Source organism: Giraffa tippelskirchi, chromosome 4 (assembly GCF_054371585.1).
Source record: "Giraffa tippelskirchi isolate mGirTip1 chromosome 4, T2T-mGirTip1v1.2.pri, whole genome shotgun sequence".
Lineage (NCBI taxonomy): Eukaryota > Metazoa > Chordata > Mammalia > Artiodactyla > Giraffidae > Giraffa > Giraffa tippelskirchi.
Window position 1 is genome coordinate 157193991 of NC_137278.1, and position 72089 is coordinate 157266079.

General features: G+C 36.2%; 7 protein-coding genes and 2 pseudogenes across 7 annotated transcripts; 2 read left to right on the forward strand and 7 right to left on the reverse strand.

Moving 5' to 3' along the window:
- Positions 1-906: 906 nt before the first annotated feature.
- Positions 907-1851, reverse strand: LOC145545160 (olfactory receptor 6C3-like). The gene has a single exon (XM_081588953.1). The coding sequence runs from the start codon at positions 1849-1851 to the stop codon at positions 907-909; it is 945 nt and encodes a 314-aa protein (XP_081445079.1).
- A 10221-nt stretch (positions 1852-12072) lies between these two features.
- On the reverse strand, positions 12073-13011 carry LOC145545114 (olfactory receptor 6C1-like). Its single transcript, XM_081588835.1, has one exon. It carries the CDS (start codon positions 13009-13011, stop codon positions 12073-12075), a length of 939 nt encoding a protein of 312 aa, XP_081444961.1.
- Positions 13012-25296: 12285 nt separating this feature from the next.
- On the forward strand, positions 25297-26241 carry LOC145544616 (olfactory receptor 6C3-like). Its single transcript, XM_081587485.1, has one exon. It carries the CDS (start codon positions 25297-25299, stop codon positions 26239-26241), a length of 945 nt encoding a protein of 314 aa, XP_081443611.1.
- Positions 26242-26282: 41 nt separating this feature from the next.
- On the reverse strand, positions 26283-36591 carry LOC145545685 (olfactory receptor 6C1-like; annotated as a pseudogene).
- Positions 36592-42907: 6316 nt separating this feature from the next.
- LOC145545159 (olfactory receptor 6C3-like) lies at positions 42908-43858 on the forward strand. The gene has a single exon (XM_081588952.1). The coding sequence runs from the start codon at positions 42908-42910 to the stop codon at positions 43856-43858; it is 951 nt and encodes a 316-aa protein (XP_081445078.1).
- Positions 43859-50175: 6317 nt separating this feature from the next.
- Positions 50176-51114, reverse strand: LOC145545113 (olfactory receptor 6C1-like). The gene has a single exon (XM_081588834.1). It carries the CDS (start codon positions 51112-51114, stop codon positions 50176-50178), a length of 939 nt encoding a protein of 312 aa, XP_081444960.1.
- A 5653-nt stretch (positions 51115-56767) lies between these two features.
- On the reverse strand, positions 56768-56879 carry LOC145504146 (U2 spliceosomal RNA; annotated as a pseudogene).
- A 4489-nt stretch (positions 56880-61368) lies between these two features.
- LOC145545115 (olfactory receptor 6C3) lies at positions 61369-62304 on the reverse strand. The gene has a single exon (XM_081588836.1). It carries the CDS (start codon positions 62302-62304, stop codon positions 61369-61371), a length of 936 nt encoding a protein of 311 aa, XP_081444962.1.
- Positions 62305-69434: 7130 nt separating this feature from the next.
- On the reverse strand, positions 69435-70373 carry LOC145546930 (olfactory receptor 6C1-like). Its single transcript, XM_081595279.1, has one exon. The coding sequence runs from the start codon at positions 70371-70373 to the stop codon at positions 69435-69437; it is 939 nt and encodes a 312-aa protein (XP_081451405.1).
- Positions 70374-72089: the final 1716 nt, after the last annotated feature.

Sequence of the window (72089 nt, forward strand, 5' to 3'; positions counted from 1 at the left end):
TACAGGAAATCAGCATTCATTGGAAGGACTGATGCTGAGGTTGAAGCTCCAAAATTTTGGCCACTTGATGCAGAGAGCCAACTCACTGGAAAAGACCATCATGCTGGGAAAAATTGAGGGCAGGAGGATAAGAGAGCAACAGAGGATGAGATGGTTGGACGGCATCACCAGATCACGGACATGAGTTTGAGCAAACTCAGGAAGACAGTGAAGGACAGGGAAGCCTGGTGTGCTACAGTCCATGGGAACACAGAGTCAGACATGAATGAGTGACTGAACAATGACATGAAGCTGTTGGAAAATTTCAACGAGCCAATATAAAGAGAACAATTAGAATAGGTCTGGAATATATTAATTGCTGACAAAAATTAATCTCAACCCTCCTCTTTCTTCTCTTTCTCCTCATTATTATAAAAGTATTATTAATAGTAAAAAGAGTTCAATATACTTGAATTTCTAATCTTTTAAAAATATTTGAATAGATATTTATATTGTATTTCCAACACTTTAGTGATTGTCATTGTTTGATTTCATGAAAATTACAAATAGAATAAAATTTCCTAATAATGTCATTTCTATTACCTGGTAAAATGAAAATTTCAGAAATACACATCAACCCTCACGCTGTTTTCATCAAATGGCCTGTGCATCTTCAAAAATAAAGTTTCTACTCAAAATTGTAACATTTACCTGAGTATTTTGCTTTATTCAAGTATATTTGAATAAAAAAATTACAGAAAATTCTGAAACAATATTCAGCTTTAACCAGTTTATTGACATGAGTGTGGAAAAAATTTGAATAGGGAAATAAATGAAAAAAGAATCATACATTGTACTGAAAGAGTTTTTGACAGATTATGAGTAATACAAAGTATTAACAAGAACTTTATTCTTCTAATGATACAATCACTTGCATTTACTGGAGAAAAAGATAACCTTTTGGATGGTCTCCAGGAAGGCTTGCTTCACTTGCTGGTTCCTCAGTGAATATATAAACAGATTCATCATAGGAGGAACAGAAGTATTCATAATAGCAACTCCTTTGTTCAAGGATGCCTTTTCTTTTGCTGAAGGGTTGGCATACATGAATATACAGCTTCCATAAGAGATGGAAATGACAATCATGTGAGAGGAGCATGTAGAAAATGCCTTTTTTCTCTGACTGGCAGAAGGCAGTCTCAGAATTGTCTTGATGATGAACATGTAGGATAGAATTATTAATGCCAAAGTGAAAAGCAGAATCACTATTGCAGAGTAAAAACCAATCACTTCAAGGAGCCATGTGTCTGAGCAGGATAGTTGCAAGAGGGGGAAATAGTCACAAGCAAAGTGATCAATGATATTGGAACCACAGTAATCTAACTGGAGAAAAAGAATAACAGGTGGGAAGATGTTTAAGAAACCTGCCAGCCAAGCACAAAAGACAAGCAATACACAGACTCTGTTGTTCATGATGGTTGTGTAATGCAGGGGTTTGCAGATAGCTACATAGCGATCATAGGACATGGCAGTTAGAAGATAAAATTCAGTGATACCCAAGAAGATGAAGAAGAACAACTGAGCTGTACAATTGTTGTATGAAATTGCTTTGTCCCTGGTGATAATTGTGCCCAGAAATCTAGGAATACAGACAGTTGTAAAGGAAATTTCTAATATAGAGAAGTTCCTGAGGAAAAAATACATAGGTGTCTGTAGATGGGAGTCCACCAAGGTGAGAATAATGATGGTCAAATTTCCAGTGACACTTAATATATATGTGATGATTAAAAAGAGAAAAATCACCACCTGAAGCTCTGGGTCATCTGATAGCCCCAGAAGAATGAATTCTGTGGGTCTTGTGTGATTTTTCATTGCTGATCCTTTCCCCCATTCATACAGAAAATGGATGTATTTCCTACAAGAAATAAAAAGTTAAAATACATTTGAGGATAGAATACGAAGTTCTTAAAGTATCCTTCAAGATGATAATGAATGAAGTTTAAAAACATGTTCACCTACAGAACTCTCTCCAATTTCCATTCAGCTTTTCATTCTAGTAAGAAATATTATTATCTGAAGTTCAATAATATTTTTTCTTCAAAATACATTATCATAGACTATGGATAAAATAAAACTCATATGATAACACTTACATAAGGCTTTTTTCTCTAATAATTTTTAGTTGTTTCAAGTTATTCTTTAAAATATTTAGCTTCCTTTGTAAAAAGTGCAGAAATATTTTAATTGGTTCTCTTCCTTTCCTCAGTATTATAAAAACCAGTATAGTTTGCATTTTAATCTAAATAGAGAGTTTGAAAGCACACAGAGTTTATGTATGCCTACATAATAAAGATTGCTGGGAGAAATATCAATTGCCTCAGATATGCAGATAATACCACATTAATGGCAGAAAGTGAAGAGGAATAAATAGTCTCTTGATGAAGGTGAAAGAGGGCAGTGAAAAAGCTGGCTTAAAACTCAACATTCAAAAAACTAAGATCATGGCATCTAGTCCCATCACTTAATGGCAAGTAGAAGGGGAAAAAATGGAAACAGTGGCAGATTTTCTTTTCTTGGGTTCTAAAATCACTGCAGATGGTAACTGCAGCCATGAGATTAAAAGGTGCTTGCTCCTTGGAAGAAAAGCTATTATGAACCTAGACAGCATATTAAAAAGCAGAAACATCACTTTGCTGGCAAAGGTGCAAGCAGTCAAAGCTGTGGTTTTCCAGTAGTCATGTACAGATGTGAGAGTTGGACCATAAAGAAGGCTTAGGAGCCAAAGAATCGATGTCTTTGAACTGTGGTGTTAGAGAAGACTCTTGAGTCCCTTGGATAGCAAGGAGATGAAACCAGTCAATCCTAAAGGAAATCAACCCTGAATATTCCCTGGACAGACTGATGCTGAAACTGAAGCTCCAATAATTTGGCCTGATGGGAAGAGCTGACTCACTTTAAAAGACCTTGATGCAGGAAAAGATTGAGGGCTGAGGAGAAGGCGAAAACAGAAGATGAGATACCTTCATGGCATCATCAACTCAGTGGACATGAGTTTGAGCAAACTCCGGGAGACAGTGGACAGGGAACACTGGCATGCTGCAGTTCATGGGTCACAAAGAGTCAGACACGACTAACCACCTGAGCAACAACCACACAACATAGTAATATCTCACTTTAGAATATGGGTGTTTACCCATGGGAGTATTTTGTGGGCACTCTCTTCCAAATTACCTTTTTAAGGCTTTGGTTGATGCAATCCCTTCTTCCTTTCCTTATCAAAGACCAAAAGCACAAGAAAGGGTAACTTCTGCTACTAAAAGAAATAATTGCCTAGACACAGTTTAGTTCATACAATACACACCTGTTTTCTTTTGTTTTACAATTTTACTTTAGCAAATGAATGAGTAGATGGTCAAAACCTTTACTGGGAAGCAGCTATTTCTTTAAATAGGGAATGCCAATTTTATTGTTTTATTCCTATAAGAGAAAACCATTCAACTTAGGAAAAATCAATGAACAACTCAAGACTTATTGCTATGCTGCTTCTTTAGGACTCCATGAATAGTTTTCTTGTTAGTAAACCACCATTTACTCTTTAATAAGAAAAATTTCCTAAATTCACAAACCCATATGCAAATAATACTTAAAAACACATCATTGAGATATAATAATATGCATTAATAACATATAATAACAAATAATAACAAATTTTACTTACTTCCTGGTTTTTCTTGATGATTTAGTCTAAAATTTTATGGTCTGATCACTTCAATGATTATATAATTTCAGAGTTGATGAAGTGAGTTAGCAATTTATTTGGTTTCTATAATACTCTGAAAACAAATATGGTGACTTAACTCTGCAATTGCTCTCAAGGATTATATTCTTACTGTGGTTCAACTGGTAATATTTGACCACAACATCCTTCATTCCTGATACTGCAAAATTTGGGGCACGTGTCACTATACCGCAACTCATAATTGCTATTTGTCTCTTATACAAGCTCTGTGTAAAAACTCAGTTGCACTGGGTGAGTTAGTAAAACACTTCTTATATTTGCCCCTTTTCATATAATTAAAACACTACTTATTAAAATATTTCTTTGTATTAATGCACAGATTTTAAATGATTATTTTCCAATTCTGTGATTATATATCCATGCAATTTGAGTAATATTTTTCTTAGGCTTCAGAGACTATTATATTTTCCTACAAATGCTGCTTTGAGAAAAAGAGATTTAGAAATTTCTTCTCCATGTAAGTCATACACACGGAATTAGATTTATCTTTCCTGTTTTCTCAGGGGAATGTGTTAAGTAAACAGAGGGCTGATGAGGCATTATTAAAAGACACAGGTGAATCGGTTTTATAAGTATGAATAAGAAAACGTTTGGGCTTCCCTGGTGGTTCAGTGGTAAAGAATCCACTTGCCAATGCTGGAGACACGGGTTTGATCCCTGATGTGGGAGGGTCCCACATGCCATGGAGCCTTAACTAAGACAGTGTGCCACAAATATTGAGCCTGTGCTCTAGAGCCCGGAAACCACAATTACTGAGTACATAGCTGCAACTACTGACACCACTGCCACCTACAGCCCATGCTCCACATGAAGAGAAGCCACAGCAATGAGAATCTCACACACCATAAGTAGAGAGTAGCCCCCACCTGTCTCAACTAGAGAAAGCCAGTGCAGCCAAAAATAAATAAATAAGTAAAATTATTTTAAAAAAGAAAGTGTCAAAAAGAAAAATTAGCTAAATGAGGTAACTTCATAAACAACATGTCATATTGAGTGTGCAAAAATTTGATTTAGATTTGACTCTTGTATTATTGTTTTCGAGTCCACACTTTACTCCCAGAAATTCTGGCCTTTTCCTCAGGACAGTTACTGTGATTATTTCCCTTGAATTTTGACTTTGCATCATAGAAATTGACAAACGACAAATCAGCCCCTCAACTTCACCCCTGAGAGGCAGTTGTTAAACATTTACTATTCTCTCACTTAGAACATCTGTCAGTCATGTGGTGGATACTCAATAAATATTTCTGAATGAATAAATATGTTGAAATAATTTTGGTGTATAATCAATCTCCAGTACTCAATAAAATCTTAAAAACTGATTGTTAGAGAATTTTAGAAACAAAATATGAAAAGAATCACTACTTGGATACAAAAAAGTTAGTTGCTCAGTTGTGTCCGACTCTTTGAGACCCCACAGACTGTAGCCCACCAGGCTCCTCTGTCCATGGAATTCTCCAGGCAAGAATCCTGGAGTGGGTTGCCATTCACTTCAAATATAAAGGCAAATCTCTCACTGTGGCAGATTTCAAGCTACCAGTGAACAGCTGGGTCCTGTGATGTCCGGACAGGCTCCAGCACACCACTGCTGGGAGTGAACCAGTTCATCTACAAAGTGGACAAAGATCCCTGCTTTAATGGGGTGAGGGATGTGAGAGAATGTAGACAGTAAGCATGAATGTAATTAACTAGTAAACTATATAGTATTTCATATGCTAATAATTATTTTGAAAAAGAAGAAAAAACTGAACTGCCTTGGAAGTTGGGAGCTAGTATAATTTTAAATAGTGTCAATAGGGTAGCTTTTATTGAGGTGATATTTGGACAGAGATCTGAAGGAGGGATGGGTGCTAACCATGCGATTATCTGGGAGAGGAGACTTTCCAGTTTAAGAAGCATTTAGTGTAAATACAGTAAGGTCCTAGAAGGAAAATCACGTTACTTGAAAAGAATGATTTTGGTTGTTTATTTTGTTTTCTCATTTCTGATATTTTTCAATTCTTGTTGAACTAGTTCCCTGGATAGAATATACAGCAGAGTATTGAATAAAAACAGTTATAGTGTCCTTCACGTCTTATAACTGATTTTACCAAGACTATACCTACTATTTAAAACATTAAAAATGATGTTTACTGTAAACTTTAAATTTTGAATATTTTCAAGTATACAATAGGATAGAGAACTAGAGAAATAGTTTCAAGTACAGATCAAGCAGATTCAATAGATATGAAGGCTATTTTATATTGCTTTACCTGTTTTTTGAAAAATTTTTAAATATTTTGTTGTATTTTAAACCAGAACTTATACAGCAAACTTTTTCTTACCCATATATTTTCAATATGAATTTCTAAAATACATATTTTGTTTTGCTTAACTCTGATGCAATTTCCAAGCTAGTTAAATTAGCAAAATGTCTTTGGTATCATTTATCACCTTGCACACACTTGTGCATGTTTATGCTCACTTGTTCAGTTGTGTTCGACTCTTAGACCCCATGGACTCTAGCCCACCAGGCTCCTCTGTTTATGGGATTTCCCAGGCAAGAACAGTGGAGGAGGTTGCTGTTTTCCTCTTCGAGGGGATCTTCCTAACCCAGAGACTGAACCCATGTCTCCTGAGTCTTCTGCATTGGCAGGAGGAATCTTTACCACTGAGCCACTGGGAACGTACTCCTAGATACCCAGTTGTCTCAAAACATCATTTTTTGTTGACTTGTTCAAATTGGAGCCAGACAAGGAGCATGCAGCATATCTGGTTGTGATGATCTAGTCAGGTTACTTATGCTACTGAAATAATGTTCTATTCTATTTTACTAAGAGACTTTAAAAAATCGTAAAGGGACATTGAATTTTATCAGAGTATATGTGATTTTCTTTTTCAATTTTTGTTTTCATTTTTAGGCTTTTCATGAGGTAAATTTCACAAATAAATTTTCTAAAGATAAATTTTCTTTGAGATAAGGCCACATGTAACATGTAATACTAATTTGATAATTTATTTTAGTGCATTATCTCCTTATTTATGAGTCAAATTGCTGGTGATTTTATTTCTCACTTAATCTTTTGATATCATGAACATTATAAATGCCCAAAAATGAATTTGAAAGATTGCCTCATTTCTTTTTCTGAAAATATTTTATAAGATTGTGCTCATTCACCTTCTTAACAATAAATAAAAAATAAATAATTCTGCTGTTAAATTTAAACTACTTATATCTTTATTGAATTTTCAAATTTTAGTCAAATTACCTTATATTAAATAAGAAATAATATACTAGCCAATGTTTATGGAAAAGTCTAAAACAAGGTGTGAAAACTGTGGTCCACGAGCAACAGTTGGTCCACCCCCTCTTTGTGTTAAAAGTTTAATTGGACACAACTGAGCCCTTTTATTCACACATTGTTTATAGCTTCACTTGTATTACAGAGGGGGAAGAGTTGAGTAATTTCATCAGGGACGCTATGGTCTGCAAATTCCAAATTATTAATATAGTGCCCTTTAGACATAAATTGTGTTGACTTCTGATATTGATAATTAAAATGTTTATACTGATTGAAATCTTTATAATAACCACTAAATAGTTTGTGTAGAATTATATAAAGAGTCACATTACCTGATATCAGCATAAACTCTCTCATATCTTTTGTAATAATTTTACAGTTCTTTTAATTCCTGGAAATACAACTAGCTAATTTATGGTATACTTTTATTCAGGTATCAAGAACCCACATCATCAATCAATTCTAAGCTTCAGTATTTTCAAATGTTTCCAATTAACTGTAGAAATTATTGTTTCAACAAGAAGGTAGGAAATAGTAGCTCCATGACTCTTTCCAAACTGGAAAACTCTTTAGTATTGCTTAAAGTTGTTTTCTTTGTTTTTCAGCAAAGTATGGCTCTAAATCTCTCAACTGAGTTCAGTATATGCATATCAGGAAGAATTTGGCTCAATGAATTACAATTACAGTCTTTCTAGAAAAATGGTTAGAAAATGCAAGATGAGTTTGTGTAACATTCAGTATTATTTGAAATTTTGGCTTTATGGAAAATCAAAAAAAAAAAAATTACTTTAGTACCAGAGAGCAAGATCTTAGATAATCATCTTCTAAATTCTAATCAATACATTTTCAAATGCAATGCTACATTATAATGCTTAAAACAGAGTAAACATACAAATTTTTAATAAAAGAAAAGCTAAAATTTATATACAGTAAAATCCTGCCTATGTTAGCATCTTTATCCCTATTAATTGTTTGTCATTTAGTTAAGTAATTGAATGAATTATATGTGTACACTATTAACTCAAAATAACCATTAATATGAGAAAGCTGTAAAAACTGTGAGCTATTGATTATTAAAAAAACCTGCTTGACATCAAGCATTAATTTAAATATACACCTGACTATAGCAAATGTAGTCATATATAGTTTTCAATAGTATCTAATTCTTCAGGGTTTTATTAGAAATTGTTATGTTATGTGTGCTAATTAAAGAGTTCCCAAAAAGAGGGACAATTTCACAGTTTTCTTGAAAGTATATATTCATAAATGTTCTCAGATTGATAAATTATATAGCAGAGAACATTTTAAGATGGGTTATGAGAAAATTTTTTTAATTTCTCAAGAAACGAGAATTCCATTACTTTTTTAGTTGTGCTGCTTTTTATGCAATTACTAAGTAGGCCATAGTATGGGGAGAATAATATATGTAATACTCTAATAGGATGGTCAGATTATGCTCATGGTCTTGTATAGTAAATTAAAAATAGTGTTTAGCATGGTTTGTTATTTCCTGAATTTCTAGAAAGAAAGAAGTCATAAAACACAGGTCTCTCTCGCACATTCTTGCTCTGCCTCTTTCTGTCTGAATTTAATTTCCCAAGAAATATTGTGGAAGAAATGGGATTTTAAAAATTTTAAAGAAGGAAATGGCAGTTTCATAGTTACAGAGTGGAACACACATGTGCAGCTGCACAATCATGCCCAGTCTTTGCGACAGCATGGTCTGTAGCCCATCAGGATCCTCTGTTCATAGAATTTTCCAGCCAAGAATACTGGAGTGTGCTGCCATTTCCTACTCCAGAGGATCTTACGCACCCAAGAATCAAACCTGTGTCTCTCATGTCTCCTGCATTGGCAGGTGGATTCTTTACCCCTGGTGCCAACTGGGAAGCACAGAATGAAAAGCTGAGCCCAAAAGTAGGAAAGTGCATGAGAGAAGGATGGGAGTATGAATAGAAAAAAAATGTATACAGTATGCTTGTGAAGCTGCTGTCAATGAAAGTATGAGTAATGAAAAATAACTCTATGGAGACAATATGAATATTAATAGATTTTGAAAAGTTCTGAGTTTTATTTAATTGCATTTCATTATGCCTCTAATTTATGTCTCTAATAAATTGGACTTTTATTTTTTCATTCCTTGAGAAAAGTACATTCTTCCTTGCCATATCCATGAAGGCTTGCTTGACTTGTTAATTCTTTAAGATATACATAAATGGGTTTAGCATGGGGGCCACAGAGGTATTTAGCACAGCTACTCCCTTGCTCAAAAACACCCTGTCCTTTGCTGATGGATTCATGTACATGAAAATGCAGCTGCCATAAGAGATGGAGATGGCAATCATGTGGGAAGAACATGTGGAAAAGGCCTTTGTCCTCTGAGTGGTAGAAGGGATCCTCAAAATTGTTCTGATGATATATGAATAGGACAGAATTATTAATGCCAAAGTGAACATTAGGGTAAACACAGCAGTGGAAAGCCCATCATCCATAGCAATTTGGTGTCTGAACAAGAAATGTGTGAAAGGGGAAATCAGTTCAGTTCATAACAAACCAAGCATTCATAAAAAGTAACAAGTTTCAGTCAGTTGTTGTGAGGTGGATGAATCTAGAGTCTATAATACAGAGTGAAGTAAGTCAGAAAGAGAAAACCAAATATCCTATATTAATGCATGCATATGGAATCTAGAAAAATAGTACTGATTAATCTATTTACAGAGAAGAAATGGAGATGAAGACATAGAGAATGGAACTGTGGACACATCAAGGGAAGTAGAGGCTAGGAGAAATTGAGAAAGTAGCATTTATATACATATATATATATATATATATAATCATATATTCCAGTGCTGTGGCCACTGCTGAGTTTTCCACACTCAGCACTGCTGAGTGCTTTCACAGTATCATCTTTTAGGATTTGAAATAGCTCAACTGGAATTCCATCACCTCCACTAGCTTTGTTTATAGTGATGCTTCCTAAGGCCCACTTGACTTCACATTCCAGGATGTCTGGCTCTAGGTGAGTGATCACACCATCGTGATTATCTGGGTCATGAAGATCTTTTTTGTATAGTTCTTCTGTGTGTTCTTGCCACCTCTTCTTAATATCTTCTGCTTCTGTTAGGTCTATACCATGTCTGTCCTTTATTGAGCCCATCTTTGCAAGAAATGTTCCCTTGGCATCTCTAATTTTCTTGAAGAGATCTCTCGTCTTTCCCTTTCTATTGTTTTCCTCTACTTCTTTGCTTTGGTCACTGAGGGAGCCTTTCTTTTCGCTCTTTACTATTCTTTGGAACTCTGCATTCAAATGGGTATATCTTTCCTTTTTACTTTGTTTTTTGCTTCTCTACTTTTCTCAGCTATTTGTATGCCTCCTCAGACAACCATTTTGCCTTTTTGCATTTCTTTTTCTTAGAGATGGTCTTGATCACTGCCTCCTGTAGAATGTCATGAACCTCCGCCCATAGTTCTTCAGGCACTCTGTTTATCAGATCTAATTCCTTGAATCTGTTTGTCACTTCCACTGTATAATTGCAAGGGATTTGATTTAGATCATACCTGAATGCTTTAGTGATTATCCCTACTTTCTTCAATTTAAGTCTGAGTTTGGCAATAAGGAGTTCATGACCTGAGCCACAGTCAGCTCCTGGTCTTGTTTTTGCTGACTGTATAGAGCTTCTCCATTTTTGGCTGCATAGAATATAATCAATCTGATTTCAGTATTAACCATCTGTTTATGTCTATGTGTAGAGTCTTCTCTTGTTTTGTTGGACTACAGTGTTTGCTATGACCAGTGTGTTCTCTCGGCAAAACTCTATTAGCCTTTGCCCTGCATCATTTTGTACTCTAAGGCCAAATTTGCCTATTACTCCAGGTATTTCTTGACTTCCTACTTTTCCATTCAAGTCTCCTACGATGAAAAGGACATCTTTCTTGGATGTTAGTTCTAGAAGTTATAGAACTGTTCAACCTCAGCTTTTCAGCATTACTGGTCGGGGCATAGACTTGAATTACTCTGATATTGAATGGCTTGCCTTGGAAACAAACAGAGATCATTCTGTCATTTTTGAGATTGCATCCAAGTACTGCATTTCAGACTCTTTTGTTGACTATGAGGGCTACTTCATTTCCTTTAAAGGATTCTTGTCCACAGTAGTAGATATAATGGTCATCTGAGTTAAATTCACCCATTCTTGTCCATTTTAATTTGCTGATTGCTAAAATGTCAATGTTCAATATGGAATCTAGAAAAATGGTACTGATGAACTTATTTCCAGGGCAGCAATAGAGACACAGACATAGAGAACAGACTTATGAGCATAGTGGCAGTGGGGGTTGGGAGAAGGTGAGATGAATTGAGAGAATAGCATTGAAACTTATACATTACATACGTAAAATAGGTAGCCAATGAGAGGATGCTGTATAACACAGGGAACTTAACCCAGGAGAGAGGTGGGCTGAGGTAGGAGGTGGGAGTGAAGTTCAAGAAGGAGGAGACATATGGATACTTATGACTGATTCATGTTAATGTATGGCAGAAACCAAGAAAACATTGTTAAACAATTATCCTCCAATTAAAAAAAAATGAAAAAATAGTGCTTAAAATGATTTAATATTTCATAAATTTCTAGAAAGAATGTTTCCTGGTGAAATTAAAACACAGGTCTCTCTCAGGTGCTGCTACTCCGCCTATTTCTGTCTGCCCTTAATTTTCTAAGAAATATTGTGAAAACATGGAATTAAAAAACATTTCAGAAAGGGAAATTAAGTCAGTCCAAGGTTACAGAGTGGAGTGATGAGCCCAAAGGAAGGGAAATACATGAGAGAATGATGGGAATTAGAATGGGAATAACGTAAACACTATCTTTGGTAAGATGCTAGCAATAAAAGTATGAGCAATGAAAAACACTTCTAGGGAAATTATGTGAAAATTAATAGATTTTGAAAAGCCCTGATTTTTATTTGATTGCTCTTTGTTGCACCTCTAATTTATACAGCAGGACTTTTATTTTTTCATTTCCTTGAGAAAAGTAGAGTCTTCCTGGCCATGTCCATGAAGGCTCGCTTGACTTGCTGATTCCTTAGAGTATAAATAAAGGGGTTCAGCATGGGGGCTACTGAGGTGTTTAAAACAGCCACTCCCTTGCTTAAAGACACCCTGTCCTTTGCTGATGGATTCATATACATGAAAATGCAGCTGCCATAAGAGATGGAGATGACAATCATGTGGGAGGAACACGTGGAAAAGGCCTTTGTCCTCTGAGTGGTAGAAGGGATCCTCAAAATTGTTCTGATGATATATGTATAAGACAGAATTATTAATGTCAAAGTAAACATTAGAGTAAACACAGCAGAGGAAAAGCCCATCATCTCTAGTAATTTGGTGTTTGAGCATGAAAGGTGTAATAAGGGGAAATAATCACAAGTAAAATGATCGATAGCATTGGACTTACAGTAATCAAGCTGTATGAACAGCATGAGTGATGGGAATATAATTAAGAATGAAGCCAGCCAAGAAGCCAAGACAAGCAGTGTGCAGACTCTATGATTCATGATGGTCATGTAATGCAGGGGTTTGCAGATGGCAATGTAGCGGTCATAGGACATGGCAGCCAGAAGATAAAACTCAGTGACTCCCAAGAAAATGAAAAAAAATAACTGAGCCATACAATCAGTAAAAGAGATGGTTTTATCTCCTGTAATAATGGTGGCCAGGAACTTCGGTATAGTGACAGTTGTGAATGACACCTCTAATATAGAGAAACTCCTGAGGAAGAAATACATGGGGGTCTGGAGGTGGACATCCAGCAGGGTCAGGGTGATAATGGTCAGGTTCCCAGTGACGCTGAGCATGTAGGTGATGAGCAGAAAGACAAAGGTCACAACCTGAAGTTGTGGATCATCTGACAGTCCCAGGAGGATAAACTCTCTTATTTCTGTGTAGTTTCTCATTTTCTTCTTCTTTTCAATAACCTTCAGAGTAAAACACAAAGAAGCTTAAAGAAAAGGGAAGTATCCATGGATAGAACTGGAATTTATTTCTGGAAGGGCTATGCCATATTAATTTAACTTGGGAGAACATATCTTTAAGATTTTTTTTTTTTACCATATGCTAGTGTCTGTGTTTATCATAGAATATTTCTTTTGAAATCCCTATTTTTTGTCTACGGCCATACCACCCTGAACGCGCCCGATCTCGTCTGAAATCCCTATTTTATTGATTGGTATGAGGTTAAAAATATATATTTTTAATTTTATCCAAATCACATACTCTAAATAAGAAGAGTTGGAATTCTAACTTTGGCTTTTCTAAGTGTTTGAAATACTGGAATAGAAATGCTACTTGTTGACTCTATTAAATCCTTCCCTAAATGACTTCTTTCCTGTTGGGAAGCTCCTCGTCTTTTCTTCAAACTCAGTAAAATTGTGTTATTTTCTAATCTTTTACCTGATTTCTTGTATTTGTATTTGCTAGTTAATACAGAAAATCCAAAAATGTCAGGAAAAAGATCGCTCGAATGGGACTTTCTCCCAAATGAACATCACTGGAGTTAAATCTTCAACAATATGAAAGACTTCTAAGTTCTCACTCTGATTCACATTCACCTTCCTAACTTCCAACTCCTTATCTGAATCACTCTAATGGACTCATTGTTGTGACCTTCTCAAGTATTGGAGCAGGGGTTTCTGAATTCTGCAATCTAATGCCTGATGATCTGATATGACAAGGATGCAATAATAATAGAAATAAAGTGCAAAATACACATAATGAGCTTGAGCCATCCTGTAACTACCCCCCACCCAGGTCCATGGAAAAATTGTCTTCTACTAAATTGATCCTTGGTCACAAAAAGTTAGGGAACTTCTGTAGAGTCTAGAGTACAGAGGAGGCAGAGTGGATTTTTCATAGACTGGATCTGTGTCATGGGCTTAGGAGACCAAATTGTATGAATATCTAATACCAAACATAAAGCAATATCTTTCAGAGAACATTTTTTTTCAAAATTTCTCCTATCTAAATGTTATTATTATTCTCTATATGTGTGTGTATTCTGCTTTCTATTCTATGTTGTATTTTTATATTTTCCTTTTTCATACATTCATGTTCCTTAGCTAAAGCTCTATTCTGTCAGTATATTGGTATAATTCATTAAATAGCAATGAAAGCCTTTTATTTTGTCTTCCTGTTTAGCAGTAATAATAATAACAATCCATTTACTTAAAAAAAAAACAAACAGCTAAGGACTCCCTCAATAAATTGATCCAGTTCTTTTCAATAACACTCATGCTGTAAATTCAAATGGAATAGTAAAGTTTACATTCCAGCATCAGGAGAAATCTTTCTGCAATAGAATATTTAATTTCAAGATATAGGTTTATTGATTTGTTGTATGTGCATGCTTAGTCACTCAGATGTGTCCAGCTCTTTGCAAACCTATGGACTATATCCCATAGGTCAGGCTCTTATATTCATAGGATTCTCCAGGCAAGAATACTGGAGTGGGTTGCCGTTCCCTTCTCCAGGGGATTTTCCTGACTAAGGAATCGAACTAGGGTCTCCTGCATTGCTGGCAGATTCTTTACCGTTTGAGCCACCAGGGAAGACTTTTTTAGTATGTATGGCATCATTAGTCAGTTTCGTCTCTCAGTCTTGTCCGACTCTTTGTGACCCCATGGGCTGCAGCACGCCAGGTTTTCCTGTCCATCACCAACTCCCGGAGCTTACTCAAACTCATGTCCGTCAAGTCAGTGATGCCATCCAACCATGTCATCCTTTGTTGTCCCTTTCTCCTCCTGCCTTCAATCTTTCCCAGCATCAGGGTCTTTTCCAACTTGCCAGTTCTTTGCATCAGGTGTCCAAAGTATTGGAGCTTCAGTTTCAGCATCAGTCTTTCCAATGAATATTCAGGACTGATTTCCTTTGCAATTGATTGGTTTGATCTCCTTGCAGTCCAAGGGATTCTCGAGAGTCTTTTCCACCACCACAGTTCAAAAGCATTAATTCTTCAGTGCTCAGCTTTCTTTATGGCCCAACTCTTATATCCACACATGACTACTGGAAAGACCATAACTTTGACTAGATTGACCTTTGTCGGCTAAGCAATGTCTCTGTTTTTTTAATACACTGTCTAGGTTGCATCACGATATTGTGAAAATTCTCAGTGTTTATCTCTCTTATAAGTTTGAGCCCTCTTTTCATTCACTTTATTGTATAGGAAAAATATAGCTACTGTTAATTCAGGGAAAATTCCAACTGAGATGAATGGTGGCCAATTCTACTGGGAAATCAAGTGATGTTTAGGAGAAAATGAACATATCCTTTTGCTAATCCTCAAGGACCAGAGGAAAACAACGTTAAGTGCACTTACAAAAACAACAGGCTTTACATTTTCTGTAGACAAATTCATGGCAACTCAAGTATTTGATAGATACTTTCTAAGGCAAATGTAAAAGTCATTGTTCTCAATTAACAACAATTGTCTGTAATTAACAGCTGTGTATGATTCAGATCAGTAAACCATTTCTGGAATGCGAAGTGTCAGTCATTCCTGGGATGTTTTTGGTAAGGCAATGAAGAATATATCCCAGTTTATAAGACATCATTTCAGACTTTCCTTCCTTAGGACTTTTCCACATTTTTCCTGCTATTCCCATGGAATTTAGGATAACAAGCTTCATATTCCTTTCTGTCCCTTTCTTTTTAAAGAATTTTAATGTTTTAGATATCTCATTGTTGAATCAGGCTTGTGGTTCATTTAAAGTGAAAATTAACCTATTCAATAAACTATTACTTGCTGGAGGAAGGGGGAATGATTGAGATTGGCCCATATACACTATTTTTCATTGCTCATTATTGCACATCTCAGTTGCATCCAACTCTTTGTGGTCCTTTGGACTGTAGCCTGCCAGGCTCCTTTGTCCATGAAATTTTTCAGGCAAGAAATACAGGAGTGGGTTGCCATTTCCTCCTCCAGGCAAGCTTCCTGACCCAGGGATTAATTCTCTGTCTCTTGCATTGCAGGCAGATTCTTGCAAGCTTGATTATTGCAAGTCCAATACTATTGACCATTATACTTGTGATTTTTCCCCCCTTTTGCAACTTTCTTGTTCAGACACCAAATTCGTAGAGATAATGGTGTTTTCTTGTGCTGCGTTTACTCTGATGTTTACTTTGGCATTAATAATTCTGTCCTACACATATATCATCAGAACAATTTTGAGGATCCCTTCTACCACCCAGAGGACAAAGGCCTTTTCCACATGTTCTTCCACATGATTGCCATCTCCATCTCTTATGGCAGCTGCATTTTCATGTACTTGAATCCAACAGCAAAGGACAGAGTCTCTTTGAGCAAGGGAGTAGCTGTGCTAAATATCTCAATTGCCCCCATGCTAAACCCATTTATCTATACCTTAGGAATCAGCAAGTCAAGCGAGCCTTCATGGACATGGCAAGTAAGAATGTACTTTTCTCAAGAAAATGAAAAAATAAAAGTTCTATTTCATAAATTAGAGACATAATGAAATGCAATTAAATAAAACTCAGAACTTTTCAAAATTCTATTAGTTTTCACATTGTCTCCAGAGTTATTTTTCATTACTCATAATTTCATTGACAACAGCTTCACAAGCATATTGTATACCTTTTTTTCTATTCAAATTCCCATTCTCTCATTCACTTACCTTCCTTTGGACTCAGCTTTTCATTCTGTGCTTCCTGGTTGGTGCCAGTGGTAAAGAGTCTGCCTGCCAATGCAGGAGATGCAAGAGACACAGGTTCGATCCCTGGGTGGGGAAGACACTTTGGAGTAGGAAATGGCAGCACACTCCAGTATTCTTGCCTGGTAAATTCTATGAACAGAGGATCCTGATGGGCTACAGCCCATGCTGTCACAAAGATCTGGCATGATTGTGCAGCTGCACATGTGTGTTCCACTCTGTATCTATTTCCTTCTTTGAAGCTTTTAAAATTCCATTTCTCCCACAATATTTCTTGGGAAATTGAATTCAGACAGAAAGAGGCAGAGCAAGAATGCACAAGAGAGATTTCTTTCTAGAAATTCAGGAAACAGTGAATCATGCAAAACACTATATTTAACTTGCTATACAAGACCATGAGCATAATCTGACCATCTTATTAGAGTATTACATATATTATTCTCTCCATACAATGGCCTACTTTGTAATTATGTAAAAAACAACACAACTAAAAAATTAAAGGAATTATAGTATCTTGAGAAATCAAAATTCTTTTATTACCCAACTTAAAATCTTCTCTGCCATGTAATTTATCAATTTGAGAACAAGCTGGGCTGGAAGAAGCACAAGCTAGTTTCAAGATTGCCGGGAGAAATATCAATAACCTCAGATATGCAGATGACACCACCCTTATGGCAGAAAGTGAAGAAGAACTAAAGAGCCTCTTGATGAAAGTGAAAGAGGAGAGTGAAAAAGTTGGCTTAAAGCTCAACGTTCAGAAAACTAAGATCATGGCATCTGGTCCCATCACTTCATGGGAAATAGATGGGGAAACAGTGGAAACAGTGTCAGACTTTATTTTTTTGGGCTCCAAAATCACTGCTGATGGTGATTGCAGCCATGAAATTAAAAGACACTTACTTCTTGGAAGGAAGGTTATGACCAACCTAGATAGCATATTTAAAAGCAGAGACATTACTTTGCCAACAAAGGTCCGTCTAGTCAAGGCTATGGTTTTTCCAGTGGTCATGTATGGATGTGAGAGTTGGATGATGAAGAAAGCTGAGCACCGAAGAATTGATGCTTTTGAACTATGGTGTTGGAGAAGACTCTTGAGAGTCCCTTGGACTGCAAGGAGATCCAATCAGTCCATCCTAAAGGAGATCAGCCCTGGGTGTTCATTGGAAGCACTGATGTTGAAGCTGAAACTCCAATACTTTGGCCACCTCATGCGAAGAGTTGACTCATTGGAAAAGACCCTAATGCTGGGAAGGATTGGGGGCAGGAGAGAAGGGGACGACAGAGGATGAGATGGTTTGATGGCATCACTAACTCGATGGACATGGGTTTGGGTAAACTCCGAGAGTTGGTGATGGACAGGGAGGCCTGGCGTGCTGCAATTCACGGGGTTGCAAAGAGCCGGACATGACTGAACGACTGAACTGAACTGAAGAATATATACTTTGAAGAAAACTGTGAAATTGTCCCTCTTTTGGGGAACACTTTAAGAAACACATAACCATTTCTAATAAAAGCCTGAGGAATTAAAAATTATTAGAAACCATATATTAGTACATTTGCTATAATCAGTTTTATATTTAAATTAATGCTTGAAGTTAAGCTGTTTTTTTAATTAATCAGTTATATTAGTGGGTATTTTGAGTTAATATCATACATATATAATGCATTCAATTGCCTAATTAATGACAAACTTAATAGGGATAAAGATGCTGACATCGGCAAAATTTCACTGTATATAAATTTGAAATTTTCTTTTGTTAAAAATTTGTATGTTCACTCTGTTTTAAGTATTATAATGTAGCATTACATTTGAAAACATATTGATTAGAATTTAGAAGATGATTATGCAAGATCGTGGAACTCTGGCACTAAGTAGTTGTTTTTTGTTTTTTTTTTGCTTTTCCATGAAGCCAAAATTTTAAATAATACTGAGTGTTACCCAAACTCATCTTACATTTTCTAACCTTTTTTCTAGAAAGACTGTAATTGTAATTCATCGAGCCATTCCTGATATGCATACACTGTACTCAGTTGAAAGTTTAGATCCATACTTGCTGAAAAACAAAGAAAACAACTTTAAACATTACTAAAGAGCTTTTCAGCTTGAAAAGAGTCTTGGAGCTTCTATTTCCTAGCTTCTTGTTGAATCAATAATTTCTATAGTTAATTGGAAATACTTGAAAATGCTGAAGTTTAGAATTGATTGATGATGTGGGTTCTTGATACCTGAATAAAAATATACCATAAACTAGCTAGTTATAGTTCTGGGAATTAAAAGAACTATAAATTTTATTACAAAAGATATGAAGGAGTTTATGTTGATGTTAAATAATGTGGCTCTCTAACTCTACACAAACTCTTTAGTGGTTATTATAAAGGTTTCAATCAGTGTAAACATTTTAATTATCAGTATCAGAAGTCAACAGAATTTGTGTCTAAAGGGCACTGTATTAATAATTTAGAATTTGCAGACCATAGCATCCCTGATAAAACTACTCAATTCTCCCCCTCTGTAATACAAATGCAGCTATAAGCAATGTGTGAATGAAAGGGCTCAGATGTGCCCAATTAAACTTTTAACAGTGGTGGGCCAACTGTGACGCATGGACAACAGTTGGCCCACCTCTGTTTTAGACTTTTCCATAAACACTTGCTAGTATATTATTTCTTATTTAATATAAGTTAATTTGACTAAAATTTGAAAATTCAATAAAAGATTTTCAAATTTAACAGCAAATGTCATTTATTTATTTATTGTTAAAAAGGTGAATGAGGACATCTTATAAAATATTTATGGAAGAAAAGATGAGGCAAACATTTCTAACTCATTTTTGGACATTTATATTGTTTTTGATATCAAAAGATTAAGTGAGAAAGCCACCAGCAATTTGACTCATAAATAAGGAGATAATGTACTAAAAGAAATGATCAAAACCAGTATTTCATGTTACTGGCCTTATCCCAAAGATAATTTATCTTTAGAGAATTTATTTGTGCAATTTGCCTCATCAAAAGACTAAAAATGAAAACCAAAGTTGAAATGAAAATCATATATACGCTGATAAAATGCAGTGACCATTCATGATTTTTTAAAGTCTCTTAGTAAAACAGAATAGAACGTTATTTCAGTAGCATAAGGAACCTGACTAGATCATCACAACTAGATATGCTACATGCTCCTTGTCTGGCTCCAATTTGAACAAGTCAACAAAAAATGATGTTTGAGACAATTGGGTATCTAGGAGTATGTTCCCAGTGGCTCAGTGGCAAAGAATCCTCCTGCCAATGCAGAAGACTCAGGAGATATGGGTTCAGTCCCTGGGTCAGGAAGATCTCCTAGAGGAGGAAATAGCAACCTCCTCCTGTGTTCTTGCCTGGGAAATCCCATAAGCAGAGGAGCCTGGTGGGCTGTAGACCATAGGGTCACAAAGAATCGGACACAACTGAACAAGTGAGCATGAACATGCACAAGTGTGTGCAAGGTGATAAATGATACCAAAGACATTTTGTTAATTTTGCTAGCTTGGAAACTGCATCAGGATTAAGCAAAAAGAAAAAAAAAAAAAAATATATATATATATATATATATTTTAGGAATTCATACTAAAAATATACAGGTAAGAAAAAGTTTGCTATATAAGTTCTAGTTTAACATAAAACAAAATATTTAAAAGCTTTTCAAAAAACAAGTAAAGCAATATAAAATAGCCTTCATATCTATTGAATCTGCTTGATCTGTACTTGAAACTATTTCTCCAGTTCTCTATCCTAGTATATACTTGAAAATATTCATAATTTCAAGCTTACAGCAAACATCATTTTTAATGTTTTAAATAGTAGCTGTAGTCTTGGTAAAATCAGTTATAAGATATGAAGGACCACTATAACTGCTTTATTCAATACTCTGCTGGAGATTCTAACCAGGAAACTAGTTCAACAAAAATTGAAAAATATCAGAAATGAGAAAACAAAATAAACAACCAAAAATCATTCTTTGCAAGTAACATGATTTTCCTTCTAGGACCTTACTGTACTTACACTAAATATTTCTTAAACTGGAAAGTCTCCCTCTCCCAGATAATCACATGGTTAGCACCCACCCCTCCTTCAGATCTCTGTCCAAATATCACCTCAATAAAATCTACCCCATTGACACTATTTAAAATTATACTAGCTCTCCACTTCCAAGGCATTTCAGTTTTCTCTTCCTTTTCAAAACACTAACTATTATTACATTCATGCTTATTGTCTACATTCTCTCACATCCCTCACCCCATGAAAGCAGGGATCTTTGTCCAGTTCATAGATGAGCTGATTCACTCCCAGCAGTGGTGTGCTGGAGCCTGTCTGGACCACATCATGGGACCCAGCTGTGCACAGGTTCTTGAAATCTGCCCCGGTAAGAGACTTGCCTTTATATTTGAAGGGAATGGCAAACCACTCCAGGATTCTTGCCTGGAGAATTCCATGGACAGAGGAGCCTGGTGGGCTACAGTCTGTGGGGTCGCAAAGAGTTGGACATGACTGAGCGACTAACTTTTTTGTATCCAAATAGTGATTCTTTTCATATTTTGCTTCTCAGATTCTTTAACAATCAGTTTTTAAGATTTATTGAGTACTGGAGTTTGATTATACACTAAAATTATTTCAATATATTTATTCATTCAGAAATATTTATTGAGTATCCACCACATGACTGACAGATGTTCTAAATGAGAGAATAGTAAATGTTTAACAACTGCCTCTCAGGGGTGAAGTTGAGGGGCTGATTTGTCGAGTTTGTCAATTTCTATGATGTAAAGTCAAAATTCAAGGGAAATAATCACAGTAACTGTCCTGAAGAAAAGGCCAGAATTTCTGGGGAAAAAGTGTGGACTCTCTAAATACAATAATAAAAGAGTCAAATCTAAATCAAATTTTTGCACACTCAATATGACGTGTTGTTTATGAAGTTACCTCATTTAGCTCAGTCATTTTGCTTTTTGACACTTTCTTTTTTAAAATAATGTTACTTATTTATTTATTTTTGGCTGCACTGGCTTTCTCTAGTTGAGATGGGGGGGCTACTCTCTACTTATGGTGTATGAGCTTCTCGTTGTTTTGGCTTCTCTTCATGTGGAGCATGGGCTGTAGGCGGCAGCGGCAATAGTTGCAGTATGTTGACTCTGTAATTGTGGTTCCTGGGCTCTAGAGCATAGGCTCAGATTTTGTGGCAAACTATCTTAGTTGCTCGATGGCTTGAGGAATCTTCCTGCTTCAGGGATCACGGCCCCGTCTCCAGGATTGGCAAGTGGATTCTTCACCACTGAGCTACTAGGGAAGCGCAAGCACTTTCTTAATGATACTCCCAAAAACGATTCACCTGTGTCTTTTAATAATGCCTCATCAGTCCTCACTTTAACTTTTCACTTTCATGCATTGGAGAAGGAAATGGCAATCCACTCCAGTGTTCTTGCCTGGAGAATTCCAGGGACAGCGGAGCCTGATGGGCTGCCGTCTGTGGGGTCACACAGAGTCAGACACGACTGAAGCGACTTAGCAGCAGCAGCAGCAGCCCTTTGTTTACTTAACAAATTACCGGGAAAAAAACAGGAAAGACAAGGTAAATCCAATTCCCTGTGTATGACATACATGGAGAAGAAATTTCTAAATCTCTTTCTCAAAGCAGCATTTGTAGGAAAATATAAAAGTCTCTGAAGCCTATGGAAAATATTACTTATATTGCGTGGATAAATAATCATAGAATTACAAAATCTTCATTTAAAATCTGTGCATTAATATAAACAAAATGTTTTAATAAGTAGTGCTTTTATTATGTGAAAAGTTGTAAATATAAGAAATATTTGACTAGTCCCCCCAAGTTCAACTGAGTTTGTACACAGAGCTTGGATAAGAGACAAGAATCAATTATGAGTCACAGTATAATGAAATGTGCCCCAATTTTGCAATATCAGGAATGAAGGATATTGTGGGTCAAATATTACCAGTCGAACCACAATGAGAATATATTCCTTGAGAGCAATGACACGGTTAAGTCACCATATTTGTTTTGAGAGTACAATTGAAACCAAATAAATTGCTAAGTCAGCTCACCAACTCTGAAATTATATAATTATTGAAGTGATCAGACCATAAAATTTGAGACTAAATCATCAAGCAAAACCAGGAAGCAAGTAAAATTTGTTATTATTCAGGTTAATGCATATTATTACATCTCATTCATGTGTTTTAAAGTAGTATTTGCATATGGGTTTGTGAATTTTAAAAAGTTTTTGATATTAAAGAGTAAATGGTTTACTAACAAGAAAACTATTCATGGAGTCCTAAAGAAGCAGCATAGCAATAAGTATTGAGTTGTTAATTAATTTTTCCTAATTTAAATGGTTTTCATTTATAGAAATAAAACTATAAAAATGACATTCCTTATTTAAAGAAATATCTGCTTCCCAATAAATCTTTTGCCCATCTACTTATTCATTTGCTAAGGCAAAATTGTAAAACAAAAGAAAATAAGTGTGCATTGTATGAACTAAACTGAGTGTAGGCAATTATTTAATTTGGTAGCAGAAGTTACACTTTCTTGTGCTTTTGGTCTTTTATCAGAAAAGGAAGAAAATAAGGCATTGCATCAACCAAACCTTTGTGAAAGTAAATTAGGAGAGAGTGCCACCAAAATATTCCCATGGTTAAATACCTTTATTCTAAAGTGAGCTATTACTATGCTATGTTGTTGTTGCTCAGGCGGTTAGTTGTGTCTGACTCTTTGCAACCCCATGAACTGCAGCATGCCAGTCATCCCTCTCCCTCACTATTTCCTGGAGTTTGCTCAAACTCACGTCCACTGAATCGATGATGCCATGAAGGCGTCTCATCGTCTTTTGTCCCCTTCACCTCAGCCCTCAATCTTTCCCAGCATCAGGGTCTTTTCCAGTGAGTCAGCTCTTCCAATGAATATTCAGAACTAATTTCATTTAGGATTGACTGGTTTGATCTTCTTGGAGTTCAAGGGGCTCTCAGGAGTCTTCTCCAACACCACAGTTCAAAGGCATCAATTCTTCGGCACTCAGCTTTCTTTATAGTCCAACTCTCACATCCATACATAACTACTGGAAAAACCATAGCTTTGACTAGATGGACCTTTGTTGGCAAAATAATATCTCTGTTTTTTAAAATGTTGTCGAGGTTGGTCATAGCTTTTCTTCCAAGGAGCAAGTATCTTTTAATTTCATGGCTGCAGTCACCATCTGCAATGATTTTGGAGCCCCCCAAAATAAAGTCTGTCATTTTTTCCAGTGTTTCCCCATCTATTTGCCATGGAATGATGGGACTGGATGCCATGATCTTAGCTTTCTGAATGTTGCATTTTAAGCCAACTTTTTCACTCTCTTCCTCTTTCACTTTTGTCAAGAGGCTCTTTAGTTCTTATTCACTTTCTGCCATAAGGGTGGTCTCATCTGCATATCTGAGTTTATCGATATTTCTGCCTTCAATCTTGATTCCAGCCTGTGCTTCATCTAGCCTGGCATTTTGCAAGATGTACTCTGCAAATAAGTTAAATAAGTGGGATGACAATAAGCAGCCTTGAGGTACTCCTTCCTCGATTTGGAACCATTCTTCTGTTCCATGTACAGTTCTAACTGTTGCTTCTTGACCTGCATACAGATTTCTCAGGAAGCAGGTCAGGTGGTCTGGTATTCCCATCTCTTTAAAAATTTTCCACAGTTTGTTGTGATCCACATGGACTGTCCATGGAGTCGTAAAAACTCAGACTAGATTGAGTAACTAACACACACACACACACAAACATGAAGGGTGATAATATACAGCCTTGAAGTACTCCTTTTCCAATTTTGAAACAGTCCATTGTTCCGTGTCCAGTCCTAACTGCTGCTTCTTGTCCTGCATATTTCTCAGGAGGCAGGTTATATTGTCTGGTATTCCCATCTCTTTAAGAATTTCTCACAGTTTTACTACGTCCACTAGTCGTTTAAACTAGTGAAAGTCATCTAAACAAGGTGGGCCTCAGTTATGCAAAATATAAAATGTGGAAGTAGGCATACATAAACTCTGTATGCTTTCAAACTCTATTTAGATTATCTGCAAACTATACTGGTTTTTATAATACTGAGGAAAGGAAGAGAACCAATTAAAATATTTCTGCACTTTTTACAAAGGAACGTAAATATTTTAAAGAATACTTTGAAACAATTAAAAATTATTAGAGAAAATAGCCCTATTTAAGTGTTATCCTAAAAGTTTTATTTTATCCACAGTCTAAGATATATTTTTGAAGAAGAAATAATGATATTGAACTTCAGATAATATTCCTTACTGGAATGAAAAGTTGAATGGAAATTGGAGAGAGTTCTGTAGGTGAACATGTTTTTAAATTTCGTTCATTATAATCATGAAGGATACTTTTAAAGCTTTTTATTCTATCCTCAAATGTATTTTGATTTTTTATTTCTTACAGGGAACACATCCATTTTCTGTATGAAAAGGGGGAAAGGATCAGCAATGAAAAACCACACAAGACCCACAGAATTCATTCTTCTGGGGCTATCAGATGACCCAGAGCTTCAGACTGTGACTTTTCTCTTTTTAATCATCACATATATATTAAGTGTCACTGGAAATTTGACCATCATCATTCTCACCTTGGTGGACTCCCATCTACAGACACCTATGTATTTTTTCCTCAGGAACTTCTCTATATTAGAAATTTCCTTTACAACTGTCTGTATTCCTAGATTTCTGGGTACAATTATCACCAGGGACAAAACGATTTCATACAACAATTGTACAGCTCAGTTGTTCTTCTTCATCTTCTTGGGTATCACTGAATTTTATCTTCTAACTGCCATGTCCTATGATCGCTATGTAGCTATCTGCAAACCCCTGCATTACACAACCATCATGAACAACAGAGTCTGTGTATTGCTTGTCTTTTGTGCTTGGCTGGCAGGTTTCTTAAACATCTTCCCACCTGTTATTCTTTTTCTCCAGTTAGATTACTGTGGTTCTAATATCATTGATCACTTTGCTTGTGACTATTTCCCCCTCTTGCAACTATCCTGCTCAGACACATGGCTCCTTGAAGTGATTGGTTTTTACTCTGCAATAGAGATTCTGCTTTTCACTTTGGCATTAATAATTCTATCCTACATGTTCATCATCAAGACAATTCTGAGACTGCCTTCTGCCAGTCAGAGAAAAAAGGCATTTTCTACCTGCTCGTCTCACATGATTGTCATTTCCATCTCTTATGGAAGCTGTATATTCATGTATACCAACCCATCGGCAAAAGAAAAGGCATCCTTGAACAAAGGAGCATCTATTCTGAATGCTTCTGTTCCTCCTATGATGAATCCATTTATATATTCACTGAGGAACCAGCAAGTGAAGCAAGCCTTTAAGGATACCATCCAAAAGGTTTTCTTTTTCTCCAGTAAATGCAAGTGATTATATCATTAAAAGAGTAAAGTTTTTGTCAATTCTTTCTGTTACTCATAATCTGTCAAAACTCTTTCAGTACAGTTGTATGAGTCCTTTTCATCTGTTCCCATGTTAAAAAATTCCCCACATTGAACCTAGTTAATGGGATAAAGTTGAATATTGCTTCAGAATTTTCTATAAATTTTTTTATTCAAATATATTTGGATGAAGTAAAAACACAGGTAGGTGTTACAATTTTATAGGCCAGTTAGTTTGAAAAGAATGTCAGAATTGATGTGGATTTCTGAAATTTTCATTTTACCAGGTAATAGAAATGACATTATTAGGAAATTTTTATTCTATTTGGAATTTTCACAAAATCAAACAATGACAATCACTAGAGGGTTGGAAATAAAATATAAATATCTACTTAAATATTTTTAAAGTTAGAAACTAAAGTATATTTTGACTCTTTATACTATTATAATACTTTTATAATAATGAGGAGAGAGAAGAAAGAGGAGGGTAGAGATAATATTTTTTCAGCAATTACTATATTCCAGGCCTATTCTAATTACTTTCTTCATATTTGCTCATTGAATCTTGTCAACAACTTTATTTCATTTTCAGTCACTCATTAGTATCCAACTCTTTGTGGTCTCATGGACTGCAGCACACCAGGTTCTCCTGTCCTTCACTAGCTCCCTGTGTTTGCTCAGACTCATGTCCATGATCTAGTGATGCCATCCAACCATCTCATCCTCTGTTGCCCCCTTCCCTTCCTCCCTTCAATTTTTCCCAGCCTCAGGGTCTTTTCCAGTGAGTGTGTTCTTCACATCAGTTGGCCAAAGTATTGGAGCTTCAGCTTCAGCATCAATCCTTCCAATGAATATTCAGAGTTGATTTTCTGTAGGATTGACTGGTTTGATATTGCAGCCCAAAGGACTCTCCAGAGTCTTCTCTAGCAGCATAGTTTAAAAGTATCAATTCTTGTGTGCTCAGTCTTTCTTATTGTCCAACTCTCACATCCCTACATGACAACTGAAAAACCCATAGCTTTGACTATACGGATCATTGTTGGCAAAGTAACATCTCTGCTTTTTAATACACTGTCTTGGTTCATCATAGCTTTTCTTAAACAACTTTCTGAGGTAACTGTTATTGTTTTTCTCTTGAAGAAATTTTTACCTTATCTTTTCCTCTGGAAATGTTTTATATGATTATTCTTATTTCACAGTCATGATGAAAAGGTAAAATTGGAGTTAATTTTAATTGACAATAGAGAAGAACAAAAAAGAAAAGGGATCCAGATTGGAAAAGAAGTAAAACTCTCACTGGAGACAATATGATACTATACAAAGAAAACCCTAAAAATACTATCAAAAAATGACTAGATTAATCAGTTAATTTAGTAAGTTTGCAGGATACAAAATCAATACACAGAAATCCATTGAATTTCAATACACTAGCAATGAAAATCTGAAAGAGAAAATAAAGAATCAACTCCATTCACCAAGGCAACAAAAAGAATAAAATATCTAGGAATAAATGCACAAAAGAGTTGTAAAGAAAACTATAAGACATTGATGAAAGAAGTAAAAGATGACATAAACAGATGGAGAGACATACCAATTCTTGAACTGGAAGAATCAGTGAAACAAAATAGAAAGCCCAGAGATTAAACCCAAGTGCTTTTGGGCACCTTATCTTCGACAAAGGAGGCAAGAATATGAGACAGAGGAAAGACAGTCTCTTCAATAAGTGGTGCAGGGAAAACTTAACAGCTTTGTGTAAAAGAATAAAATTAGAACACTTCCTAACACCATTCACAAAGATAAACTGAAAATGGATTAAAGACCTCCACCTCTTTGCTGCTGCTGCTGCTGCTGCTAAGTCGCTTCAGTCGTGTCCGACTCTGTGCAACCCCACAGAGTCGCACAGAGCCCACCAGGCTCCCCCAACTCTTTACATAATTGGAAATAAAAACAAGTGGGACCTAATTATACTTAAAAGCTTTTGCACAGCAAAGGAAATCATAAACAAGATGACAAGACAACCCTCAGAATGGGAGAAAATATTTGCAAATGAAGCAACTGACAAAGGATTAATCTCTAAAATATACAAGCAACTCATGCAGTTCAATAATAAAAGAAGAAATCATTGACACAATAGGCAGAAGACCTAAATGTATTGCTATTTCTCCAAAGAAGATATAAAGATGGTTAATAAACATATGAAAAAATACTCAACTTCACTTGTCAAAACTACAATGAGGTAAAACCTCACATCGGTCAAGATGGCCATCATCAAACAAATGCTGGAGAGGATGTGAAGAAATGGGAATCCTCTTGCACAGTTGGTGGGAATGTGAATTTATAGAGCCACTATGAAGAATAGTATGGTGATTTCTTTAAAAAATAGGAATAAAACTTCCATATGACCCAGCAATCTCACTACCGGTCATATATTCAGAAAAATCGCAATTCTAAAAGACACAGGTACCCCAATGTTCATTGCAGCACCATTCACAATAACCAGGACATGGGAGCAACCTTGATGTCCATCGACAGATGAGTAGATAAAGAAGTTGTGGTAAGCACATGGACAGTGGAGCTGTCAGGCTATAGTCCACAGGGTCACAAAGAGTTGGCCATGACTGAGCACACATGCACAACCATATGCTGGGTTATAAACTGGTTCATAACAATCCAAGCATCCACATAAAGGAACAAATTGGAATCAGATATAGTGAGGTAGATAAACCTAGAGCCTGTTGTACATGGTGAAGTAAATCCGAAAGAGAAAAACAAATATTGTATATTAACACATATATATGGAATCTAGAAAAATGGTACTGATGAACCTACTTTCAGGGCAGCAGTTAGAGACACAGACATAGAGAAGAGACCTGTGAACATAGCAGGTTGGGGGTTGGGAGAGGGTAGGACAAATTGAGAGAATAGCACTGAAACTCATACATTAAAATACGTAAAACAGATAGCCAAGGAGGAGTTGCTGTACAGCACCGTGAGCTTAACCCAGGCCTCTATGACAACCTAGAGAGGTGGGCTGGGGTAGGAGGTGGGAGTGAAGTTCAAAAAGGAGGGGACATAGTATACTTATGACGGACTCATGTTAACATATGGCATAAACCAACACAACATTGTAAAGAAATTATCCAACAATTAAAAAAAATTGAAAAATTGTGTTTAACATGATTTAATATTTCCTGAATTTCTAGAAAGAGTGTTTCCTGTCAAAATCAAAAGACAGGTCTCTCTCAGGTGCTGCTGCTCTGCCTCCTTCTGTCTGTCCTTAATTTTCTAAGAAATATTGTGAAAACATGAAATTAAAAAACATTTCAAAGAGGGAAATGAGGTCAGTTCCAAAGTTGAGTGGAATGATGAGCCCGAGGGAAGGGCAGTACATGAGAGAATGATGAGAATTTGAATGGCAAAAAATGTATATACTATATTTGGTAGTTCAGTTCAGTTCATTCGTTCAGTCATGTTCAACTCTTTGCAACCCCATGGACTGCAGCACGCCAGGCTTCCCAGTCTATCACCAACTCCTGGAGCTTGCTCAAGCTCATGTGCATTGAGTCGGTGATGCCATCCAACCATCTCATCCTCTGTCATCCCCTTCTCCTCCTGCCTTCAATCTTTGCCAGCATCAAGGTCTTTTCCAGTGAGTCAGTTTTTTGCATCAAGTGACCAAAGTATTGGAGCTTCAGCTTCAGCTTCAGTGTTAGCCCTTCCAATGAATATTCAGAATTGATTTTCTTTGGGATTGACTGGTTTGATCTCATTGCAGCCTAAGGGACTCTCAATAGTCTTCTCCAACACCACAGTTCAAGAGCATCCATTCTTTGGCGCTCAATATTCTTTATGGTCCAACTCTCACACTCATACATGACTACTGAAAAAATCATAGCTTTAACTAGATGCATCTTTGTTGAACAAAGTAATGTCTGCTTTTTAATATGCTGTCTAGTTTGGTCATAGCTTTTCTTCCAAGTTGCAAGTGTCTTTTAATTTCATGGCTGCAGTCACCATCTGCAATGATTTTGGAGCCCAAGAAATTAAAGTTTGTCACTGTTTCCATTGTTTCCCCATGTATTTGCCATGAAGTGAGGGAATCGGATGCCATGATCTTAGTTTTTTGAATGCTGAGTTTCAAGCCAGCCTTTTCACTCTCCTCTTTCACTTTCATCAAGAAGCTCTTTAGTTCCTCTTCACTTTCTGCCCAAAGGATTGTGTCATCTGCTTATCTAGGTTATTGATATTTCTCTCAGCAATCTTAATTCCAGCTTGTGCTTCATCCAGCCTGGCATTTCACATGATGTACACCGCATATAAGTTAAATGAGCAGGGTGACAATATACGGCCTTAGCGTACTCCTTTCCCAATTTCGTAACAGTCCATTGTTCCATGTCCAGTTCTAACTGTTGAATCTGGAATGGCATACAGATTTCTCAAGATGTAGGTAAGGTGGTCTGGTATTCCCATCTCTGTAAGAATTTTCCACAGTTTGTTGTGATCCACACAGTCAAAGACTTTGGCATAGTCAATAAAGCAGAAGTAGATGTTTTTCTGGAACTTTCTTGCCTTTTCCATGGTCCAAAGGATGTTGGCAATTTGATCTCTGGTTCCTTGGCCTTTTCTAAATCCAGTTCTAACATCTGGAATTCTCGGTTAATGTACTGTTGAAGCCTCACTCGGAGAATTTGACCATTACTTTGCTAGAGTGTGAGATAAGTGCAATTGTGTGGCAGTTTGAACATTCTTCATGGTGGAGAGTTCTGACAAAACGTGGCCCCCTGGAGAAGGGAATGGCAAACCACTTTAGTACTCTTGCCTTGAGAACCCCAGGAACAGTATGAACATGCAAAAAGATATGACACTGAAAGATGAACTCCCCAGGTAGGTAGGTGCCCAATATGCTACTGGACAAGAGTGGGGAAATAACTCCAGAAAGAATGAATAGATGGAGCCAAAGTGAAAACAATGCCCAGTTTGGATGTGACTAGTGATGTAAGTAAAGTCTGATGCTGTAAAGAATAATATTGCATAGGAACCTGGAATGTTAGGTCCATGAATTAAGGTAAATCAGGAGTGATCAAATAGGAGATGGCAAGAGTGAACATCAACATTTTAGAATCAGTGAACTAAAATGGACTGGAATGGGCGAATATAACTCAGAGGACTTTTATAGCTACTACTGTGGGTAAGAATCCCTTAGAAGAAACGGAGTAGCCCCCATAGTCAACAAAGAAGTCTGAAATGCAGTACTTGGGTACAATCTTAAAAATGACAGAATGATCTCTGTTCGTTTCCAAGGCAAACCATTCAATATCACAGTAATCCAAGTCTATGCCCCGAGCAGTAATGCTGAAGAAGCTGAACTTGAATGGCTCTATGAAGACCTACAACACTTTCTAGAACTAACATAAACATATTCATAAAATATGTCCTTTTCATCATAGGGGATTGGAATGGAAAAGTAGGAAGTCAAGAAGTAAGTGGAATAACAGGCAAATTTGGAGTATAGAATGAAGCAGGGCAAAGACTAATAGAGTTTTGCCAAGAGGACACACTGGTCATAGCAAACACTCTCTTCCAACAACACAAGAGAAGACCCTACACATGGACCTCTCCAGATGGTCAATACTAAAATCAGATTGATTATATTCTTTGCAGCTGAAGATGGGGAAGTTCTATGAAGTCAGCAAAAACAAGACTGGAAGCTGACTATGGCTCAGATTGTGAACTCCTTATTGCCAAATTCAGACTTAAATTGAAGAAAGTAGGGGAAATCACTAGACCATTCAGGTATGACCTAAATCAAATCCTTTATGAATATGCAGTGGAAGTGACAAATAGATTCAAAGGATTAGATCTGATAGAGTTCCTGAAGAACTATGGACAGAGGTTAATGACATTGTACAGGAGGTAGTGACCAAGACCATCCCCAAGAAAAAGAAATGCAAAAAGGCAAAATGGTTGCCTGAGGAGGTCTTACAAATAGCTGAGAAAAGTAGAGAAGTGAAAGGCAAAGGAGAAAAGGAAAGATATAACCATTTGAATGCAGAGTTCCCAAGAATAGCAAGGAGAGGTAAGAAAGCCTTCCTCAGTGAACAATGCAAGGAAATTGAGGAAAACAATAGAATGGGAAAGACTAGATATCTCTTCAAGAAAATTAGAGATGCCAAGGGAACATTTCATGCAAAGATGGGCACAATAAAGGACAGAAATGGTATGGACCTAACAGAAGCAGAAGATATTAAGAAAAGGTGGCAAGAATACACAGAAGAACTATACAAAAAAGATCTTAATGACCATGATGGTGTGATCAATCACCTAGAGCCAGACATCCTGGAGTCTGAAGTCAGGTGAGCCTTAGGAAGCATCACTATGAACAAAACTAGTGGAGGTGATGGAAATCCAGTTGAGTTCTTTCAATTCCTAAAAGATGATGCTGTTAAAATGCTGCACTCAATATTTCAGCAAATAAAAATTCAGCAGTGCAGTGGCCACAGGACTGGAAATGGTCAGTTTTCATTCCAATCCCAAAGAAAGGAAATGTCAAAGAACGTTCAAACCACTGCATAACTGCACTCATATTTGGTAAGATGCTGGCAATAAAAGTATGAGCACTGAAAAATACTTCCAGGGAGACTATGTGAAAATTAATAGACTGAAAGCCCTGGTTTTTATTTGATTGTTCATTGTTACACCTCTAATTTATAAAACAAGGCTTTTATTTTTTCATTTCCTTGAGAAGAGTAGAGTCTTCCTGGCCATGTCCATGAAGGCTCACTTGATTTTCAGATTCCTTAGGGTATAAATAAAGGGGTTCAGCATGGGGATTACTGAGGTGTTTAGCACAGCCACTCTCTTGCTCAAAGACAACCTGTCCTTTGCTGATGGATTCATGTACATGAAAATGTAGCTGCCATAAGAGTTGGAGATGACAATTTATGGGAAGAATACATGGAAAAGGCCCTTGTCCTCTGAGTGGTGGAAGAGATCCTCAAAATTGTTCTGATGATATATGGATAGGACAGAATTATTAATACCAAAGCGAACATTAGGGTAAACACAGCAATGGAAAAGCCCATCGTCTATAGCAATTTGGTGTCTGAACAAGAAATGTGTGAAAGGGGAAATAATCACAAGTAAAATGATCAATAGCAGAATCAAGTTGTCTGAACAGCATGAGTGATGAGAAAATGATTAAGGATGAAGCCAGCCAAGAAGCCAAGACAAGCATTGTGCAGACTCTATGATTCATGATGGTCATGTAATGCAGCTGTTTGCAGACGGCAATGTAATGATCATAGGACTTGGCAGCCAGTAGGCAAAACTCAGTGACTCCCAAGAGAATGAATAAAAAAAAAAAAAATAACTGAGCCATACAATCAGTAAAAGAGAAGGTTTTATCTCCTGTAATAATGGTGGCAAGGAACTTGGGTATAGTGACAGTTGTGGATCACACCTCTAATATGGAGAAATTTCTGAGGAAGAAATACATGAGGGTTTGGAGGTGGGCATCCAGCAGGGTTAGGGTGATAATGGTCAAGTTCTCAGTGATGCTGAGCATGTAGATGGTGAGTAGAAAGACACAGCTCACAACATGAAGTTGTGGGTCATCTGACAGTCCCAGGAGGACAAACTCTCTTATTTCTACTAGGTAGTTTCTCCTTTTCTTCTTCTTTTGAGTATCCTTCAGTGTAAAACACAGAGAGACTTAAAGAAAAGGGAATTATTCACAGATAGCACTGGAATTTATTTCTGGAAGGGCTATGCCATACTAATATAACTTGGGAGATCTTTTAAACAACTTATCTTTAAAGATTTTTTTTTTTTTTACTATATGCCAGTGTGTGTGTTTTTCATAGACTATTTCTTTTAAAATAACTATTTCACTGATTGAAATGGGGTTAAAAATATGCTTAAAATTTTTATCCAAATCACATACTCTAAATCCAAACAACAAGAATTTTAACCTAGGCTTTTCTATGTGTTTTAAATACTGGAATAGAAATGTTGTTGATTGTTTTAAATATTTTCCTAAAATATTTCTTTCCCAATGGGAAACTCCTCATCTTTTCTTCAAATTCAGTTAGATTACATTATTTCCTAATATTTTACCTGGTTTCTTATATTATTATTTTGCTAGTTAATTTAGAAAATCCAAATATGTCAGGGAAAAAGTCACTCAAATGAAAATCATTGGACTTAAATCTTCAACAATATGAAAGACTTCTAAGTTCTCACTCTGACTCACATACACCTTCCTAACTTCTGACTCCTTATCTGAATAACATCTAATGGATTCCCTATTGTGACCACCTCAAGTATTGGAGCCAGGGTTTCTGAACTCTGGAATCTAATGCCTGATGATTTGATGTGACAAAGATGTAATAATAATAGAAATAAAGTGCACAATACACACACCCCACTCCAGTACTCTTGCCTGCAAAATCCCATGGACAGAAGAGCCTGGTAGGCTGCAGTCCATGGGGTCGCAAAGAGTCAGACACGACTGAGCGACTTCACTTTCACTTTTCACTTTCATGCATTGGAGAAGGAAATGGCAACTTACTCCAGTGTTCTTGCCTGGAGAATCCCAGGGACAGCGGAGCCTGGTGGGCTTCCGTCTATGGGGTCGCACAGAGTCGGACACGACTGAAGCGACGCAGCAGCAGCACAATACACAAAATGAGCTTGAACCGTCCTGTAACTAGCCTCCACCCAGGTCCTTGGAAAAGCTGTCATCTACTAAACTGATCCCTAGTACAAAAAGTTGGGGAATTTCTGTAGAGAGTCCAGGGTACAGAGGAGGCAGAGTGGATTTTTCATAGACTGGATCTGTGTCATTGGCTAAGGAAACTAAATTGTATGAATATCTAAAATCAAACATAAAACAGTATCTTCCAGAGAACCTTTTTTTGTTCAAAATCTCTGCCATCTAAATATTATTATTCTCTCTACATGTGTGTGTATATTCTGCTTTTTATTCTATGTTGTATTTTTATATTTTCCTTTTTTCTACATTGATATTTGTCAGGATACATTTAACAGGAGGCTTCCTGTATGCTGTTTTCAGTCTTGCATGAATTCTATGTTCCTTAACAGCACCTGAATACAGGTGCCAGAGAGCTGGCAAGCCGGCTTTCCGGGATAATAGAAATTCATGTATCTCATTCGTATGGAAATTACATACGGTGAACAGCAGCCATTTACAACTCTTCCCTTCCTATATGTAAAGTAACTTTTACAACCCCCTCTATTGAGACTTATTCTAGCCTCTGGCTTTCTGGATGACTTGTTAGATTTTTGATCCCTGTCTCTGCTAAAAAGGGCTATCTTGTAGGAGAGTATATATATGCCTACAATAAGTTAAATAAACACCTTTGTTCCATCAGAGCACTGGTGTCCATCTCTCTCTCTTTCTCTCTCTCTCTCACTCTCTCTCTCCCCACCCTGCCTCTCTCTCCTCTGTCACCTTCATGCGGCTCAGCCTCTTTTTTTCTTTCTTTCACTTTTTTATCGGTCGACTCTGTACCCCCAAGTTCCGGTCCATTAAAGGACCGCAACAGATATTCACTTAGTAAAATCTCTATTGTGTCAGTATATTGGTATAATTCATTAAGTAACAATGAAAATTTTACTTTGTCTTGCTGTTTAACAGTAATAATAATAACAATGCATTTATTTTAGAAGGTCAATAAATTGACCCAGTTCTTTTCAAGATCACCCATTCTGTGAATTCTCTTTGAATGGTAAAACTTACATTTCAGTATCAGGAGAGAACTTTCTGCAATAGAATATTTAATTTCAAGATATAGGTTTATTGATTTGTTGTATGTGCATGCTTAGTTGCTCAGTTCTGTCCAGCTCTTTGCAAACCTATGGACTATATCCCATCAGGCTCCTTTATTCATGAGATTCTCCAGGCAAGAATACTGGAGTGAGTATCCATTCCCTTCTCCAGGGGATCTTCCTGACCCAGGGATCTAACCTGGGTCTCCTGCATTGCCAACAGATTCTTTACCATTTGAGCCACCAGGGAAGCCTTTTTTTTTTTTTTTAGTATGTAATGCATTATAATATTGTGAAAATTCTCAGTGTTATTTTCTTCTACAAGCCTGAGCCCTCTTTTCATTCACTTTACTGTATAAGAAAACTATAGCTACTGTTGATTTAGGGAAAATTCCAGCTAAGATGAATGGTGGCCAATTCTACTGGGAAATCATGTGATGTTTAGGAGAAAATGAGCATATCCTTTTGCTAATACTCAAAGATCAGAGGAAAACAATATCTTGAAACTTACAAAAACAACAGGCTTTACATTTTCTGTAGACAAATTCATGGCAACTCAAGCATTTGATAAATATTTACTAATGCAAGTGTAAAAGTCATTGTTCTCAATTAACAACAATCTTCTCTAATTGACAGCTGTACATGACTCTGATCCTTAAACCATTTCGGAATGTGAAGTGTCAACCATTCCTGGGATGCTTTTGGTAAAGCAATGAAGAATATACCCAAGTCTTTAAGACCTCATTTCAGACTGATCCTTCCTTAGGACTTACCTACACTTTCTGCTATTCCCATGGAATTTAGGATAACAAGCTTCATATTCCCTTCTCTCCCTTAAGAATTCTAATGTCTTATATATCTCATGTTGAATCAGGCTTGTGGTCCATTTAGAATGAAAATTAACCTATCCAATAAACTACTGCTTGCCAGAGGAAGGGGGGATGATTGGGACTGGCATATATACACTATTGATCATTGTTCGTTATTACTCATCTCAGTTGCATCCAACTCTTTATGGTCCTTTGGACTGTAGCCTGCTAAGCTCATCTGTCCATGAGATTTTTCAGGCAAGAAATACAGAGTGGGTTGCCATTTCCTCCTCCAGGCAATCTTCCTGACCCAGGGATTGAATCTGTGTCTCCTGTGTCTCCTGCACTGCAGGCAGATTCTTTATCCACTGGGCCATTGGGGAAGCCATACACTATTGTTGAGTAATTATTATAAATTACTCATAAATCTAATTATTTTCACATAGTATCTAGAGCTGTTTTTCATTTCTCATACTTTTATTGACAGCTATTGCCAAGGATATTAGATACATTTTTTTTCCATTCAAATTCTTATCCTTCTCTCATCTACTTCCCTTCCTTCAGGCTAGTCCTTCCACTCTATAACCATGAACTGACCTCATAATTCTTCTTTGAAATGTTTTTAATTCCATGTTTTTTGACATTATTTCTTAAAAAACTAAAGACAGAAGAGGCAGAGCAAGAGCACATAAGAGAGACCTGTGCTTTATGATTTCACCAGAAAACACTCTTTCTAGAATTTCAGGAAATAGTAAATCATGTAAAACACTATTTTTAATTTACTCTATAATGGTCATATGCATAATCTGTTCATCTTATTAGACTATTAACATATACTCTCCTCTGCATATTGTGGCCTACCTAGTAGTTACGTGAAAACAGTACAACTGAAAACACAATGTAATTATATTTTCTGAGAACGCAAAAAACTTTTCTCATTACTCAGCTTAAATCTTCTGTGCCATATAATTTATCAGTATGAATATACACATGTAGAAAAACTGTGAAATACCCACCTTTTGGGAAATATTTAATTAACTTATATGCTGTAACAATTCTTAAAGAAAGGTTGAAGAATGAAATATTACCAGATACCACATATGACTACATTTTTTGTGGCCAGTTGTATATTTAAATAAATGATTGATGTTAAGCTGATCTTTTCAATAATCAATAACTAAGAGTTTTTGTAACTTTCGTATATTTGTGGCTATTTTGAGGTAAAATCTTATAGATACAATTCATTCAATAATCTGCTTAAATGACAAACCTAATTAGTAGGGATAAATAAGTTCACATTGGCAAAGTTAATTGAGATTAAAAAAATTGTAAGTTCACTGTATTTTAAGCATTAGAAAATTTCATTGCTTTGGAAAATGTATTGATTAAAATTTATAAAATGTTCATACAAGATCATGCTATTCTGACACTGACATTTTATTTTATTTTTTTATGTTTTCCATGAAATCAAAACTTGAAATAATAATGAGGGATACTCAAACTCATCCTACATTTTTAAAACATTTATCCAGAAAGAGTACAATTGTAATTCACTGAGCCAATTCTTCCTGATATTCATGTACTATTATCAATTGAGAGACTCAGTCCAAAATTTACTAAAAAACAAATAAAACAACTTATTAAAAAAATACTGAGGAGATTTCAACTTTGTAGGAAAGTTGTGGAATTACTATTTCCTCCCCTCATGCTGAAACATTTATGATTTCCTAGCTTAATTGGAAATATTTGAAGATTTTGAAGTTTAGACTTGACTGATGATTGTGAGTTCTTGATACCATAAACTGTATTCTGGGAATTAAAAGAACTGTAAATGAATTACAAAAGAGGAGTTTATGCTGATATTATCAGATAATGTAGCTCTCTACATAACTCTGTACAAACTCCTTAGTGGTTAGTATAAATGTTTGCAATCTGCATGAAAACTTTGATTATCAATACCAGAGGTAAACATAATTTTTCTGTAAAAGAGTAATATATTAATAATTTAGAATTTGCATACCATAGTGTCCCTGTTGAAACTATTCAACTCTCCATCTTTGTAATACAAATACTGCTATAAGCATTGTGTGAATGAAAGAGCTCAGGCGTGTCCAATACAACTTTTAACAAAAATAGGAACTGGGCCAAATTTGGCCCATAAACCTTAGTTTACCCACCCCTGTTTTAGACTTTTCCCATAAACACTAACCATTGCTATTTTTTTTACTTAATATGGGCTAACTTGATTGAAATGTGAAAATTCGATAATGTAAGATATAAATTTAACTCCAGCTCTTTTTATTATGAAGGTAAATTAGCATAATCTTATAAAGTATTTCCAGAGGAAAAGATGAGGCAAACATTTCTAACTCAGTTTTGGAGATTTTTGTTCTTGATATCAAAACATAATGTAAAAAATTAAATATCATCAGCAATTTGAGCCTTAAATTAAAAGATAAAGTACTAAAAGTATCAAAACTAGTATTTCATGTTACATATGATTTTATCCCAAAGGTAATTTATCTTTAGAAAGTTTATTTGTGGCATCAGTTACATTAAAGGATTAAAGATGAAAATCAAAGGTTGAAAAAAGAAAATCACATATACTTGAACAAAATGCAATGCCCAGTCATGATTCTTAACAGTCTCTTAGTAAAATACAACAGAATATTTTTTTTCAGTAGCATAAATAACCTGACTAGATCATCACAACTAGATATGCTATATGTTCCTTGTTTGACTCAATTTGAACCCAAGTTAATGCAAAATGGTATTTTGGGACAACTGGGTACCTCTGAATATTGCAAGATGAGAAATAATACCAAAGACCTTTGGTTAATTTTACTAGCTTGAAAACTGCATCATAGTTAAGCAAAAATCAAACATGTGTTTTAGGAATTCACACTGAAAATATGCAGGGATGAAAAAGTACTCTATTTCAGTTCTGGTTTAAAATATATCAATAAAATTCTTTTAAAAGTTTTAAAAAGACAGTTAATGCAAATATTTAAAAAGTCCTCATATTTATTGAATCTGCTTGATCTGTAAATGAAACTTAATTCTCCAGTTCTCTATCCTCGTGTATATTTGAAAATATTCATAAGTTAAGGATGATAGCAAACAATTTTAATGTTTTAAACAGTAGCCAAGTCTTGAGAAAATCAGTTATAAAATGAGAACTATCACCATAACTCCTTTCATTTAGTATTCTGCTAGAAGTTCTATCCATGGAACTATCATAAGAAAAATAAATACATATAAAGGTATTGGAAAGGAGGAAACAAATATGCCATTCTTTGCAAATAACATGATTTTCCTCCTAGGGCCTTAGTGTTTTATACTAAGTGTTTCTTTTACTGGAAAGTCTCCTCTCCCAGATATTTGCATGGTTAGCACCCTCCACTCCTTTAGGTCTCTGTTCAAATGTCACCTCAATGACAAACATTCACCCCAATGACACTTTTTTAATATTACAGTATCTCCCCACTTCCAAGATTTTTCAGTTTTCCTTTACAAGCTACTCATTAACATATGAAATACTATATATATAGTTTACTAGTCAACTATATTCAAGTTTATTGTCTATATTATCTTGCATCCCTCACCCCATGAAAGCAGGGATCTTTATCTACTTTGTAGATGAACTGATGCAGTCCCAGCAGTGGTGTGCTGGAGCTTGCCTGGACCACATCCCGGGAGCCAATGGTTGCAAGTCTGTTCTCACCTCTGAGTTCACTAAGGGTACACTGATAGTTTGAAATCTGCCATGGTGAGAGACTTCACCTTCATTTGTGCATCCAACTAGTGATTTTTTTCATATTTTCTTTCTCAAATTCTTCAACAATAATACATGTTGCTATCAGTTGTTGAGGTTCTGTTGATTAACAGGGATTGACTCTGCACATAAATTATTTAAATCTGTTTATTTATTTAAAAATATTTATTGAGTATCCACTGCACGGCTGACAGATGTTCTAAATGAGAAGGATTAACGACTTCTGGTAAATGTTTAACAACTGCCTCTCTGGAGTTGTACAAACACATATCTATTATTTAGAGACTCTCTGTTTCTGTGATGTAAACTCAAAATTCAAGGGATAGAAGCACACTGACTCTCTTAAGGGTAAGTCCAGAAGTTCTGGGAGAAAAAAGTGGACTCCTTAAACATAATCATACAAGAGTTAAATCTAAATTAAATTTTCATGTACTCAATATCAAATGCTGTTTCTGACATTGCCTCATGTGTCTCAGTCATTTTGCCTTTTTACACTTTCCTATCCATATTTACAAAACTGATTCACCTGTATCTTTTAATGATGCCTCATTGGCCCTCTTTTTACTTAGATTCCCCTGGGCTAACAGGAGACAGATAAAATAAATCCAGTTCCATGTGTATGACATATGTAGAGAAGAACATTCCTATTTTCTGTTTTTCAAAGCACCATTTGTAGAAAAATGTTAGGCTCTGAAGCCTAAGGAAAATGTTACTTAAGTTGTATAGATAGATTATCATAGAATTACAAAATATTCATTTAAAATCTTTTTTTTCTTTTTTATTATTATTTTTATTTGTTTTGCCATTGCATTAATACAAACAAAATGTCTTAGTAAGTAGTGTTTCATATTATATGAAAATGAGCAAGTGTAAGAAGTACTTTATGCGTCTACCCAGGTGTAATTAAGTTTGTACATAAGGCTTGGGTAAGAGTCAAAGAACAATTATGCATTGCATTATAATGAAAATAGTCCTCAAATTTTGCACCAGCAGGAATGAAGGATATTGTGGGTCAAATATTACCAGTCTAACCATAATGAGAACTATAAACCTTGAGAGTCATGACAAAGTTAAATCACCATACTTGATTTGAGAGTACAAAAGAAACCAAACAAATTGTTAACTCAATTCACCAACTCTGAATTTATACAAGTATGGAAGTAATCAGACTTTAAATTTGAGACTAAATCATGAAGAAGAACCAGGGAGTAAGTATCTTTGTTATTTTCCAGTATAATAATATGATTCCATCTCATTAAAATGTTTTAAAGTAGTATTTGTTTATGGGTTTGTGTTAAAATGTGATTATTTACTAACAAGAAGACTATTCATAGAGTCCTAAAGAACCAGCACAGCAACAAGTCTTGGGTTTTTCATCAACTTTTCCTAAGTTAAATGGTTTTCTGTTATAGAAATAAAATGACATTCCCTATGTAAAGCAATATCTGCTTCCCAGTAAAAGTTTTGACCATCTACTTGGTCACTTTCTAAAGCAATATTGTAAAGCAAAAGAAAACTGATGTGTTCATTGCATGAACTAAACTATTTCTAGGCAATATTTATTTTAGTAGCAGAAGGTACACTCTCTTGTCCTTCTGGCCTTTTATCAGAAAAAGAAAACAATGATGTGGGAAAGGGTTGCATCAACCAAACCCATAAGAAAGGAGAGAATACCAAAAAAATATTCCCATGGATAAACACATATTCTAAAGTGAGATATTTACTATGTAGACTAGTCATTTAAATTTGTGAATGTTTCCTAAACAAAGTGGGCCTCAGGTTTTCAAAATATAAATGTGGAAGTAGGCCTACATAGCCTCTGTTAGCTTATAAACTCTGAATATAGATTATCTACAAAACATGCTGGTTTTTATAATACTGAAGAAAGGAGAAGAATAAATTAAATATTATCATATTATTACTAAAGAAGCTAAATATTTTAAAGAATAATTTGAAGTCTTAATAATGAAAACAGTAGAAGAAATGGCCCTGTTTAAATGTTAACACATAATTTTTATTTCATCCATGGCCTGTGAGAGTGTATTTTTGAAGATGAGAGCTCAATATTTAACTTCAGATAATATTCATTACTTGAATGAAAGGTTGAATGGAAACTGGAGAAAGTTACTGTATGGGAACAGAGGTTTTAAATTTCAAACATTATCTTCATGATGGAAGCTTTAAAACTTTTGTATTCTATCCTCAAATATCTTTTAACATTTTTTATGTCCTATAGGGAGAGCACACATTTTCTGTTCTAAAGGGGTAGAAAAGGATCAGCAATGAAAAACCACACAAGACCCACAGAATTCATTCTTCTGGGGCTATCAGATGACCCAGAGCTTCAGACTGTGACTTTTCTCTTTTTAATCATCACATATATATTAAGTGTCACTGGAAATTTGACTATCATCATTCTCACCTTGGTGGACTCCCATCTACAGACACCTATGTATTTTTTCCTCAGGAACTTCTCTATATTAGAAATTTCCTTTACAACTGTCTGTATTCCTAGATTTCTGGGCACAATTATCACCAGGGACAAAGCAATTTCATACAACAATTGTACAGCTCAATTGTTTTTCTTCATCTTCTTGGGTATCACTGAATTTTATCTTCTAACTGCCATGTCCTATGATCGCTATGTAGCTATCTGCAAACCCCTGCATTACACAACCATCATGAACAACAGAGTCTGTGTATTGCTTGTCTTTTGTGCTTGGCTGGCAGGTTTCTTAAACATCTTCCCACCTGTTATTCTTTTTCTCCAGTTAGATTACTGTGGTTCTAATATCATTGATCACTTTGCTTGTGACTATTTCCCCCTCTTGCAACTATCCTGCTCAGACACATGGCTCCTTGAAGTGATTGGTTTTTACTCTGCAATAGTGATTCTGCTTTTTACTTTGGCATTAATAAATCTATCCTACATGTTCATCATCAAGACAATTCTGAGACTGCCTTCTGCCAGTCAGAGAAAAAAGGCATTTTCTACATGCTCCTCTCACATGATTGTCATTTCCATCTCTTATGGAAGCTGTATATTCATGTATGCCAACCCTTCAGCAAAAGAAAAGGCATCCTTGACAAAAGGAGTAGCAATTCTGAATACTTCTGTTGCTCCTATGATGAATCCGTTTATATATACACTGAGGAACCAGCAGGTGAAGCAAGCCTTCCTGGAGACCATCCAAAAGGTTATCTTTTTCTCCAGTAAATGCAAGTATCTGTAGCATTAAAAAATAAAGTTCTTCTCAATGATTTCTTTATTCATATTCTCTCAAAACTTTCACTACAGTTATATGATTTCTTTTTATTCATGCCTATTCTAATCTTCCCCACATGTTGAACCAAGTAAATCGGGTAAAGCTAAATATTGCTTCAGAGTTTTCTGTAAATTGTTTTTTATTCATATGTATTTGATGAAGTATAAAATGTTACAACATAGGCCATTTTGTTTGAGAAAAAGAATCTCAGGAATAATGTGGATTTCTGAAATTTTCACTCTTACAAGGTAACAAAAATGAATATTATTAGAAAATTTTGATTTTATTTGGCATTTTCATGAAATCAAATAACCACATACACTAGAAGGTTGGAAATAAATTATAAATATTTACTTAAATATTTTTGAAAGATTATACACGTATACATATTCAAATTCTTTATACTACCACTAATACTTTTGATAATAATGAAGAGAAAGACAAGAAAGAAGAGGGTATCCAGACTCTGAAAGAGCAGCTTCACCCGAGCTTTCCCGTCGTCAGAAGACCCCTTCAGCTGGGAGAACTTAAACCTCCAGGGCACACTCTCCGTCTTACTGTCGAAACAGGTGAATCCGAGAGCAAAGTCCACCGTGAACCACAGTGTCTCCTTGCCAGCTGCATATGTACGTTTTGGACCCTGTTCTCTGCACGGCCCGGAAGGTGGCTCACTGGAAGAACAGCTCCCAGGCGGCCAGCTCGCTGCCCAGCTCCACGCCGAAAACGTGGCTCAGCTGAGCAGAGCTTCTGTTGAGTGCTGAAAATTAAATTATTTTCTTAAGAAACGACTATTTCCTGCACATTGTTGCCATTTTGTGTGATTTTATAATGATCCTATAGTTGTGACACCAATAAAATATGTCATTAGTTTCCAAAAAAAAAAAAAGAAAGAAGAGGGTAGAGATAATTTTGTTTAGCAATTACCATATTCTAGACTTATTCTAGAGAATGATTTTCTAGAAGGAAGCAATTTCTTCCTATTGGCTCACTGAATCCTGCCAACAACATTCTGAGGTACCTGTAATTGTTATTCTCTTGCGGAAATATTACCTTATCTTTTCCTCTGGAAATATCGTAAGATTGTCATCATTCATATGCATGTAAAAAATGTTGGAACTAAATTTTAAAATCTTACCTCTCTCAAGAATTTTCACATTTTAGTCATAAACAGTTCAGTCACTCAGTCATGCCCGACTCTTTGCGAGACCATGGACTGCAGCACGCCAGGCCTCCCTACCATCACCAACTCCCGGAGTTTACTCACACTCATGTCCTATGAGTTGGTGATGCCATCCAACCATCTCATTCTCTGTCGTCCTCTTCTCCTCCCACCTTCAATCTTTCCCAGCATCAGGGTTTCTTCAAATGAGTCAGTTCTTCACATCAGGTGGCCAAAGTATTCGAGTTTCAGCTTGAACATCAGTCCTTTCAATGAAGATTTAGGAATGATTTCCTTTAGGATGGACTGTTTGGATCTCTTTGCCATCCAAGGAACTCTCAAGAGTCTTCTCCAACACAACAGTTCAAAAGCATCAATTCTTCAGCACTCAGCTTTCTTTATAGTTCAACTCTCACATCCATACATGACTACTGGAAAAACCATAGCTTTGACTAGATGGACCTATTAGTCATACTGCCTTATTTTAAATAAGAAACCCATGGTGGATTCATGTCAATGTATGGCAAAACCAATACAATATTGTAAAGTTAAAAAATAGATAAATAAACTAATTTTAAAAAAAAGAATAATATATGGGTCAATGTTTAGGAAAATTTTAAGACTGGAGGTGGGTAGACTATCCCTAGCCCACTGGGAAAATTTGTTAAAAGTTTTACTGAACACGCGTGAGCCCTTTCACTTACATTTTGTTCATAGCTGCATCCAAAATAAAGACAGGAAGAACTGAGTAATTGCATCAGGGATACTATGCCTGCAAATTCTAAATTATTAATATATTACCCTTTTACAGAAAAAGTGAATGTTGACCACTGCTATTGATAATCAAAATGATTATACTGATAGCTAACATTTAAACTAACCACTATAGAGTTTGTATAGAATTATGTAGCTGCTGCTGCTGCTGCTAAGTCGCTTCAGTTGTGTCCGACTCTGTGCGACCCCAGAGACGGCAGCCCACACAAGGCTCCCCCGTCCCTGGGATTCTCCAGGCAAGAATACTGGAGTGGGTTGCCATTTCCTTCTCCAATGCATGAAAGGGAAAAGTGAAAGTGAAGTTGCTCAGTCGTGTCCGACTCTTCATGACCCCATGGACTGCAGTCCACCAGGCTCCTCCGTCAATGGGATTCTTCAGGCATGAGTACTGGAGTGGGGTGTCATTGCCTTCTCTGAGAATTATGTAGAGAGCTGCATTATCTGATAATGTCAGCGTAGACTCCTTCATATCTTTTGTAAAAATTTTACAGTTCTTTTAATTTCCAGAACTAACTTATCTACTGTTTATGGTAAATTTTTATTGAGTAAATAAGAACTCACAATCCTCAATCAAGTCTAAACTTCAGTATTTTCACATGCTTCCAATCAAGCTTAGAAATTATAAATGTTTCAGCATGAGGGAAGGAGAGAGTAATGGCATGACTTCCCTACAAAGTGGAAGTCTCAGTATTTTTTTATAAGTTGTTTTTCTTGTGTTTCATCAAATGATGGATCTAAGACTCTCAATTGAGTATAGTATGTGAATATCAGGAAAAACTTGCCTCTGAGTTATGGTTACAGTGTTTCTATAATAATGGTTTAAAAATGTAGGATGAGTTTGAGTACCTTTCATCATTATATAACTTTTTGACTTCATGGAAAACAGAAAAGAAAAAAGTGTTCAGGGCCAGAATTGCATGATCTTGCATGATTATTCATATAAATTCTAATCAGTATATTTTCCAATATTATAATGCTTAAAATAAGCATTTTTAACAAAAACCTCAAGTTTATATCTGGTAAAACTTTGCTCTTGTTACCTTCTTCACTCCTATTGATTAGGCATATCACTTAAAGAGGCAATTAAGTGAATTGTATGTACAAGCTTGGAAGAGAAGAGAAGCGAAAAGCAAAGGAGAAAAGGAAAGATATTCCCATCTGAATGCAGAGTTCCAAAGAATAGCAAGGAGAGATAAGAAAGCCTTCCTCAGCGATCAGTGCAAAGAAATAGAGGAAAACAACAGATTGGGAAAGACTAGAGATCTCTTCAAGAAAATTAGAGATACCAAAGGAACATTTCATGCAAAGATGGGCTCGATAAAGGACAGAAATGGTATGGACCTAACAGAAGCAGAAGATATTAAGAAGAGGTGGCAAGAATACACCGAAGAACTGTACAAAAAAGATCTTCACAACCCAGATAATCACAATGGTGTGATCACTCACCTAGAGCCAGACATCCTGGAATGTGAAGTCAAGTGGGCCTTAGAAAGCATCACTACGAACAAAGCTAGTGGAGGTGATGGAATTCCAGTTGAGCTATTTCAAATCCTCAAAGGTGATGCTGTGAAAGTGCTGCACTCGATATGCCAGCAAATTTGGAAAACTCAGCAGTGGCCACAGGACTGGAAAAGGTCAGTCTTCGTTCCAATCCCAAAGAAAGGCAATGCCAAAGAATGCTCAAACTACCGCACAATTGCACTCATCTCACAGGCTAGTAAAGTAATGCTCAAAATTCTCCAAGCCAGGCTTCAGCAATACGTGAACCATGAACTTCCAGATGTTCAAGCTGGTTTTAGAAAAGCCAGAGGAACCAGAGATCAAATTGCCAATATCCGCTGGATCATCGAAAAAGCAAGAGAGTACCAGAAAAACATCTATTTGTGCTTTATTGACTATGCCAAAGCCTTTGACTGTGTGGATCACAATAAACTGTGGAAAATTCTGAAAGAGATGGGAATACCAGACCATCTGACCTGTCTCTTGAGAAACCTGTATGCAGGTCAGGAAGCAACAGTCAGAACTGGACATGGAACAACAGACTGGTTCCAAATAGGAAAAGGAGTCCGTCAAGGCTGTATATTGTCACCCTGCTTATTTAACTTATATGCAGAGTACATCATGAGAAACGCTGGGCTGGAAGAAACACAAGCTGGAATCAAGACTGCTGGGAGAAATATCAATAACCTCAGATATGCGGATGACACCACCCTTATGGCAGAAAGTGAAGAAGAACTAAAGAGCCTCTTGATGAAGGTGAAAGAGGAGAGTGAAAAAGTTGGCTTAAAGCTCAACGTTCAGAAAACTAAGATCATGGCATCTGGTCCCATCACTTCATGGGAAATAGATGGGGAAACAGTGAAAACAGTGTCAGACTTTATTTTTTTGGGCTCCAAAATCACTGCTGATGGTGATTGCAGCCATGAAATTAAAAGACGCTTACTCCTTGGAAGGAAGGTTATGGCCAACCTAGATAGCATATTTAAAAGCAGAGACATTACTTTGCCAACAAAAGTCCATCTAGTCAAGGCTATGGTTTTTCCAGTGGTCATGTATGGATGTGAGAGTTGGACGGTGAAGAAAGCTGAGCGCCGAAGAATTGATGCTTTTGAACTGTGGTGTTGGAGAAGACTCTTGAGAGTCCCTTGGACTGCAAGGAGATCCAACCAGTCCATCCTAAAAGAGATCAATCCTGGGTGTTCATTGGATGTCTGATGTTGAAGCTGAAACTCCAATACTTTGGCCACCTCATGCGAAGGGTTGACTCATTGGAAAAGACCCTAATGCTGGGTAGGATACAGGGCGGGAGGAGAAGGGGACGACAGAGGATGAGATGGTTGGATGGCATCACCTACTCGATGGACATGGGTTTGGTTAGACTCCGGGAGTGGGTGATGGACAGAGAGGCCTGGCATGCTGCAGTTCATGGGGTCGCAAAGAGTCGGACACGACTGAGTGACTGAACTGAACTGATGTACAAGCTATTATCTCAGAATAGTCACAAATATGAGAAAGTTATAACACCCCTTAGCTACTGATTATCAAAAGATCAGCTTAACATCAAGCTTTTATTTAAACATACAACTGACCACAGTAAATGCAGTCATATTTGGTATCCAGTAATATTTATTTTGTCAGCTACAAATTGGCACTTGCCATAAGTGCTTGCCATCTACCTTTACAAGGATTAAATCATGTGCTGCAGCAGCTGCTGATGTTCAACACCACTTGAAGGAGTTCAGTGTGGAGAGCAGGACTGAGGCACTTTCTGCTCTAGGAAAACTGGCAGGGCAGGTCTTCAGATAGTTAAATAGTCTCAGGAGCTGATTTTTTGAGCCCAATTCTTGGATCTCCTTATATCAAGAAAAACACTAAAGTTCTTCACGGTGATGACTGTTTCTCATAACTAGCAGAAGTTTCATGAGATGAGCAGAAAATTTCTACAAAAAATATGTGCTTGAATACATCTACTCCCCTTTTACCAAATCACATATATACTGTTCTTTCCCTATACCTCTTTAGATCTGTTTCTCACAGATATCTGAGGTCTGTCTCCCAGATTGCAATCCTCATATTGCCCCAAATAAAATCTAACTTGCAACTCTCACAGTGGGTATTTTTTTTAATTGATAATTTCCTCAGGCATTTTAAAAGAATTGTTATGATACATATGTTAATTTTGGAGCTCCCCAAGAAGTGGAGGCAATTTCATAGTTTTCCCTAATAGCTTTCATAGTTTTCTTCATTATAGTAGTCTTTGAGTTGATAAATTATACAGCACAGAAAATGTTAAACTCAGTAATGAGAAAAGTTATTTGCTTTCTCAAAAAAATGTAATTACATTATTCTTTTAAGTTGTACTGTTTTTCATGTAGTTACTAAATTGGCCACAATATGAAAAGGAGAGTATATGCAATATTCTAATGAGACTGTCAGATTATATTTATGGTCTTTGTGTGGTAATAAAAAATAAGGTTAAACATGATACAATATTTATTCAATTACTGAAAAGAGTAATTTCTGGTGAAATCACAAAACGCTCTTCTCTCTTGCATTTTGAAATTTCACCAGAAGAAAAGTGCATGAGAGAAGGTTTACACTTGAATGGAAAAAATGTGTATATATATATATATATATATATGTACATATATGAAGATTTCAAATTTAAATGGCAAAAATAAAATATACATATGCAAATATCCTTGGTAAACTGCTGACAATAAAAATATAAATGATAAAAATGAACCTAGGGAGGCTGTGTGGATATTAATAAATTTTGAAAAACCTGGATTTTAATTTAATTGCTCTTCATTCATATGCCTCTAATTCATGAAACAGGACTTTTATACTTTCATTTCCTTGAGAAAAACATAGTCTTCCTTGCCATGTCCATGAAGGCTCGCTTGACTTGCTGATTCCTAAGAGTGTAGATAAAGGGGTTCAGCATGGGTGCTACTGAGGTATTTAGCACAGCTACTCCCTTGCTCAAAGACACCCTGTCTTTTGCAGATGGATTCACATACATGAAAATGCAGCTTCCATAAGAGATAGAGATGACAATCATGTGGGAAGAACACGTGGAAAAGGCCTTTGTCCTCTGAGTGGTAGAAGGGATCCTCAAAATTGTTCTGATGATATATGTGTAGGACAGAATTATTAATGCCAAAGTGAACAATAGAATAAACACAGCACAGGAAAACCCCAGTATCTCTAGGAATTTGGTGTCTGAACAAGAAAGGTGTAATAAGGGGAAATAATCACAAGTAAAATGGTTGATAACATTGGACTTACAGTAATCAAGCTGTAGGAAGAGCATTACTAATGGGAATATGATTAAGAATGAAGCCAGCCAAGAGGCCAAGACAAGCAGTGTGCAGACTCTGTGATTCATGATGGTCATGTAATGCAGGGGTTTGCAGATGGCAATGTAACGGTCATAGGACATGGCAGCCAGAAGATAAAACTCAGTGACTCCCAAGAAAATGAAAAAAAATAACTGAGCCATACAATCATTAAAAGAGATGGTTTTATCTCCCGTAATAATGGTGGCCAAGAACTTGGGAATAGTGACAGTTGTGAATGACACTTCTAATATGGAGAAACTCCTGAGGAAGAAATACATGGGGGTCTGGAGGTGGGCGTCCAGCAGGGTCAGGGTGATAATGGTCAGGTTCCCAGTGACGCTGAGCATGTAGGTGATGAGCAGAAAGACAAAGGTCACAACCTGAAGTTGTGGGTCATCTGACAGTCCCAGGAGGATAAACTCTCTTATTTCTGTGTAGTTTCTCATTTTTCTGCTTCTTTTAAGTGACCCTCAGGAGAAAACACAAAGAGAAGACACAGAAACTTATCACTGTATAACACTGGGATTTGTCTCTGAAAGTAAACTTACTATGCCATGCTAACATAATTCAGGAGATATTTAAAAACAAGTTAATAAAAATAGATAACTTACTTTAAGTTTTTACCATATGCCAGTATGTGTGTTTCACATAGAATATTTCTTTATAAAATCCTTATTTTACAGGTTGGAATCAGAGTAGAAACAATTTTAAAAATCTTATCCAAATCACATACCCTGAATTGAAAAAGCAGGGATTATAACCTAGATCTAAAACCTAGGAAATGCAGTAAAATAAATGCTACTTGTTGTCTTTTAAAATGCCCACCTCCCACTCTTAGAGGATTTCCTCCTGTTGGGAAAGATTTCATCTTTTTTCAAGCCCCATAAAATCATCATATCCTAATTTGTGTCACCTAGCTTCTTGTATTGTTATTCTCTACTGTAATATAGAAAACCTAAATGTGTCAGGAAAAAGTCACCCAATGGATATGTCTCCAAAATAAAAGTCATTGGAATGAAATCTTTAACAACATGACAGATTTCTAAGTTTTCACTCAGACTCACATTAACCTTCCAACCTCATACTCCTCTTCCGAAGCCTCAGATAATGGAATAAAGGAATCCAGACAATGGATTTGCTTCAGCAGTCTTCTCAGATATTAGAGAGTCAAGAGAGGAGGCAGAGTGAACGTTTAGTAGACTGGATCTGGGTTATGAGTTAAGGAAACCAAAATGTGTTGTTCAGACCCCATGAACTGCAGCACGCCAGGCTTCCCTGTCCCTCACCATCTCCCAGAGTTTGCTCAAGTTCATGTCCATTGCATTGGTGATGCCATCCATGCCATCACGCCATGGTGATGCCATCCATGCCATCACGCCATGGTGATGCCATCCATGCCATCACGCCATGGTGATGCCATATCTCTGACGTCCTCTTCTCCTTCTGCCCTCAATCTTTCCCAGCCTCACAGGCTTTCCCAATGAATCAGCTGTTGGCATCAACTGGTCAAATTACTGAAGCTTTCAGTAGATAGCAGCAATGCAGCTGCTCTGCTACATCAGTTCAGTTCAGTTCAGTTCAGTCGCTCAGTCGTGTCTGACTCTGCGACCCCATGAATCGCAGCACGCCAGGCCTCCCTGTCCATCACCAACTCCCGGAGTTTACCCAAACTCATGTCCATCGAGTTGGTGATGCCATCCAGCCATCTCATCCTCTGTTGTCCCCTTCTCCTCCTGCCCCCAATCCTTCCCAGCATCAAGGTCTTTTCCAATGAGGCAACTCTTCGCATGAGGTGGCCAAAGTATTGGAGTCTCTGCTCATAGGAAATCCCAAAACAGAATTAGGTCATCTACGAATGGTTTAGCACCAGGTTCCCCACAAATTGGGGTGCCGTGATGAGTGAGGGGGTGGCTACCTTTCTGGCTGCACCCAGTGTCTCAGGAGGAAGGGCTCTCTGCAGCTGACCCTGGTCCTAAAGCAGAGGGTGGCACTCCCTTAGGGACCCTGGTGGAGGCCTGCCAGCAGGGACGTTGGGGGACCAGCTATCCAAGGCCAATCAAGGCTCCTGTGATGCTGCCGTATCATTCTGCATGGGCAGGATTCTGACTTAGAGGTGTTTAGTCATAATCCCACAGATGGTAGCTTTGCTCCACTGGCTCCTCAGCTAAGCTCTCAACCAAAGTGTATGAATATCTGAAAACAAACATTACTTTTCAGACAACATTTTTTCTTCAAAATTTCTCTCATCTAAATGTTATTACTATTCTCTCTCCATTTCTGTTTCTCAGCTGTGTCCAACACTTTGCAGCACCATTGACTGTAGCCCTCCAGACACCTCTGCCCATAGAATTTTCCAGGCAAGAATACTGGAGTGGGGGTGCTATCTTCTACTTCAGGGGATCTTCCCCACCCAGGTATTGAACCCAAGTCTCTTGCAAATCTGGCATTGGTAAATAGATTATTTACCAGCTGTGCCACCTGGGAAGCATCTACATTAATATTCCCTTAATAGAATCTCTATTTTGTCAGTGTATTAGTATAAACATGAAATAGCAATGAAAACCTTTATTTTGTCATTCCAATTAATAGTAATAATAATGCATTTATGTTAAAAAGAAGCTGAGTTCCCTCAACAAATTGAGGCAACCCAGAATTTGATACATATTTACAAATATAAAAGTCATTGTTCTCAGTTAACAACAATCATCTGTAATTAACAACTGTGTATGATTCTGAACTGTAAACCATTTCTGGAATGTGAGGTGTTAACCATTCCTGCGATGTTTTTGGTAAAGTAATGAAGAATATATCCAAATTTCTAAGACATCATTTCAGACTTTTTCCTTACAACTCATTCACATTGTTTTCCCTTAGTCCCGTGGATCTTAGGATAACAAGTTACATATTCCTTTCTGTCCGCTTCTTTTTAATTAATTCTAGTGTCTTGGATAAGGGCTTCCCAGGTGGTACTGGTGGTAAAGAACATGCCTGCCAATTCAGGAAACTAAGAGATGTGGGTTCCATCTCTGGGTTGGGAAGATCCCCTGGAGGAGGGCATGGCAATACACTCCAGTATTCCTACCTGGAGAATCCCCATGTACAAAGGAGCCTGGCATGCTACAGTCCGTAGGGTCTCAAAGAGTCAGACATGACTGAAGTGACTTAGCAGCAGTGTCTTGGATATCTCATTGTCGAAACAGGCATGTGGCTCATTGAAAGTGAAAATTAACCTATATGATAAACAAATGCTGGCCATTGTGTTAAATAAGATTACTGGAAGTGATTTTCAGGACACATATGCTATTCCATAGTAAATTGTAAGCGTGGCTTCTTTGAGAAAAGATCACTAGCATTCCCCAAATTCACCAATTTAAAAAAGCGACGATATTTAAATGTCTATTAAAGATTGCATTCCTTATTTTATATAAATTGTGAGACATGAGTGGGAAGCTCTCTAAATTTCACAATATAATTGGAAACAAATTAGCTTCTCACATTCTCTCTGTGTACTAAATTTTCTTTTCTTAACTTTAAGACTCCTAGGGAAATCGTAAGTAATTCTATGTGAACACATATATCCTCAAGGCAGTTTGTACCCTTTGCATACTTCCACTTCCTTATCTTTTCCTTTCACTTGAGGATCTTTTCCTTGGTGTTAGGTTTATAAGCTAGAATAATTTGTCACAGAAGAGAACAGAATATTTATTAAATTTGATATCTTGGGTAATAGCTTGGTTTTATAACAACCCTAATCTTTTTCTAGAATGATTTGTTCCACTCCTGATTGTGTTTGCTGACATCTAATACCATGTAAGAATATCATCATGACTGTAAGAAAAAAAAAAACTCATAAGAGTCAGTTTAGATTATTTTCAGATTATTACTTTAAGACTGCCTTTGACTAGTCCTACAGCTAGTTCAGAATCCTGTTTCTCTTAGTTCTCTAGTTAAAAAAAAAAAAAGTCCTTGTTTTTTTCTTAATGGAAAAGGGAAATCAAATCAAAGCACCAACAAGTATGAATAGGAATAATGAAGGGAAAACTGTAAAGACCTAAGTCACTCTCAAAATCTGTATATTTTCCTAGAAATGTTGCTTCTCTCCTAATTGTCTCAGTTTCAACTATTATCTATGTCTGAAGATAATTTTTAACTTAAAAAGGAAATAAATTCTTATAAAAATATGGCATCAGGACTTAATTTTAGTTAAAAATGTGTGAGACTATTAGGGATTTGCATTGCAAGAGAAATTATTAAAAATACAGCTCTCTGAGTTATAGGTTTCTTTTCCACTATGAACATGACTATAATATTTCATGGAATTATTATGAGGGCTAATGTAATTAAAAGCAAAGTTAAATTACATAAAAACTTTTAAGCATGTATTCCCACAGAGTAAATACTATTTTTATTATTATTCCTAAAAATAAAATCAATTATTACCTTTGAGGAAGATGATCCCAATATAAAAAATAATAACCATCTTGAAGGAAACTCATTTGAGAGACAATGCTAAGATTTATATACTTATCTAACAGACTCATTACAACAGTTTTGTGTGATGTTTGAATAAGCTAAAAATGAGAGGCTAAATATTAAACAAAATCATATAACTAGTAAATGGTCAAATTGGTATTCTAAATTCTTTCCACTTGAACTGAAGCACGTGCTATTTATCAAACATACATTCAATGAGGAGGTCCAAACTCAAAGAGTAATTTTCTAACAATGAATAAATTAGTAAGACAAACAGAAAATATTAATGTGCTCATTCTTCATAACTCTTAATATTTACAGAAAGGAAAGGCAACTCCAAATTATTCATCTCAATATAATGAAAAGTTAAGCTAAGAATGTATAAATCAATGGTAAGAAAAAGTTGTCATTGGCTTTTACTTTACAGTCTTACCTCTATTTGTACAAATGCATCACTTCAGGTGACCGAAGCTATTTTAAAAAATTGGTAACTATTTCAATTTTAGGATAAGATATCAAGCATTTCTAAAAATACTCTATCTCAACACATTTGGAATTACCTTATTAATATAGATAAATTTCTTTGATACATTTTACATGGAAGCCATGGGAGCAAAAACAGTGAAGGGAAGCAAGATATGGAGTTACTGTGGTCCTTTCTGGATGTGATTTCTATATGAATTTTAACCTGCATGAGGCAAATGTTGCTTTATCCACCATATGCCCGAGGCTCATGGGAAGTACTCCAGCGAATCAAATGTGACAACAGGGCCAAAGGGAAAATACACTAAGGATTATAAACATGTTATCAACATTTATACCACTACTGAAATAGAAAACTTGGCAGATAATATCCAAACAGAAAAGCATGAGAACTAGGCCAGAAGCATATGGATTATTTTGCTTATATGTGAAGATATCTAAATATACAAGATTCTGGAAGAGATTTCCTGAATATCCTAAAACACCATTTCTCTGAAGAATAGACTTTTCCCCCTTGCTGACTAAAATACTGTGGTGAATGAATCTTATGTGCAAACATTACATTTTCCTTTCTTATGTAATAAAATGTCTCTATAAAGTGGCTCTCTAAGCTATTAAATATAAAAAAAATAAAAAATAAAATAGAGTACAATAAAAACAAGAATGAGACAAAATATCATACTCCGTGAATTCCCATGAAAGTTACAAGAAATTTCAGATTAAATACACTTTAAACTGTTCAAACTCTTCCAAAAAACTTTTCAGGTTATTTTTCCATAATAATGGTACTAATTGTTGAGAAGGATCTACCAGAGGACCTGATTGGTTTTCATATGATTGATGGTCTGTGCTCCAGTAATTACTGAAAGCATAAAATCTAGGAATTTTACAAGAATTTACAACTCAGGTTTCTTTTAATCTAATTTTAGAAAGGACAGAAAATTAAATAAACCTCATCCATTGACACCATCACTGTTATTCATTCAACAAATATTTATTGAGATTCTTCTATCTTTAGATACTATAGGAGCACTACGGACACTACAGGATCAAAATAGATATGACCCAAAATTTACTCAGCCTACCAAAGAATCTCCAAATACAAATATAAAAGATACCGTCGTGGTCCGTGCACAGGTTGGAAAAGAATTTCCAGACATGAGACAGAATGAGAGGGAAATAAAGTTTATTAAGTGGGAGACGCTGATAAGAACAGATACTACACTTGATTTTAGCCAAAAGGCCGAGAAGCAATGGACATGGCAAGAGGGGAGGAGAGGGTGAGATGTATGGAAAGAGTAACATAGAAACTTCCATTACCATATGTAAAATAGATAGCCAATGGGAATTTGCTGTATGGCTCAGGAAACTCAAACAGGGGCTCTGTATCAACATGGGTGGGATTGGGAGGGAGACAGGACGGAGGTTCAAAAGGGAGGGGATATATGTATACCTATGGCTGATTCATGTTGAGCTTTGACAGAAAACAGCAAAATTCTGTAAAGCAATTACCTTTCAATAAAAAAAAATAAATAATTAAAAAAAAAAAAAGAATGGAAGATGCTGTTAGAACAGTGGGCCAGCTCAACAGAGAACCGACGTTGAACAGTCCTTAGTCCACTTTTATACCCAGGGTACAAGTACAAGGAATGAGATAGGGGTCTTGCGGGTCATTTGCTGATTGGATGAAGTATGTATACTGGGTGGGAAAGAGTAAGGCAAATACCTTCCCTGTGTGGGGTAGGAGGGGAGACAGGTTATACTGCTCAGGAGGACCTGAAATCTGTTAATAGTTACAACATGGGAGAGAGAAGGACCGTAAGTGTCTGGTTTTTCCGTTCCTGCATTCCAAGACCCTCCTTGGTTTTGTCTGCTCTTTAGTCCTTGGATCATCACATTCCTCCCTTCCTTTATTTTTAGGGCCAATTATTTGGCCCCTGTTGATACCCTGTTCATGTCTAACTATCTACCTATTTCCCTTCTCAGGCATTTGGGAACCCAGTCTCAGGAGAAGAGAAGCGATGACCAGTCTGGCTTCTTCAGGCTGTACAGGGGTGTCATGGGGCTCTGCGTTCCCTTTGCCTGCTTCTTTGTCAGGGCGCATTTAAGGAGGGAGATGAGAGTCCATGGAATGATAAGGTGATTTGTTTCAGCATTGTTTTTAGATTGGTCAGAGGATATTCTTGTTGTACTACCACTTGGTGATTTGTTGTATTCTAGAAGAAACAAACTTAACAAGAAAGTTAAAGGTACATGGCCCAAAGATTAAAAGAAGTAGAAAAGCTGCTCAGGGGCTAACCAGGAGAAAACCAGGACCAGACATTGGTTTGTGACATTAGTGTTTCTCTTGGTACAAGAAGATGCAAGAATTTGGGCTCATAAAATCTTTACCTGAAAACATCTGACTATCTGAAGGCCAGTTCTTCTGGGCTTTTCCCAGAGCACAGAGTACCTTATTTCTGATCTCCATTCTGAGCTCCTTTCAAGGGGTGTTGAAGGTCAGCAGCTTGCAGTGGTCATGATGTAATCTTTGTAGAGGCAGCTGGCAAGTGACAACTCCCAGTCAGCAGGGTCCTTTCATAGCCACATATTTGAGCATGTTTTGGGGGCATTTCATGCCCATTGTGTCCCACAGTGCTGGGAAGGCTCATTCTCAGGTCTAGGGAAGATTCCATTGATAGGCCACTCAGGGTGCTGTTACTGGACCAGGCCTCGTGAGTAGCAAAAGTCTCTGGACCATACCTGTCTTACTAGTCTCTTGGTCCAGGAAAATATTTCCTCTTGTTGCTTCTTCCCATATCTAGAGTTACATTATTATAATCATTGATCTCATATGGAACTGCATATCAGCATTTTATCACAGGCTCAGTCACACATTTATTAACATAAGAAACAATCTTCTGAAACAAGAGACATAGGAAATAGTATAGCTAGCAGCTATTAAGGTCACAAGCAAGAATTTAAGTCAAGAACTTTCATTAGGTATAGCCCAGCATACCCCTGGTCATCTGACTTAGTTAAATGATTATAGACAGGTGTGACTCTTCTGGTTGTACATCATAGAGCATCTGACCTTTATCGAAAGGTTGGTTATTGAGATAAGCTTTAGAAACAAACTTAGAGTGTCCTTTTTAATAACTTAATTAAACCTTTTAGCAATATAACATAACAGTAAGGAACTCTCTCAGAAGTGAGTCATAGTAAACACAGACCTTAATTAACAAAACTAGAACTTAATATTAAGTGAAATGTAATTTTTTGTCATTGTGAGGGCATTAACCCTGTAGCCAGGGAAGGCTTTAACCCATCAAATAAAAATGAGGTTTGTCAGGGAGCCTGAAAAATCCAAGCGGTCGTCTTGGATTTCCCATAGCCCTGACTCTTTGATATACAGCTATTGTTAACCCATTTTTAATTCCCTGATTGAGGAGTAGACTATTGGCATGTTTTAAGGACATCAGAATAGCAAAAGTCTAACAGTGAAGGGTTAATTTTTGTAGAAGCAGAATGAGCTTTTACATGTACCATAATCTTAAACAATGCTTATTTACTTTACCAAAGTAACAAAAGACTTTAAAAACAAATAAAATCACTTAAAGGCAAAGAAATTCATAATCTGTTATTGAAAGCTTCATTCTAAGAAAACTTTGTTCTCTTAACATAGAGAATAGACTAAATTCCAGTCTGTTACCAGTTTCCCAGATAACAAACAAAAGTTTTTATTGGTTAATCTTAGAGAAGTCTTTTCCATAAATCTTGAAATAGCAGTATTCTTGCAAAGGCATCAGAGTGAAACCATAGAAGGCATGTTAAAAATCTGATTAAATTGCAATTGACAAAGTAGCCTGGCCATTGCTGTGACATGTAACACTTTAATATGATAACTAGAATTATAATTGACTGCATTTGTATCAGGGCATATCAGATCTATATGAATTCCACATAATTTTAGGATATCTATATTAGTAACATCAACCATATAATATGACCTGAGAAGACTTATCATCCCTTCAACAATACTTCCCATGTAACTTAACATGTCTAAGGAACCCAGGTAGTTTAATAGCTCTTTGGGATGTCTCAGGGGCCCTCTGAAGCATCCCAAAGTCATCCTCATAAAATATGTGAGAGGCCCCCAAATCTCTTGGTGGACTTGATGATGATGAAGTCCTGAACAAATCCAACTCCAAAATACTGGAGTGACAGTTGTTTTTCAAATGTGTAGGTAAACAAGTGACAAGAAGAAACAGAAAATAACCCAATCAAATAAAATAAACCTCAAAAATTTTACCCTAAACAAATGAAGGTTTTTGAACCCTTGACAAAGACATCAAAATAACTGTCATAAATATGATTACTAAATTCAGGAAAGTGGCAGTGTTTTAGTTTTATTGAATTTATTCTGAATTATTTGAATAAATTTTTTTCCAAAATAATAGAGAATATGTGAATTATATACAAAATACATAATATCATGATCAATATTTACCTTCAAAACATGTATTGAATTTCACAAAATAAATATCTTGACATTAAAAGTCCGATGCAAGAGTACATATCTCTTTGGACTGAATTTAGTGTATGTCCACTAAAAAATATAGTCACAACCTGAAAGAAGAGAGCTATTTTATTTGGTGAGAATGTTTAGGACTCTGAGCCCAGGAAAGAGCATCTCAGTAGCTCTGAGAAAACTGCTTCAAGAAGACAGGAGAGGAAGTCAGACTATATACAAGTTTGCAACAAAGAGAGTAGGCAGTCTGAACACCAAAGATCAGGTATCAAATTAAGGAATTTAACATTCTAGGTATGGGAAGATGCAAGCCTCTAGGTTCACCTAATTAATTCCTTTCATAGACACCTCAGCTATCTGGAGCCAAATCCTGTTCCCTTGTTCACCTTAAGGAGTTGCAAGTGGCTACCTCTTGCATCAACCCCAGGTACTCAGCAATCACCATTAGGGAATGAGACTGCTGGATCTCAGTTTTGGGAGCCCTCATTCACAATTGGGACTTCCCTGGTGGCTCAGACAGTAAAGCGTCTGCCTACAATGCAGGAGACCTGGGTTCAATACCTGGGTGGGGAAGGTCTCCTGGAGAAGGAAATGGCAACCCACTCCAGTACTCTTGCCTGGAAAATCCCATGGACGGAGGAGCCGTAGGCTACAGTCCATGGGGTTGCAAAGAGTCGGACACGACTGAGAGACTTCACTTTCTTTCACTTCTTTCACTCACAATTGGAGGCCAGAAATTGCTGATGGTTGTGACATTTCTTGTTTGTTGATATGGCAGGAGATATTTTCATTTCACATGTAATATCACACAGGACATATAGATTCTTTAAACCATGGGAAATATCAATGTTCATCTTGAAAATACACAGGAAATTACACACTCATTTTGAACTCTATATTTGAAGTACAAGGTGGTATCATAGGATCTTTTCAGGGACTGATTAAGAGAATTAAAACTATCTTTTCACATTGTGCTATGTCTTAAAGAAATACATTTCATTTTTACAAAAGTTCTGCATGAGAAATAACCTTTATTATATTTTTAAGTGTCAAAAAACAATACACGGGAGAAACAGGAATTGAAGTAGAAGCAACAAACTTGGAAAATAATATATTAACTGTAAGGTGGCATGTTAAGAGACTATAAAGACCAACCATAGTTATACAGACTTTAAGGAACTTCAGGAATTAACCAAACTGCCCTTTAAAGTGTCCTTTATTGTTGACTGAAAAATCATTTATTGGCAGAAAAGATTGCTTTATAGACCATGTCTTTGAAGGCTTGTTTCACTTGCTGGTTTCTCAGGGTGTAGATGAAGGGGTTCAGCATGGGGGCCACAGAGGTATTGAGAATAGCTACTCCTTTTGTCAATGATGCCTTTTCTTTGGCCGAGGGATTCGCATACATGAATATGCAGCTTCCATAGGAGATGGAGATGACAATCATGTGAGAGGAACAAGTGGAGAAGGCCTTTTTTCTCTGACTGGCAGATGGGATTCTCAGAATAGTTCTGACTATGTACATATAAGACAAAATCACTAAGGCCAAAGTGAATAGCAAGGTAACCAAAGCAAAGTAAAAACCAATTATTTCTAGGAACCATGTATCTGAACAGGACAATTGTAAAAGGGGGAAATAGTCACATGCAAAGTGATCAATGACATTGGAAGCACAGTAATCCAGCTGGAGGAGAAGCATAAGGGGCGGGAAAATGGTTAGAAACCCGCCCAGCCATGCGCAGAGCACAAGCAGGCTGCAGAGTTTCCTGCTCATGATGGTTGTGTAATGCAGGGGCTTGCAGATGGCAACATAGCGGTCATAGGACATGGCGGTTAGAATGTAAAATTCAGTCACCCCCATGAAAATAAAGAAAAACAGTTGGGTTGCACAACTGTTGTAAGAAATAGTCTTGTCTTTGGTAATAATTGCCCCCAGAAATCTAGGGATACACACAGTAGTAAAGGAGATTTCTAAGAAAGAGAAGTTTCGGAGGAAGAAATACATTGGCGTCTGCAGATGGGAGTCCACCAAGGTTAAAGTGATGATGGTCAGGTTTCCAGTGACACTTAATACATATGTGATAAATAAAAAGAGGAAAATCACAATCTGAAGCTCAGGATCATCAGAAAGGCCTAGAAGGACAAACTCTGTGATCACTGTGTGGTTCATCTCTTTCTCTTTTTTCCTCTTTTTTTCTTCTTTTAAATATACGTAGGTGGAAAGTACATTAAAGGAAGAGATGAAAAATATAATTCATTATGATCAATATCTTCATCAATACAATTCTAAAGCATTCTAATTCATGCCCATGTTGTTTTCTTTTAATTACCTTATTTACAATTTATCTTAAAATGTATTTGTGGGTCGTGTTTTATATAATAGTTCTCTTATTCTAAATCTAACAGGAGATGTTAGGAAATCTTTATACGAGTCATATTATTCAGAGATGATAAATGAATTCGATACTTTTTCTTTGTCTAATTTATGCAAGTCATTGCAGTTTTGTTGGGATAATCCTATAAAACATACATCATTTTTTGTCACGTAGATATCAGAAGACACTGCCATCTAAAAGAGAAGTGGATGATCTTACTTCCATCATAAAATATAAATGAAACTTAGAAGAATAAAGTAACAACACCTTTTATGAAACAAGAAATCAATTCATGATTTTCTTAGCAAATAAAATAAACTTTAAAATGTTTAATGACTAGATCATTTAATTACCAGTTTTATTTTTATATTAGTATTTATGAATGTAATTATCAGTATGAAAATATACTATAGGTCTTAGATATTATTTACAAGAAAGTAGAATAGCCTAATTACTTTACTAAATAACATTCACTTAATGGTTTGTCTGATAATTTGTTTGAAATCATTAATGTTTGACATTCTCTAAGATTTTCTATGAATATATGTATAGAAACTCTATATGCATAGAAAACTATGTATATTTTTGAGCTTAAAAGGATATGCAGTATTTATCAACTTTTTATTTTGCATTGAAACACAAACTGAAAAGTAACTACTTGCCTCAGATAGTAGCAGCTCTGTCACGCAGACTTTAGCCCAGTACATTTCCCATTTGAACATCCTTACTTTTCAGCTATTAAGCTTTATGAAAAACTGTTTTAGTCCCTTGGAGTTCTACCCCACATTCATCTTTTGCATGAGGTGACTGATCCAAAAGGATATTCCAAAAATGTAGAGGAAAACCTCTTCTATGCATCCAAAGCCATTCAGCTGATTCCCAGCTCCACTGGATGTATCATTCTGCATATCTGGTTTGCTAAAATCATGATAGTTCCCTTATCTTATTTTAGATTTTCACATTTCTTCTGTGAATGCTGCTGCTAAGTTGCTTCAGTCGTGTCTGACTCTGTGCAACCCCATAGATGGTAGCTCACCAGGTTCCCCCATCCCTGGGATTCTCCAGGCAAGAATACCGGAGTGGGTTGCCATTTCTTTCTCCAGGGCATGAAAGGGAAAAGTGAAAGTGAAGTTTCTCAGTCGTGTCCGACTCTTAGTGACCCCATGGACTGTAGCCTACCAGGCTCCTCCGTCCATGGGATTTTCCAGGCAAGAGTACTGGAGTGGGGTGCCATTGCCTTCTCCAACTGCTGTGAATAATAGAAGATAAATCATTGCTACTCTGCCAGACACTAGTAAACATCACAGGAATCAAATTTGATTATTTTTTCTCTATTTTATGATGATTCATGGAAATAAAAATGGAATACTAGAAACCTTAAGAAGATGTGGAAGTATACCATCATCCTCTTCCACAACGTTGGTCTAGAAGTTTAAGGGAGCAATATTTAAAGTGAGAACTGCAAGTGACATGGCAATGTGGGGTATTATGAGTGTAGATTTTTAAACTAGGATCTGGCATTCAGTTGCACTAAATGCTCGAACATTCAAGTTTAGGTGCTGTGACCTATGAAGAGAGATATGCGTTGATCTCCTGGGAACAAAGTCCAGGCAACAGCTGTGCTAGGACGTGGCCCATCAGGGATTTCTGGAAGCTACCATCGGTGTTCTCAGAGCCTCCTGACTCTTCTATAGGGAATCTCTCTTGGGAATGGTTATGTTCATCCCACAGAAGAGTTCAATGAGGACTTCTACAACATAATGCCTTTCATTATTAATCACAATTATTTAATATTTTTGAGTAATAAAATAGATGTGAAATCTTACAAAAACAGCACTCATTCTGCTTTAGTTTTAGTCATATTCTTGACGTATAAAATTTTCTACATATACACTTCATTGCTTATCCTTAGACTTCATCATTGTTGGAGCTTCAAGAAACAAGGTTCTTTCATAATTCTAAGTTATATAAGAACTTTATTAAATATTAAAAGTAACAAGGGAAAAATAATGTACAAGGGAACTTCCATCAGGTTATCTGCTGACTTTTTAACAGAAACTCTACAAGCCAGAAGGGAATGGCACGATATATTTAAAGTGATGAAACGGAAGAACCTACAACCAAGAATACTCTACCCAGCAAGCCTCTCATTCAGATTTGATGGAGAAATCAAAAGCTTTCCAGATAAGCAAAAATTGAGAGAATTCAGCACCACCAAACCAGTTTTACAATAAATGCTAAAGGAACTTCTCTAGGCAGGAAACAAGAAAAGGAAAAGACCTACAAAAAATAAACCCCAAACAATTAAGAAAATGATAATAAGATGATACATATTGATAATTACCTTAAATGTAAATGAGTCAGATGCACCAACCAAAAGACATAGACTGACTGGGTGGATGAAAACATGTGCATGTATGTACTTTCAATTACTATATCACTCTTCTTAACTTCCCAAACTGTATGTAATTATTTTATATTATTAGGTTAATCATGTTCCCGTTATAGCTTGCAATTTCAGTGATCTTTTATTTTTTTATCTGGCTAATGATTGTGAAAACTGATAAACATCTTTTACAATTGTGATTATGTAACTATTACTCACTTAATATCATTGTATCATGATTGGTCAACAATAGAATTCTATATCATCAACACTAACATTTAATAGGAAAACCTATAATCACATTTTAAAATCAAGATGCATATCTGAATTATCTTGGGATTTTTTGAAAACTACAAATGCCCAGGTATTGCTTTTTTTCTCCAAAGCTCCATATATGTTTCTAAGGAGCAGCTATGTTTAAAAAGAACTGGACCATAGGATGATCTTTTACTTTTATCTAGTTGGTTTCACTTTTTGTATTTCATATTCAGTGCTCCCATCTCATTTAGTTTTGTTTTCAGATTTCTCCATCTCTTCTACTTCTTTTTTGATGTCCTTTCTCAAGCCTTAGTAGAACATATCAAGCATAGTAGAACAGTTTTATCAAGAATAGTAGAACAGTTTTCATATACATATATATAAATAGTATGTGTAGTCTATATGTATATCTTAGAAAATTTATGATTTTTTTCCTAAAAAAAAATTTGACATTTTGGCTCAACTTGTTTGACTTAGTATTAATAGAATGCTATATTTCTAATTATAAAAATAGATATACAATAAGCAACAAAGTTTCACTGTATCACACAGGGAACTATAGACAATATCATGATAATCTATAATGGAAAATAATTTGAAAAATAATATATGTGCATGTGTGTAACTGAATTACCTGGCTATGCACCTGAAACACTGTAAGTCAACCATACTTCAATAAAGTATATATGCTATGAAATTTAAAAAAAGAAATGTAGTTTTATGGTACTCAAGGATGAGAATATGCAAAGTATTTTAAGATCACTATAGAAAATTATTCTACACTATAAAGTCTTTAAAGCATGTAAAAGACTATGTAAATAATCACTAAAATGTCGCAGAACATTACAATGTTTACTGGGCTTAAAAAAAGATTAGAAACTCATATATACAAATTCTTTATACATTAATAGTACTTCTGATAATAATGAGGAGGAAAAGAAAGAGGAGGGCAGAAATAATTTTTTTCAACAATTACTATAGTCCAGATCTATTCTAATTGTTTTCTTCATATTACCTCTTTGAATCCTGCTGACAAGTTTATGAGGTACCTGTAATTGTCATTCTCTTGCAGAAATATTTCTCTTATCTTTTTCTCTGGAAATATTTTATAAGATTGTCGCCCAATTGGTCAAAGTTTATGGGAAATTTTAAAACAGCAAGTGGATGGACTATCTATAGCCCACTGGGCAATTTTGGCTCATGAACTATTTTTATTAAAAGCTTTATTAGACATGCCTTAGCCCTTTCATTTACATGTTGTTCATAGCTGCTTCCACACTACAGAGGGGGAGAGTTAGTTACCTCAAGGACTTATGGTCTACAAATTCTAAATTATTAATATATGACCCTTTTATAGAAAAACTATGTCGACTTGTGATATTGATTATCAAAATGCTCAGATTGCAAACATTTATAATAACCACTAAGGAATTTGCATAGAGTTATGTAGAGAGCTGTATTATCTGCTAATATCAACATAAACTCTCTCATATCTTTTGCAATAATTTTACAGTTCTTTTAATTACCAGAACTACAGCTATCTACAATCTATGGTATATTTTTTTGAGTCATTAAGAAGTCACAATTATCAATCAAGTCTAACTTCAGTATTTTCATGTTTCCAATTAAGCTTAGAAATTATAAATGTCCAGCATGAGGGGAGGAAAAAGTAGCTGTATGTCTTCCCTACAGTGTGGAAATCTCCTCAGTATGGTTTATAAGTTATATTCTTTGTGTTTCAGCAAATGAAGTATCTAAGACTCTCAACTGAGTATAGTACATGAATATCACAACTTAGTTCAATGAATTATGATTATAGTGTTTCTATAATAATGATTTAAAAATGTAGGAGGAGTTTGAGCACTCTCCATTATTATTTCAGTTTTTGACTTCATAGAAAACAGAAAAAAAAAATGTTCAGGGCCAGAATTGCATGATCTTGTACAATTGTTCATATAAATTCTAATCAGTACATTTTCCATATGATGTCATACTCTAATGCTTAAAATAAGCATTTTTAACAAGAAAATCTAAATTTGTATATAATAAAACTTTGCTACTGTTAGTTTCTCTACTACCGATTAGGCATATAACTTAAAAAGGCAATTAATTAAAAAAAATACATTTGAATCGGTTCTATTGAGATGGATGAAACTGGAGCCCATAATACAGAGTGAAGTAAGCCAGAAAGAAAAACACCAATACAGTATACTAATGCATATATATGGAATTTGAAAGATGGTAACGATAACCCTATGTGCGAGACAGAATAAGAGACACAGATGCATTGAACAGTCTTATGGACTCTGAGGGAGAAGGTGAGGGAGGGACGTTCTGGGAAAATAGCACTGAAACATGTATATTATCATATGTTAAACAGAACACCAGTCCATGTTCGATGCATGAGACAAATGCTCGGGGCTGGGGCAATGGGATGACCCAGAGGGATGGGATGGGGAGGGAGGTGGGAGGGGGGTCCAGGATGGGGAGCACGTGTGGACCCATGGCTGATTCATGTCAATGTATGGCAAAAACTACTGCAATATTGTAAAGTAAAAGAAAAAAAAAAAAACTGAGGTCAGAGTCCATGTAATAAACCATAAAAGAAAAAAAAAAAGGCAATTAAAAGAATTGTATGTATAAGCTATTATCTCAGAATAGCCACAAATATGAGAAAGTTATAAAAAAGAAACCTCTTAGTTATTGATTATCAAAAGACCAGCTTAACATCAAGCATTTATTTAAATATGCAACAGACCGTAGCAAATGTAGTCATATTTGGTATCCAGCAACTACAAATTGGCAATTGGCATGGGTACTTGCCATGTAACCTCTACAAGGATTAAATCATGTGCTGCTGCAACTGCTGACCTTCACCCCCTGAAGGAGTGAGGGTAGAGAGAAGAAATGAGGCACTCTCTGCTCCAGGAAAACTGCCAGGACAGGTCTTCAGATAGTTACATACACTCAGGAGCTGATTTTATGAGCCCAATTCTTGTATCTTCTCATATCTAGAAAAGTACTAAAATTCTTCATGGTGCAAATTGTTTCTCATGACTGGCAGAAGCTTCACAAGACCAGCAGAAATTCTAAAATAAATATGTACTTAATTGTATATAATCCCCATTTATCAAAATCACATATATACCATCCTTCCCCTGTACTTCTTTGCAACAGTTTCTCAGGTTTCTCAGAGTTATTTGAGGCACGTGTCTCCTGGGTTGCTCATATTGCCCACCTAAAAACTTAACACGCAGCTCTCAAGTTTTTTAAGTTGCCAGTTTCTTCAGGCTTTTTAAAAGAATTGTTATCATATATATGTTAATATTGGCATTCCCCCAAAGCAGGGTCTGTATCATAATTTTCCCTAAGCAACTATTCATTATAACAGTTTTTTGAATTGAAGAATAATATAGTGATGTTTGAATGGCATCATAGACTCAATGGACCTGAGTTTGAACAAATTCCAGGAGATAGTAAGTAACAGGGAAGCCTGGCTGCAGGCTTCTGCGACCAGGGAGTCTGCAGTCCATGGGGTTGCAAAGAGTTGGAGAAGACTGAGGGACTGAACAACAGCACAGAAAATGTTAAACTCGATAATGGGAAAAGTTTTTTGATTTCTCAAGAAAATGTAATTACATTTTTCTTTTGGTTATACTGTTTTTCACATAGTTACAAAGTAGGCCACAGTATGAAAAGGAGAGTATGTGCAAGATTCTAATAAGACTGTAAGAATATGTTTATAGTCTTTGTGCAGTAAATCAAAAATAAGGTTAGATATGATTTAATATTCAATTAATTTCTAGAAAGAGTGATTTCTGGTGAAATCGAAAAACACTATTCTCTCTTGTGTTCACCTGCTCTGCCTTTTCTGACTTTAATTTTCTAAAAATTAGTGAGAAATAATGAAATTAAAAATGTTTCAAAGAAGGAAATAAAGTCACTCCCATAGTTACAGACTGGAAAACCAGTCCTAAAGGAAGAAAAGTACATGAGAGAAGGACTGCAAATTGAATGGAAAAAAACTGTATACATATGTATAAGCATATATATGTGTGTGTGTGTGTATATATATATATATGAAGAATTCAAATTTGAATGGCAAAAAGAAATATACATATGCAAATATCCTTGATAAAGTGCTGGCAATAAAAATATGAATGATGAAAAATGAATCTAGGAAGGCTGTGTGGATATTAATAGATTTTGAAATTCGGGGATTTTCATTTAATTGCTTTTCATTCATATGTGTCTAATTCATAAAACAGGACTTTTATACTTTCATTTGCTTGAGAAAAATACAGTCCTCCTTGACATGTCCATGAAGGCTCGCTTGACTTGCTGGTTCCTTAGGGTATAGATAAAGGGGTTCAGCATGGGAGCTATGGAGGTGTTTAGCACAGCCACCCCCTTGCTCAAAGACACCCTGTTCTTTGCTGATGGATTCACATACATGAAAATGCAGCTGCCATAAGAGATGGAGATGACAATCATGTGGGAAGAACACGTGGAAAAGGCCTTTGTCCTCTGAGTGGTAGAAGGGATCCTCAAAATTGTTCTGATGATATATGTGTAGGACAGAATTATTAATGCCAAAGTGAACAATAGAATAAACACAGCACAGGAAAACCCTACTATCTCTAGAAATTTGGTGTCTGAACAAGAAAGGTATAATAAGGGGAAATAATCACAACTAAAATGGTCAATAACATTGGACTTACAGTAATCAAGCTGTAGGAAGAGCATTACTAATGGGAATATGATTAAGAATGAAGCCAGCCAAGAGGCCAAGACAAGCAGTGTGCAGACTCTGTGATTCATGATGGTCATGTAATGCAGGGGTTTGCAGATGGCAATGTAACGGTCATAGGACATGGCAGCCAGAAGATAAAACTCAGTGACTCCCAAGAAAATGAAAAAAAATAACTGAGCCATACAATCATTAAAAGAGATGGTTTTATCTCCCGTAATAATGGTGGCCAAGAACTTGGGTATACTGACAGTTGTGAATGAAACTTCTAATAAGGAGAAACTTCTGAGGAAGAAATACATGGGGGTCTGGAGGTGGGCGTCCAGCAGGGTCAGGGTGATAATGGTCAGGTTCCCAGTGACGCTGAGCATGTAGGTGATGAGCAGAAAGACAAAGGTCACAACCTGAAGTTGTGGGTCATCTGACAGTCCCAGGAGGATAAACTCTCTTATTTCTGTGTAGTTTCTCATTTCTTCTTCTTCTTCTTTTGAGTAACCTTCAGGAGAAAACACAAAGAGAAGATATAGAAAAGGGGATTATCCATGTATAGCACTGGGATTTGTCTCTGGAATTAAACCTACTATGCCCTGCTAACAAAATTCCGGAGATTGTTTAAAAGTTAATGAAATAGATAACTTGTTTTGAAGTAAGTTTTTACTACATGTCAGATTTGTGTTTCACATAGACTGTTACTTTATAAAATCCCTAGTTTACAAATTGGCATTAGGCTAAAAATATTTTTAAAAATCTTATACATACAACATATCCTTCACAGGAAAAGCAGGGATTATAATCGATGTTTTTCTCAAACCTAGGAAATACAGGAAGAGAAATGCTACCTGTTGACTCTTAAAAAGAATCTCTACAGGAACCCCTCTTATTGGGATACTCTTTGTCTTTTCTTCAATCTCAGTAAAATCATCCTATCCTAATGTCTGTCACCTAGTTTCTCATATAATGATTGTTTCCTAGTGTAATATAGAAGAGCCAAATGTGTCAGGAAAAAGGCCATTCAGTGCATATGTTTCCAAAAGGAAAATCACTGAAGATAAATCTTTAGCTACCTGACAGATTTCTAAGTTTTGAGTCAGACACACTCATCTTCTCAACCTCCTACTCATCTGAAGCCCCAGATAATGGAATAAAGGAATCCAGGTCATGTATCTGTTTTGGTGGTCTTCTCAGATATTAGATAGTCAAGAGTAGAAAGGAGGCAGAGTGGACATTAAGTTTATTGGATCTGTGTCATGAGCTAAGGAAACCAAAGTGTGTCAATATCTAAAATAAAACATTACCTTCAGGAGAACACTATTTTTCTTCCAAATCTCTCCTATCTATTATTAGCATTCTCTCTCTCTATATATGTATATTCTGAGTTTTATATTATATTTTTATCTACATTAATATTCCCTTAATAGAAGTTCTGTTTTGTCAGTCTACTAGTATAATCCATGAAAGTGCAATAAAGTCTTTATTTTGTCATCATAACTAACAGTAGCAGAAATCATTGAACCAGTTTATTTCAATATCTGCCTCATTGACTATGGTAAAGTCTTTGACTGCATGGATCACAACAAACTGTGGAAAATTCTTAAAGAGATGGGAATACCAGACCACCTTACCTGTCTCCTGAGAAACCTGTATGCAGGTCAAGAGGCAACAGTTAGAACCAGACATGGAACAACAGACTGGTTCCAAATTGGGAAAGGAATACATCAAGGCTGTATTTTGTTACCCTGCTTATTTCACTTCTATGCAGAGTACATCATGCGAAATACCAGGCTGGATGATGCACAAACTGGAATCAAGATTTCCCGGGAAGATATCAACAACCTCAAATATGCATATGATACCACTCTAATGGCAGAAAGTGAAGAGGAATTAAAGAGCCTCTTGATGAGGGTGAAAGAAGAGAGTAGAAAAAGTGGAAGCAGTGACATTTTCTTTCTTGGGCTCCAAAATCCCTAAGGACAATGACTGCAGCCGTGAAATCAAAAGATGCTTGTTCCTGGGAAGAAAAGCTATGACAATCCTAGACAACATATTTAAAAGCAGAGACATAACTTTACAAAAAGATCCATACAGTCAAAGCTATAGTTTTTTTGGTAGTCATGTATGAATGTGAGGGTTGGACCATAAGGAAGTCTGAGCACCCAAGAACTGATGCTTTCAAATGATGGTGCTGG

Bases quoted from the DNA above. Each gene is read 5' to 3' on its own strand.
- LOC145545160 (XM_081588953.1), bottom strand. From the start codon at position 1,851: ATGAAAAATCACACAAGACCCACAGAATTCATTCTTCTGGGGCTATCA.
- LOC145545114 (XM_081588835.1), bottom strand. From the start codon at position 13,011: ATGAGAAACTACACAGAAATAAGAGAGTTTATCCTCCTGGGACTGTCA.
- LOC145544616 (XM_081587485.1), top strand. From the start codon at position 25,297: ATGAAAAACCACACAAGACCCACAGAATTCATTCTTCTGGGGCTATCA.
- LOC145545159 (XM_081588952.1), top strand. From the start codon at position 42,908: ATGAAAAACCACACAAGACCCACAGAATTCATTCTTCTGGGGCTATCA.
- LOC145545113 (XM_081588834.1), bottom strand. From the start codon at position 51,114: ATGAGAAACTACACAGAAATAAGAGAGTTTATCCTCCTGGGACTGTCA.
- LOC145545115 (XM_081588836.1), bottom strand. From the start codon at position 62,304: ATGAACCACACAGTGATCACAGAGTTTGTCCTTCTAGGCCTTTCTGAT.
- LOC145546930 (XM_081595279.1), bottom strand. From the start codon at position 70,373: ATGAGAAACTACACAGAAATAAGAGAGTTTATCCTCCTGGGACTGTCA.